The 66,755-nt window shown below is 54.0% G+C and overlaps 16 protein-coding genes; 10 read left to right on the top strand and 6 right to left on the bottom strand.

Annotated features, from left to right (window-relative positions):
* The first annotated feature begins 8,463 nt into the window (after positions 1-8,463).
* On the top strand, positions 8,464-11,220 carry CHC_T00008859001 (Sel1-repeat containing protein). Its single transcript, XM_005714680.1, has one exon. It carries the CDS (start codon positions 8,464-8,466, stop codon positions 11,218-11,220), a length of 2,757 nt encoding a protein of 918 aa, XP_005714737.1.
* A 1,866-nt stretch (positions 11,221-13,086) lies between these two features.
* On the top strand, positions 13,087-13,404 carry CHC_T00003548001 (hypothetical protein). Its single transcript, XM_005714679.1, has one exon. The coding sequence runs from the start codon at positions 13,087-13,089 to the stop codon at positions 13,402-13,404; it is 318 nt and encodes a 105-aa protein (XP_005714736.1).
* A 6,940-nt stretch (positions 13,405-20,344) lies between these two features.
* CHC_T00003547001 (hypothetical protein) lies at positions 20,345-21,592 on the top strand. Its single transcript, XM_005714678.1, has one exon. The coding sequence runs from the start codon at positions 20,345-20,347 to the stop codon at positions 21,590-21,592; it is 1,248 nt and encodes a 415-aa protein (XP_005714735.1).
* A 91-nt stretch (positions 21,593-21,683) lies between these two features.
* Positions 21,684-21,983, bottom strand: CHC_T00003546001 (hypothetical protein). The gene has a single exon (XM_005714677.1). The coding sequence runs from the start codon at positions 21,981-21,983 to the stop codon at positions 21,684-21,686; it is 300 nt and encodes a 99-aa protein (XP_005714734.1).
* Positions 21,984-22,554: 571 nt separating this feature from the next.
* On the top strand, positions 22,555-23,106 carry CHC_T00003545001 (hypothetical protein). Its single transcript, XM_005714676.1, has one exon. The coding sequence runs from the start codon at positions 22,555-22,557 to the stop codon at positions 23,104-23,106; it is 552 nt and encodes a 183-aa protein (XP_005714733.1).
* Positions 23,107-23,137: 31 nt separating this feature from the next.
* On the top strand, positions 23,138-23,716 carry CHC_T00003544001 (hypothetical protein). Its single transcript, XM_005714675.1, has one exon. The coding sequence runs from the start codon at positions 23,138-23,140 to the stop codon at positions 23,714-23,716; it is 579 nt and encodes a 192-aa protein (XP_005714732.1).
* Positions 23,717-35,432: 11,716 nt separating this feature from the next.
* On the top strand, positions 35,433-36,206 carry CHC_T00003543001 (hypothetical protein). XM_005714674.1 is given in 2 exon segments: positions 35,433-35,657; positions 35,658-36,206. The coding sequence occupies 1 exon segment, from the start codon at positions 35,433-35,435 to the stop codon at positions 35,655-35,657; it is 225 nt and encodes a 74-aa protein (XP_005714731.1). The 3' UTR covers positions 35,658-36,206.
* Positions 36,207-37,857: 1,651 nt separating this feature from the next.
* CHC_T00003542001 (hypothetical protein) lies at positions 37,858-38,043 on the bottom strand. Its single transcript, XM_005714673.1, has one exon. The coding sequence runs from the start codon at positions 38,041-38,043 to the stop codon at positions 37,858-37,860; it is 186 nt and encodes a 61-aa protein (XP_005714730.1).
* Positions 38,044-39,018: 975 nt separating this feature from the next.
* Positions 39,019-39,792, top strand: CHC_T00003541001 (hypothetical protein). XM_005714672.1 is given in 2 exon segments: positions 39,019-39,243; positions 39,244-39,792. The coding sequence occupies 1 exon segment, from the start codon at positions 39,019-39,021 to the stop codon at positions 39,241-39,243; it is 225 nt and encodes a 74-aa protein (XP_005714729.1). The 3' UTR covers positions 39,244-39,792.
* Positions 39,793-41,405: 1,613 nt separating this feature from the next.
* On the bottom strand, positions 41,406-41,665 carry CHC_T00003540001 (hypothetical protein). XM_005714671.1 is given in 2 exon segments: positions 41,406-41,479; positions 41,480-41,665. 1 exon segment carries the CDS (start codon positions 41,663-41,665, stop codon positions 41,480-41,482), a length of 186 nt encoding a protein of 61 aa, XP_005714728.1. The 3' UTR covers positions 41,406-41,479.
* Positions 41,666-42,691: 1,026 nt separating this feature from the next.
* CHC_T00003539001 (hypothetical protein) lies at positions 42,692-43,344 on the top strand. XM_005714670.1 is given in 2 exon segments: positions 42,692-42,931; positions 42,932-43,344. 1 exon segment carries the CDS (start codon positions 42,692-42,694, stop codon positions 42,929-42,931), a length of 240 nt encoding a protein of 79 aa, XP_005714727.1. The 3' UTR covers positions 42,932-43,344.
* A 7,329-nt stretch (positions 43,345-50,673) lies between these two features.
* CHC_T00003538001 (hypothetical protein) lies at positions 50,674-51,445 on the top strand. XM_005714669.1 is given in 2 exon segments: positions 50,674-50,898; positions 50,899-51,445. The coding sequence occupies 1 exon segment, from the start codon at positions 50,674-50,676 to the stop codon at positions 50,896-50,898; it is 225 nt and encodes a 74-aa protein (XP_005714726.1). The 3' UTR covers positions 50,899-51,445.
* Positions 51,446-53,101: 1,656 nt separating this feature from the next.
* CHC_T00003537001 (hypothetical protein) lies at positions 53,102-53,361 on the bottom strand. XM_005714668.1 is given in 2 exon segments: positions 53,102-53,175; positions 53,176-53,361. The coding sequence occupies 1 exon segment, from the start codon at positions 53,359-53,361 to the stop codon at positions 53,176-53,178; it is 186 nt and encodes a 61-aa protein (XP_005714725.1). The 3' UTR covers positions 53,102-53,175.
* Positions 53,362-54,289: 928 nt separating this feature from the next.
* On the top strand, positions 54,290-55,063 carry CHC_T00003536001 (hypothetical protein). XM_005714667.1 is given in 2 exon segments: positions 54,290-54,514; positions 54,515-55,063. The coding sequence occupies 1 exon segment, from the start codon at positions 54,290-54,292 to the stop codon at positions 54,512-54,514; it is 225 nt and encodes a 74-aa protein (XP_005714724.1). The 3' UTR covers positions 54,515-55,063.
* A 1,677-nt stretch (positions 55,064-56,740) lies between these two features.
* Positions 56,741-57,000, bottom strand: CHC_T00003535001 (hypothetical protein). XM_005714666.1 is given in 2 exon segments: positions 56,741-56,814; positions 56,815-57,000. The coding sequence occupies 1 exon segment, from the start codon at positions 56,998-57,000 to the stop codon at positions 56,815-56,817; it is 186 nt and encodes a 61-aa protein (XP_005714723.1). The 3' UTR covers positions 56,741-56,814.
* Positions 57,001-60,143: 3,143 nt separating this feature from the next.
* On the bottom strand, positions 60,144-60,403 carry CHC_T00003534001 (hypothetical protein). XM_005714665.1 is given in 2 exon segments: positions 60,144-60,217; positions 60,218-60,403. 1 exon segment carries the CDS (start codon positions 60,401-60,403, stop codon positions 60,218-60,220), a length of 186 nt encoding a protein of 61 aa, XP_005714722.1. The 3' UTR covers positions 60,144-60,217.
* Positions 60,404-66,755: the final 6,352 nt, after the last annotated feature.

The raw sequence follows: 66,755 nt of genomic DNA, 5'->3' as shown, positions 1-66,755 counted from the left end.
CATGCTCGCCCCAGAAGACCGGTTGGTGAAACCTGGCGCAGGTGGCATCTCAGCCCTGCGCTTGCGGCGCCCGGAGAAGACTCGACCGAGCTCGTCAATTGTTGACGCAGCTGTCCGGACGAGGGTCGCACCCTCTGCAGCCTCGCTCTCCAAAATGGAGAGCTGACGGCGCGCCTCGGCAAGCTCTGCGTCACGTTGGCGCAAGGCGTGGATCCACGAGCGAGCGGCCACGAGCGCATCCGTCACGGTTGAAGGCACCTCGAGGTTCTCGTACGAACATGCGTACTGTAGAACCGCGAAGGCACCTGCTTCTGCCTCGGGACGAAACCCGGCGGGTGATGTCGGCATGGGCTGGGATGACCCGCCCGCTGCTGGTCGGGACCGTATCGGACTCTCGCTCGTCGCGGAAGAGGACAAGGCGGCCGGCGAAGGCTCCGCCCCGCCCACGACCGGCGTAAACCGTTTCGGATCCTGGTCCTCCCTCGACAAGGGTGAGCGCGCTGGCAGAGGCCCCGCGCTGGCCCATCGGTCGCGCATGGGCGTGCGCGCTCCGACCCCAAGTCGGGAGGTCCGCGCAGCCGATGAACTGTCGCTCGGGGAACCCAAATACGGCGCCAACGTCGCCGCCACGCTGTGAACTGGCGGGGGCCGGAGCGGAGGACGGCTATCCGGCGAAGGCGGCGGAGTCTCTGTCTTCCAAGACGGAGATTCCGGCCCGGTCACCCCGGCGAGTGGTAACTTGGGAGCCTCACCAGCCCCCAAGGGGGTCTCGTCGGCAATCTCGACGACCTCCACCGAGCCCAGCGGGAGCGGCGGGGGCCTCTCCATTTCTTCGTCCACCCCCGTGGCCCTGTAGGCCGACCCAAGGGGGCACGCCTCGACTACCACCGAGGTGGGGGGCTGGGGTAAATTCCGTACGGTCTCCTGCGGGGGAGCGGGACCCATTGAGCCCCACTCCCTTCCAAGTCCGTTGAGGTACGCTACCCCCGGCAGCTCCGCTTGAGCGGGTGTCGCCGTGGGGGCCTCCTCGAGAGGGAGTCCTGGTGACCCCGGTATGACCGACTGGTTGGGGTCTTCATGAGGACCCTCCGGTTCTTCCTCCCCACGCCGAGGCATGTGAGGGATGACTCCAGTACGGTAATCGTACCAGATAAAGTCTGCGTCGTCCCTCCACGGCCGGTGAAGGGTGAATTCCAAGAGCTGGTCGGTGTAGTCGGCATCGAATGGGGAACCTTCGACCAACGCGGCTATCCCCACCGATCGGATCAATGCAACCAAAGACGGTTGCAGGCGGAACAGCACGCCCGGGCAGGGTTGATGCCGGCGCGCGTCCAGACGCGGGTCGGGACAGCGCGTGAAGAACGGCATCCCCTCACACACCGCACGGAGGAAGCAGTGGAGCACGAGAGCTGCCCACTCCGACAGCGTGATGGCACGGACCAGCGCTCGCTGCTGGTTATCCACCGCGGTCCGAGAGCCCGACAACCACCGTGAGGCGACGTACGCCATCACACTGGGCGTCGGCACGCAGAGGTGCTCGGGCGCCTCAAAATCGGACCAGTCGGTGGGCAGGTGCGGATAGAGCTTCGACCGCGCTTGGACTGGCACGGAGAAGAATTCCGTGCAGTGCCAGAGGTGGAAGAAGAAATCCGTACCTCGCCAACGGAGGCGGCTCTCACGTGCGGCGTCCTCGCCCCACCTGCGGCGGTTGGCGACGCTGTACCAACCCCATAGCGGGCGGGGGAAGGCCACCAACCGAGCATGGGGGACCGCTTGGTCCGCCCGGCCGAACCGGGCGAGCAACGGCAACAGGGCCTTGTGGTACGCCACCTCCTCGGGGCAGCGGACATACATGATGTCACTCCCCGGGTCCGCCAAAACCCGACACGGCGAATGGCGCCAGCGGTCGATCCAGGCCTCGCCTTGGGTCCGCTGACCCCCGTGGCGTTTCGCCGACCGGCTGCGGGCCCCACGTTGAACGGGGATCGCCGCGAAGCGCGCCGCGTCGAGGTACCGATGGGCAAGCCTACTGTATTCCGCGACAGTTAGCGGGGGCTCCGGAGCAGCAGATGGCCGCCCCGTGCGCCGCCAGCGGTGGTCAAGTTCTTGACCAGGGAACGCGCGGCGGGCCACCTCTCGTAGGCTCATTGATCGATTGGCTCGCACACCGCGGTTCCTCCGGGGCCTTCTGATCACCGTTGAACGGTCCGCCCTTTCGAGCGGGTCAGGAGAGGCCGGTGTTACCGTTGCTGCTCTCAACCGACTCACCGCTCGGGCGAGCGACGGGAGACGCGGTACGGGGATACTCCGCAGCGGTCTCAGTAGGGGAGAGCGGGGCGGTGTCGCCTCAGCCCTCGACCGTACCGCCGGCGGATCCACCGCCGGTACCGTCGGGTTATTCACCTGTTCCGACATCGGTGAGATAATAGGGACAGAAGAAGTCGTGGAAGTCGCTCGTACCGTCTGGTTGGGAAGAGATGTGGTTAGTACGGGTGAGGGTCGATCGCATGGGGGAGCCAGAGTCTTGACCGCATGGGAATCCTCGCCCGGCTTATATAGCCGAGCGAAAGACCGCCGAGCTGTTCGACCGGGGCGCCGGCGCTTGCCCATTACGAAAGGAGTCAACGCGGTGCGGTCGTCGGCCAGGAAGGCGGCAGCAGATACCGATAACGGAATAGTCGTGCCGATGGCCGTGGTGGGAAGACTTGAAGTGGAAATGCAGTCTCCGGGACGGACGGCACGAGGACGTGCCGTCATTTAAGAAGGGGGGTTTGTGGTACAATTGCCAAGTGGCGCTACTGCACTAGGCGGGCGCCAGAGGCATCGCCAAGTACAGTAGTAAGATGTTAACCGATACGGTGCATACGTGGCCAGCACGTGTAGATGTGGCCACGTGGGAGTCCACGTGTAGTTAGTGGCACCAGCTAGTGCAGGTGTACACGTGGTGCGCGACCGATCGGTGGGTTAGTACAGTAGTCATTTTTAGTTACCGTAAGCTACAGTAAGCTGGCTACAGTATGTACAGCTACTGTAGTCCGTCCGGTGCCACCGCCCTACTAGGGGGTATAAGATAGGGGGGCACCGGGCTGGAGGTAAACCGAGGCAAGCACGCCTCCCCTTACTTCCTACCCTAGTCCTTTACCGTACGGTTAAGTAAGTCCCGCAGGTTTCCAGCTCGCCACCGGTCGTACTGCTCTACACCCCAGTACGACTGCGCGTGTCCAGTGCGGTGTACCTCCCTTGTCCTGTGCTTCCTACCGTTCCGGATTATTCTACCTGACGCTCCAGTGTAGCGGTCCCCCAAGCTCCCTCATTTTAGGTACAGCCTGTCCTTTTTCGTTTACGGTTTAGCGTCCCTACGGTTGTACCACATGGGGTACGGAGGGACACTGGGATCGCAAGTGCTGGCGGGCTCGCGGGGTTTGTGGGAGGGTCAAGGCTTTTGGACGGCAGCCGATCGCGCGCACTCGATCACTTTGAGGGTACTTCGGGCGGTTCGTCTGCTATTACAGAGGCACTTTGCCGCGTACGTCGGCCGACCGGACGTTCAGCGTCTCTTGCTGCACGAGGACAACCAGGCAGTCTGCTTCATTTTGAACGCCATGGTGTCCGCTTCCAAGCCAATGATGGCGGAGCTACGCCGGCTTCAAGTTATGCTGCAAACCCTGGGGGTGCGGATAGAAGCCCGGTGGTTGCCGTCCGCGGTCAACCGGTTCGCCGACGCTCTCTCCCGGACCTGGGATCCTGGCGACGTGCAGGCGACGGACCAGCTGCTGCAGTCGATCCAGGACGAGTATCAGGTGGACTCGGTGGTGTTCGCTCATCGCCCCCTCGGAGAGACGGCAGTCGCGCGACGGAAATATCTGGCGACGCAGATGCAGGAGGACTGGGGAGACGGGAGGGCGCGCCTGTGGAATCCTCCCTTCGACATGCTCCCTCTGGTCATTCGCAAGGTTATAGCGGATGGTGGGAAGGGCGTCCTGGTGGCTCCCCACTGACCAGCGCAAGCCTGGCATCCGCAGTTGGTGCGTCACGCCACTACGGTCAAGGTCCTCCATCCACAAGGCGCCGACTTTTCTCTACTGCGGAGTTCGAAAAATCTCAACGCCGACTGGTCCGTCGTTCTCGCAACAATGGCGTGAGGGTGGTGTGGCAGGAGGGGATACGGGATGCAGTATTGAGCCGGTGTGGGGATGATGGTGCAACGGGAAGCGCCCAGGCCGCAGCAGACTTGCTTTCCAACTACGGATGGAGTGACGGGACTTGGGCCAATCGCTCCAGCCAGATCAAGAAATGGTTTACCTTCTGCGACGAAGATGGACGACCGCGGCTTGGGGCGAAGGAGGGGGATGTTCTAGCATATATCGGCTACTTGCATCTCGAAGGCAGGGTCGGTACGACGTCAGTGGCGCAGTACGTTACGGTCGTATCTCGATACCACGAGCTCCTCAACTTCGATTCCCCAACTCATACTCCCATGGTATCGGCTCTTGTCCGCGCATATGCGAACAAGGATGATCTTCAAGGCGTCGTTCATATGGCGCGGGTTGGGCTCCCGGCAGCCCTCATGAAGCAGATTGTGGAATGTGGGCTGTCTGCCGAGGACGTAGACACGGTGGGTTATTGTGCTACAGTGGTGTTTGCATTTGTCTTTCAGTGCCGGTGGGTGTCTGTCGCATATCTGAAAGACAGCGACATCACCATAACGGCGGAGGGAGTGAGTGCGGTGATCACTCACCGGAAAGGCAAATCTCGGTCCCGACCATTACGCCTTTCACTTCCAACCAACCCCGTCTGGACCTCTACTGCTTCGCCAAACGCATTGCTTTCGAAATGGCGCTCCTTGCGTCCCGCCAATCTTGGTTTCTTCAATCTCAGACGTGGACAAAAGGTCGGCACTGCCGATCTCGGCATTGCGGTTGAGACTGCCGTTGCTCTCGTCAACGGCGCACCGCCGCCTGGCTGCTACTTCGCATGGCACAGCGCTCGTATCGGTGGCTTCAACGAGCTGCTCGTCCTCCAGTTCAGCCGCGAATGGATTATGACCCGTCTGGATTGGGCATCGCAGAACCAGTTTTCTGTTTACTTCGATAGCCGTATTATTGTCACCGCCGCTTCGGAGTGGTTCTTCGCGCACATGCTACCGCATGTCTAGCGCTCTCCGTGCATCCGCTACCGCTTTTATTTGCCCCCTTCGCGTCTCTGTACACGCTAGCGTGTATAGGGGTGAAACTCCCCGGAGGATAGCGAGTGGCTGTAATTACTATCAGCCAACCGAGCGTACCTCACCTCGCAGTCTCGCTGCTCCGTGGTACTTATGGCGCCATCGTGAGCCTCTTGCCAGCCCCCCTCTCCTGGCCATGTCTATTTCTCTTGCCCGCCCAGCCCCGGCTGCGCCGCCCTCTTGGTAGTTTCCTTTCTCATACAGTGCACCCACAGTACAAAGTTAACTGCTTCGAAGTTCTCTGTTGCACCAATTTCAGAGCGCTGTTTGAAGATCCCATTGCATTGCCAAACATGTGAGTTACGGTAAAGGTTTAGCGCACTGGTTGGCCGTGAACAGGGTACTGTAATGTGACCATGGTACATGACCAACCTTAGTCAGCGCCTACGTACAGGGGAGGGTCGCGATATAGTGCCATATTTGTTAGTGCCAGCTCCGATATAGTGCTACCCTTCTGCGGGTGGCACGAATTTTGAGCCAAAAACGAAGGGTCTCCAGGGAGGCAGTTGGATGGACATGTACTGCCCGAGAGCCGCTGCCGCCGCGGAAAGATATTATGCAGTTGCCAACTCGAATAGAGACTGGCGGAAAAAGGCAGGGTCGATGATGCAATTGGACATCTGCAAAAGTGTAGGCTGGCATTTATGGCTGCGAAAAAGGAGGAAGTCAATGCAACGGCTCGGCAGCTACTAATAATTGAAATGCTTGATTAGACTTGAGTCTGTAGTGAAGATACAAAGCATGAGTGATGGCGTCTTGCGAGCGGTCTTTCTGAGCAGTGATGCAAGGAAGTGGCTGCAAAAAAGCCGTAAATCTCATTATTTAACAGTGCCTGGTTCGATATACTGCTGTTTTCGGCCCACTGACACAGGGTAGCACTATATCGCGACCCCCCCTGTACTGGAATATCCGCACTCGAGGCCGGTGGACAACCCACACTTATCTACTCTCACGAGCCCCCCCCTCCGTGTTTGCTTCCCGGCAGACTCTCCTGTGCGGCGTGATACGCCAGCCCGTTCCTACGCTCTACCCTTCGAAGGGTAGACTCGAGGGAGTTGCTGCAATGCTTGTTTTCGACCAGGACAACGCAACAATTCCTCGCATCATCACTTATTATGAACTATTTCATCTTTGGACCACACGTTACTTGTTGGGGCTGCGGCGCATCTACGAACGTCCCCTTCCTTGCCTACACTGACGATTTCCTCCAGAGCCTTCCTTCTCTCTCCACAGCCTGCAGCCGCTCCCGTAAATCCCATCTACCCCACCTTGACCGTGTTCTTTTGCGCAAGTATCCCTTCACTTCACGGTACACGATTGACAAAGACGAGTCATTACAGTGAGCTCTCGTCTGCAAGTAAACAAACCCAGACTTTCACATCAAAACTTCCTAGATTCTTTCCAAGTCACTCGCACACCTCGCTTTCTTTGCCAATATGGCCTTCGACCATCTCGCTGAAAACACCATCATCGTCCTGTTGGCCTACACCGCCGCCTTCCTCCCGTGGACTGCTCTCACCACCTTTGACTTTATCTCTGCCAAATGGCGCAGGGTACGTGACGTTCGTATCGCCGGCTACGTCAACCTTGTTCTCGCGCTAGTCCCGGCAATCTACATACTGTTTTACATGGTCGTGCAATCCAATGTCGATCAAAAGGAGATGTTCACTGCGCTGGTCGCTATGCTGTTTGCGTTGCTGCACGTTGTGCGGACGTTATGGGGACTGTGGCAGTTGCAGCTATTTGTCAAGTGGGCTGTCAAGAGCATTGAGTCGTTGCGGGCCCTTGGGATTGAATATGAGCTCAACACGGGCGCCCGTACTGGCCATGATGGGAAGGAGCAAACCCAGAATGGCGAAGAAAGAGAGCAAGAAACCACGAATATCAGTACTTCGCAGGAGTCCGGAAATACCGATGACAAGGAAAACGTGCACTCTGTGGCTGAAATTGTAGATGAACTATGGGTGAGCGATGAAGTGATTGAGAACCGTGTGTTCCATGGGAATGCTCGGTGCTACATAGTGTTTGACAAGATTGAGTTCAGAATAGATCCAAAGAGAAGAAACGTGTTTCGTCAACGCATCGTGATTCTGTTACAAGCGCTCTCGATACCATTTCGGTATGTGTATGGAATAGTGCAGAAATGGCTTGGGAATGGGTCTATACCCTGCTTTGTACAGGTACCGCACAAGCCAGAGGATGTGTGGCTGCGATGGTGCGTGGCGTTTGCGGCGCAGGGGTTGAACAAGTGGATAACGGAGTTCACCGTTGCGCCGGAAGTCGATGATGAGGATGGGGCGATAAATAACTTGGAGCGGTACGAAAGACGACGAGAACACCTGGCTGGGCGCGTGCTGGCGACGGCCGGAATACAACTGTGGCTGGGGAGTTATTTGCCGCTGGATGAAGGCAAGTCGCTTTTGTCAAAAGAGGACTTGTTGCGACGAGCGATGACGACTGGACGTGGAATGCCGTTCGATGCAGTGCAGAGGAATGCGGTCTTGCGGCCTGGAAAGGGGTACAAGGCCTACGAGAGAAAACTAAATCGATTCATTGATGGAATTCCGGTGGAGTTTGAAGAACAAGTGGAAGAGTTGGACATCGAGAGAGTGGAGTGGCTTGCGATTTTGCTGTACATAGGAGAAGAACGGATTCGCAACGGAAGTGCGAGCAGAGATTCTCGTAGATCTGAGGAGTATGAGAAACTGGAGCATGACGATTTAGCGATAGAAAATATGCGAGCACAGCTGGGTATGGGCAACAGAACTTCAGGAGTGGATGCAGCGGAAAGAAGGAGTGCTAGCATATGCGGATTTCCGATGCCAGAACGATACTTTCATGAAGTATCCAAGGAGAATAGACTGGTGACCAAGGTCGGGGAGCTTGTCGACTGCTGGTTAGCGCTTATGGCGGGAGTGCAAATGCAATTCCTGGTGAGTAAGGACGAAGGATGGCTAAGACGTTGTCTGGGTCAAGTCGAACATGACCAAGAGACTGTGGTGAGCGGAGAAGGCGTGGAGATGGGAGGGATGGAAAAGAGGGGGAGCGGCCTCTTCATGAGACATGTTCGAATTGAAGAAGCGATGCAAGCATTCCAGTTTGGAGTCGTGGGTCAAGAGTTTGAGCAGTTGGAGCAGACATTGACGTTTATGGGATATTCGCTGGAGAGCGTGCGTACGAGACTGGGAAGGTGGGTGAAAGCGAACACGGACTCGCAGAGTGGGGCGTGGAGGCCTTTGATGTTTCAAGCGGGGGAGTTGATATCGGGGTGGACGGAGGTTGGGCGTGTATCGAATGATGTGTCACGTACCCTGCGGCAGAGAGAAGGGAATGCAGTACTGAGGGATCGGGCGGTGCAGTGTCGTGTAGTGTGGGAGTTGCAATGTGCTTTGAGGGAAAGGGTATCGGGAATGGAAGGGAGCCCGAGCAGTATGGTAGCGGTGGCGCTTTGCATGGTCAGTTTTCCGTCGCTGGTTGTGATGAAGACAGAAGAAACGAGCGAGGAAATCGGTGACACGGATGTCCGGGCAAGCGAGGCAGGGGGGGTGGCAATCTCGGAAAATCGAGATAGTGTGTCAGTGTCATTCGTGAAGGAGCAAAGAGGTAGGGATGCGGAAGAAGAGAGGAAGAAACGGAGCGAAGAAATGTTTGGGATAGTGCCGATTTGTGGGCCTCAGAGAATGAGGCTTCAGGTACAAGTGAGCGACGATGACGATTGGAGCAATAGAGGTGGAGCGGGCGATAGAGGATGCAAAGTGAGAGTACGGTTGTGCCGGGGGGCGACATCGCGAGATGAGCGGTTTGAGTGGGGATGGTGGCGGGAGGCGGCGTTGGGACGTATGGAGGGATTGAGGCGATGGCAGAAGAATCATGGTATGTGTTCGCCAGACTTGCATGCCGGGCACCGGAATATGACGTCAGGCATCGTGAGTGTAAAGCCAAGAGCACACAAAACGGGTACAGAGGTTGAGATGTGGTCGGGATGGGAACCGTTTCGAAGCCAGCAATGCAGATTTGAGCTAGAAGGGGACAAAGTTCTTGCGAAATTTGAAGTGAGCATGCGACACGGTGATCTCGTCGTTAGAAAGAAGAACATTACGACATCCCACACCCAAGCAGTCGGGGAGAGAAGCTTCACGGTGTACGAAGACAATGACCGCGAGGCCTTACAAGACGGATGTTTGATAGTAAGAGAAGCACTGGTTGATAAGTCGCCAGGTTGCTTGAGCTCAGTCAGGGCTGGAGTATACGAAGATGAAGGGTTTGCGAAGAACCTGCCAGCAAAAGGCGAAAATGTTATTGGGGAAGAGTTGGGCCAGGTCCAAAGAGCCATTTTTCTGTTGAAGGTTGCTGCACTGGAGCATGGTGATATGAACGCGTTGCAGAGATGCGTGAAGCTCCTCACCGACTCGAGTGAGGAGATCACAGAACACATGATATTGACGAACAGGCGACGAGCTGGAGAATTGGTGCTAGCTTTTTTCCACAGTGTTTTTGTGAGCAGAAAGGGGAGTGGCGGGGTCAAGGGGGGTGGAAGAGAGTTTGAAGCGTTGTTTTCATTATTGCAGGAGCTTGTGGAGAAATCGGCTTTTGACAACTATGTCGTGGATGTGGTTCTGGGATTTCTGAAATGCGCAGTAGATCTGAGTATACCTGAGGATGTACGAAGCTGCCTCGTATGGATGCGAAGGTTGATAGCAAGATCACTGAGATTGGATAAGTTGGATTGTCTTTGTCGTAACTTTGAAGAAATACTTGGAGCGGAACGAGGGCAAGGAGTGGCTATCCGTCGGAAGCAGTTCTTCTTCATGGACAGTGAGGTGACCGAGTACGACGTGTGTACTGTTAACATTTTAGAAAAGACTCTTCTGGAACGCCGGATTGAGGAGCATGATGATGTCGGGGCGATGAACGATCTAGGACTGATGCTGCATAACGGCGCAGAAGGAGTAGAAGCCGATGCGGTACGTGCAATGGAGCTGTATGAGCTTGCAATATCGAAAGGCAATAAAAGCTCTGCGATGAACAGCCTAGGTCGTTTGTTGGAGACCGGAGGGAAGGGGGTCGAGAAGGATGCGGTACGAGCCAAGGAGTTGTTCGAGCGTGCAATCAATGAGCATGGTCATGTTTGGGCGATGAACAGTCTAGGACTGATGCTGCGTAACGGCGCAGAAGGAGTAGAAGCCGATGCGGTACGCGCAATGGAGCTTTATGAGCTTGCAATATCGAAAGGCGATGACGGCTCTGCGATGAACAACCTAGGTTGTTTGTTGGAGACCGGAGGGGAGGGGGTCGAGAAGGATGCGGTACGAGCCAAGGAGTTGTTCGAGCGTGCAATCAATGAGCATGGTCATGTCGGGGCGATGAACAATCTAGGACTGATGGTGGAGGAGGGCGCAGAAGGAGTAGAAGCCGATGCGGTACGCGCAATGGAGCTTTATGAGCTTGCAATATCGAAAGGCAATGACGGCTCTGCGATGTACAACCTAGGTTGTTTGTTGGAGACCGGAGGGGAGGGGGTCGAGAAGGATGCGGTACGAGCCAAGGAGTTGTTCGAGCGTGCAATCAATGAGCATGATGATGTCGAGGCGATGAACCGTCTAGGAATGATGGTGCATAAGGGCGCAGAAGGAGTAGAAGCCGATGCGGTACGCGCAATGGAGCTTTATGAGCTTGCAATATCGAAAGGCAGGAACGGCATCGCGATGTACAATCTCGGTATCTTGCTGAGAGACGGGGCGGAGGGTTTGGATTGCAATTTGGTGCGCGCGGCTGAGCTGTTTGAGATGGCCATTGAAGAGAGCAACGATACAGACGCAATGGTGGAACTCGGAAATCTGTTACGCGATGGAGCGGAAGGAGTCGAGCGGGATACAGATCGTGCATGCAGATTGTACGAGAGGGCCATCAAAGAGGACAACCATTCCAAGGCTGTAGAGAATCTTGCTGCGCTGCGCGATGCTGAGATGAATGAGGTCACAGAAGACGGAGATTGAACGATTTCAGAAGTCAGCAAGAGCACTCTCCCGAACGGAGATGGCGGGTGCCGTCGGGGAGAGCAGAAGGGAAAACCCGAGGCTCACGGCGAGTAGAGTTCCCTTCGTTAAGATGGGATAAAGACGTGGTTCCTACCGTCCGGCAGCGACAGCGACGGATAGATCGCCTATGCTGAGTTCAACTCTTTTATCAGGACAATGAACTCGGAGGCAGCGGCCGGCGCTAGTGTCTAGACGAGCGTCAATTTCACCTCATATGAGGCCGGTTTTTTTCAAAAAAATATAAATTAAATCGAAACTTTAAAAAGTCAGTTTGGACACCATTTCTTTAACGTATACGCCCTCGGCAATAACATCTTGCAAAACATTGGAATGGCGGTTGTCAATGCACAGAGAGACTAATGAGAATCTAATGAACTAATGAACTAAGAATCTAATGAAGTTTCAATGATCAGTTGACTTTTTAAACAGGCGTTTTGGTTTCGAAGATACATAAAACGTTTTGAGGTTGGTCAAAAAGGCCCCCTTTTTGGGCATTTTAAAAATGGCTGGAAAAGACGTGCAGATCTCACCAAACTCCATCCTTCCGCAACGCAGAAGTCAACTGCGGTGGCGAGAGTATATTTTTCCATCTTGTTGAGTTAGCGCAAGTCGAGAAAAAATAAGTTGAAAAGTGACCTCATATGAGGTCATTTGTCACCTAGACACTAGGGCGCCCGCCTCAGGCTGCACTCGGAACGGAGAACGGAATCAGGACTTGTCGAGGTGGCGCAACGGAGGAGTCCTTTTGCTCTCGCCCCGTCGCCGCTTTAGCTTTCAACACTCATTTGACCTGTTGTGGTTGGTCGCTGGAGCCATCCACGGGCATCCCCGACTACCCCGAACCGGTTAAGCAGCTTCGTTCGGTCGTGCCGTCTTTCGCCTTAGTAGTGTCCTGCGCTTCCACTTCCGCCCCCGCTCGGGTTACACGCACGCACTAGTATTATGTGTAATGCGCAAGAACTTGACAAGTAGGGTTGACGACTCAAGCTCTGAGAGCGAGGCGCAAGATGCGAAAACTTGACAACTTGAACGGATCGCTTCGTATCTATGTTTCATTTTCATTGTGCACGTAGTACAATGAGATATCCCTCTCCAGATTGTGCGAGACCCTGTATGCCGGCGATCGTGTCAGAGAGCGAAAGAGTGGGAGACCGCGCGCTCCGATTGCGATCCGAGCAGTCGGTCTTCTTCCTTTCTGGCCTTGCCAAGGATGTCGAAAAGACTGCCTTTTGCCCTTCTATGCGGCAATGGCTAGAGGAACTTCATCCCCACCAACTACGTCCTCTTCCAACGATCACCGCCAATATCCCCTCTTGTTACACCCGAACCAGTCATGTTTGTCAGCCCCAGCAATCAAGAAGTAATCAAACTTTACTTTCACAAGTGTTTTTACTCGCAGCTCTAAAAGATATGCATCTCAAACCCAGCATCTGTGTGCATTCGCTTTTGATTGTAAAACCAAGTATTCGATCGCCACTTGCTTGCATTCCACCACCACCGTTAGGGCGTAAAAGAGGCCCCATTTCCGAACCAACATTCTGTGAGCGTCCGTATAGTTTCCTCGTTTTCCTCGACTACATCTCAGAAGCCAGGTTTCCATAGTGTTTCCAACTCCCTCCCTGAACGTGGTGGGAGTCCAGTTGTGCTCTGCCCATGTTTTGCGTTTCCGTTCTAGAGGTAGTGGTCGACAGCATGTTCTCGCACCTGCTGACAGCTGCTGGGCGAGATACCGAGCTGGTTGGACACAAGAACTGGCGAAGATTCCAAACGCCGCGAGACTCGAGCGTAAAATCTACGTTTCAGCACGGTACAGTTGGTCTCTATATGGGGTACTCATTCTTTTTGAAGCGCCCTCAAGGAGCTGGCGGGTGCAATCGAAAGGGGAGGGAGATAAGCAAATCATACGAAAGGTTTTTTTACAAACGACTGGAAATGCGTGGACTGGAATACTTGTGGCTTGCAACAACGAGGGAATCGTGCGATTCTCTTTGGGCTTCATTTCCGCCTAGCGCAGTACTCGATAGCGCGACGTGTATGGGCGTTCGTGCGACACACGGCATTTACTGTTGGACAAGTGGCTCTAGTGTTTTTCGATCATTTGCCAAAGAGAACTTCGAAGCTGACCTTGGAGCATCATATTAACGGTTGAGATACTTTGCATAAGCTCTTGAATGTGAATGGCTCTTCCTCTGTACGTGCACAAGGGTGGGGTCGTGGAGTGTTACATAATTGCCATTTTGTGCAATGGGCGGCGCACGTCGGTTCGCGGATGTAGCAGTAGCAGTAACAAGAGCCTCGAGCGGTCGGGCAGCGGTTGCAGTGGAGTTGAAGGGGGACGCCCAATGTACGTGGTCCGCCCGAGTTTGTGTCAATGGCGGCGCTGTGGTGACGACGAGCCAAGCACGTTGCGCCGCGATGTGGAGGAGGATGTAGGTTGTAGTGCTGGGACCAGCAAACAACGGCGTGAAGCTCAAAGTTGGTCCAACCTGATCTACGGTAACAGGCGCCTGCTCTCATTTGCTCCCAGGAAGAGAGGAGAGCAGACGCCAATTAGATTAGGCTTCGGGAAAGTAAGGCCGCGACACAGGAGATAATGTGCACGTACTTTGGAAGGACGCGGTGTGGGCCCCGGCGGAGCTTCAGATTGGCGAAGCCGCCTTACTACAGGACGGATCGTGTGATAAGGCAGCTTTGCTTGGCTTGGCTGGGCATGGCTTAGCTTGGCTTGTGAGAAGGTCTTGCGCATCGGCACTGTGAAGCGGCAGCAGTTGGCCCAGCCACCGCAATTGTGCCGCTGCGTATGACATCGTCATCGACCCCAACTGTGCGGGTGGTTACGCCGTCAGAATTTGATTTACAGAACAAACGGCAATGCCCAGAAATGCCGTCGTCGACGAGGGATCCCGGATGCAGGGAGCCGACTGCTCGGAGGACCGCAGATTATCCGATGTCCGGCAGAGGGGGAAGGTCGGCAGGGGAGAGCGGGACGAAATGTGTGCGGATGGGGCCGGGTGAAGGTCGCCGAGGGCCGCAGGAGTAGCGGGGTCGTTGAGGTCTGCGAGCGGGCTGTTCGTAAGGGAGCGCGTTGCGCGAGAGTATTGGGCCTCGCGATGGAGGCGGCGGATGACACCGGCAGTGGCGGCCGCGTCGAGAGCCTGAGCGGTGAGCGGCAGGGGAGGCGTTAGGACATTAAAGTCGTCATAGACGTGGCGGGCGTGAGCGAGAATAACGGGCGATGGTGGCAGAGGCGTCAGCGGGGCGAGAGAGGGGTAGCGGCGAGTTGAGCGCTCCGGCGGAGGGCCGCCTGGGTGATCTCGAAGGAGGCGAACGAGAGGGCCGGGGGCGCCGTGGGAGCGATGGCGGTCGAGGTGCTGGCGGTGGGGGAGGAGCGGGCGAGCCGGTTTCTACGCGAATCGGGGCGCCGACGGTGCGCACTGGCGTGCGAGCGGCGGGGATGAGAGCAGGTCGGGCAGAGGTTGGGTCGGAGAGGAGAGCTCGAGCTTTGGCGAAGAGTAAGGATCGGTCGCGGTGAGCTCGCGGGTACGCGTGGGAGATCAAAATTCTCGGATGCGATCATCCTGCACGGGCCAAGCGCGGTAGACAACGACGGGGCCGCAATGGAGGCCCAGGAGCGAGGAGGGGCGCTGCGAGCCAGAGCGCAGGGGAGCTGCCGCGAGTGGGGGCGCAGGCGAGACGGGGTGGGTGCTGAAATGGGATGGGGAAGGGGCGTGCGCATCGGTGCAGATGGTGGGAGACGGCGCGTGGAGGGGCGTGAAGGGGCGTGGAGCAGCGTTTTGACGGGCGGGCAGGCGCGATCGGGCTCGGGGGGCTTGTTCGATGCTTGGGGCGGAATCGCAGGCGCTGGCGCTGGCGCCCCGGCGCTGGCGCAACCGCGGCGCCCCGCGAAGGCGACGGCAATAGAGGTGGAGTTGATATCGACTTTCCCATCCGAGAAAAATCTTGTAGTCTTTCATTTTTTGAACCACAAGTGGTTGCAGTACAGGGGGGGGTCGCGATATAGTGCCATATTTGTTAGTGCCAGCTCCGATATAGTGCTACCCTTCTGCGGGTGGCACGAATTTTGAGCCAAAAACGAAGGGTCTCCAGGGAGGCAGTTGGATGGACATGTGTTACTGCCCGAGAGCCGCTGCCGCCGCGGAAAGATATTATGCAGTTGCCAACTCGAATAGAGACTATGGCGGAAAAAGGCAGGGTCGATGATGCAATTGGACATCTGCAAAAGTGTAAGCTGGCATTTATGGCTGCGAAAAAGGAGGAAGTCAATGCAACGGCTCGGCAGCTACTACTAACAGAAATGCTTGATTAGACTTGAGTCTGTAGTGAAGATACAAAGCATGAGTGATGGCGTCTTGCGAGCGGTCTTTCTGAGCAGTGATGCAAGGAAGTGGCTGCAAAAAAGCCGTAAATCTCATTATCTAACAGTGCCTGGTTCGATATAGTGCTGTTTTCGGCCCACTGACACAGGGTAGCACTATATCGCGACCCCCCCCTGTACTGTACTAGATTCATATTTTTAGGAGTACTTACCATGAACCAATGAAATAGGAGGAAGCCAGCAGTGTACGTAAATCGCAATGGTGGGATTGATTGCTGTATGAATGTATTGTTGTACCCTTGGTAGCTGACATCAACAGCTCCTCGGAAACTGCGCTTGCGTCGCTCAAAGGGCGCTCAAAGCGCCCATGCCCTGTATTTTGACCAGTGATTTACGGAACACACTCGGCCAACACTTGCTCACCCCTTCCACTCCAGAGGAGTGATATTGACCTTACCCTTCGAAGGGTAACATTTTCAGCCAAAGAATGGACATCTGAAGTATCGTACTGTAATGTTTCCAACGAACAAGCATCCATTACAATACAGTGCACCCACAGTACAAAGTTAACTGCTTCGAAGTTCTCTGTTGCACCAATTTCAGAGCGCTGTTTGAAGATCCCATTGCATTGCCAAACATGTGTTACCCTTTATGCAGATAAGGGATAAAGATCCTTCACAGCGCTTTCAAGCATTTGGACGCTTTCAAGCATTTGGACGGAAGCGAAAAGGAGCCAGCGAAAAGAGCGCCACGTCGTAGCCTCCAAACATCCAGTAGATGCATGGATGGTAGTGTACTCTGTACTGTACAGTGGACATTGTTGTGATCCAATCGCCCACGAGTGCGCCGTGTCCACGGATCCAAGTGGAGGTTAGCTCAAGTCGAAAGGACACTGCGTCTCTCAGCTGCGCTCTGTGTGCTGGCAGCCTCCCTCACCGGTGCATTCTCGTTCACGTACACAAGTATATATTGTATATCAAAAACTCCGTCGCGCTGAGCACTAAGGCACGGTTGCCCCTGGTATCGAACGTCTTCAAGCTTGGCTTCAGCAATGGCAGGTGTATGGAACTGTACCTGGCGCGCCCCAACTCGCACTAGTGATGCCGAACGGCCCACCTGACGTGCCTGGACGACGAGCTGCTGATGAATAAGGGGGGGGGGGGGGGGGGGGCCTCCTGGACGTGTCGAAACGGAAAGGGTTACTGCGCGATGCGGAAAGCGGGTACAGTACGTGTCCTCAGAGGACACAAAGATTAACTGTTTAACTGGCTATGTTTTCGTGGTGGTGGCAACGTTTGATGTGCCGGACTTTATCCTCCTCAAGGTCGCAAGCGAGAGGTTTCGCAGGGTTGAGAGCTGCCCGGGGAACCACCAGGGCGGAGACTACGCGAAGGCACAACGTGTTCGAGGGGCACCATGCCAGTGATCGGCGTGTGGACCTGATGCTTGGCCAAGGGCCTCCCAAGAAATTTTCGGGGGGCCACCGGCTGACGAGGAACGAAATTGAGTTCGGCGGCGACACGCATTACCAGTTTGGAAAAGTGAGGAAAGAGGCAGAGGAGGTCGTGTACGTCGATCAGGGCCATTGTATCGCCGGATGCGGGGCCGGAACGGATGGATGCACATGCAGCATCCGCGCCACCGTATCCGTACGGGAAAGACGTTGCAAGCCCTTCAGGGTCTATCCGACCAAGCGATCTCATAACATAAAAATCAGGGAATTATATGTATTTTTGAGCGCCATTGAAGTACGAGCATAGTACTGTACAGAAGAGTGAAGTGAGCAAGCGGGGAACAACAAATCCTTCGTTGGACGGTCCGACGTAATACTACCCTTCGAAGGGTAACTGTATGGGTGAATAAGCAATGGTTTGCCGAATTACTGTATACGGTAACTTACATTCACTGCAGAGGATCATCAGCGCCACCGCAACTACTTCGACGAACCACGGGAAACGGATCAAGTCAACAGTGAAACACTATCAATTGCATGCTGCCTGTGGTACCCTTCGAAGGGTAACATAACAGGCTACGATTCTGCGGTTGTTACTGAGCTACTGTACTGTTGCGGTTATCCCAACCGCGTGGCACTCGCGATCAGCTCAAATGAGAGCATCCACCCAAATTCTTTACTTCCTGACTGATCGCTGCCTCCCCCCCCTTCTATCTTCCGGGGGTAGCCCTTAAGTACCCTCTACTCCCTGCGAGAAGCTCTCTATCCCTGTGTCCCTCGCTTCCCCGTCCATCGTCCCTGTCTCTCCACCACCGCCTCACATCATCCCTTTTCCTTTCGCCACGCTCCGGCGGCGTCGACTACACCCCCTCGCCCCCCGCTCCTGTCGGACTCTTGCGTTTCGGTTCCCTACCCCGGTGGTGCGTATCCACATTTCGGTTCGCAGTCCAGTTTTACACGTATCCACGTGCCGTTCCGCAACAGTACAGTATGCCCAAAAGTGGCAGCGATACATGCGTGCAAAGAAATGAACAGAACAATATTTTGGGTTAAAAACAGCACATAGGTACCGTATTCTAAAAATAAAATGATCATGAACTTGTGCTGCAACTGAAGTGCTTGCAAATACTCTACGTGTTTTGTACGCCGGCCTTGAGAACTACTTTCGTCAGAGACAATACTGTACCAAGGGTACCATCGGTACCCTTGGTACTGTTTTCTTCTAGAAACACCTGGTGCTCTACCGTACATACATGTCTCAGTGCGCAAAGCTTTTAGCAAAGGGCGTCTTTTGCCATGGTACAGTAGTCACTACTGTACCTGTCCGTTCTGCACAAGAGTGTAATCAACAATGCAACTTATACCGTCAAACCCGGGTCAGAGGTAGGTTCGGAAAAGTGCTTACCAGGGTACAAAGGATGGAGCCGGTTTCCTGCACTACTGATAGTATATACATTGTATATACATATATATATGTGTCCTACTGCTCACAGGGGTCTGGTCGCCTCACCTCGATCGCCGTGATTTCCTCTTGCGTGGGCGGAATCAATTTCAAATGCTGTCAATTGGAGCGGTTAATCTTGTCCTCAACATCATCACTCTGGCTGTGGTTCTTTTTGCTGAAGCCCTGATTGAGAGTACCCTTCTCAATTTTGCCACTTTGCGTCTCATCACTACCCGCCGTGCTCCCGTCGTTCATGAAACGGATACGCGTCTACCGTTTATAGCATTATCTGTCATCAAGTACCGCAAACATCCAGGTATGTCTGCTATGCTCCTATCCTGAATATACGGAAGGCGTCCTACTCTCTGTTTACTAAACCGTTCCCCTATCTTACCTCCCTCAGCAATACTATGCACAATTTTGATATCTGTTTTGCTTGTGGCGTCCGGGCTTTATTCTGAGATTGGCGTTGATGTCTCACCTAAGTGTCAGACGCAGACAGTTCACGGTCAGATTTTGAACATGACTTCATACTACAACCGGGATATGAGTTCCACGATCTTGTTTTCTGCTTTCAGCATTATAGGGAATGTGAATTTTACCGAAGGGGAGTTGGAGCGTGTTCAAGTTGGAATCCCTCGTCACCTACGTGCAGACACTTGTTTTTCTTGCGTGCCTCGTGAAAACCAAGTCTTTGTCGAGAAGTGCTCGATTCGAAATTGGAAGAGATATGAACCTGAGGAGCTCAGTATCGGGGTTTCTTATGAAGAGCGATATCCGCTTACGTTCGTGAAAGAGTTTCAAGAAACCACAGAGAATCCACATACATTTTTCGGACCTGGAGATGTAGTGCACAACACTAACATGTCATCTGGATTCTTATTCAGTGTCAGTGCGGACAAGGAGACAGTCCATTTTCTCGAATACAACGCGGGGAGTCACATCTTAGAATTGAGAGACAGAGCAATTAAGTCCCCTGGCAATCTAGTCAGTGCTTTGACAAAAACAAGTGTGTCTGTGATGAATATTTCGTGCGACTACTCGCACGAGTCGTTGGATGCCGAAAAAGTTGCGGAAATTTACAGAGGCTACAGAGCGAGTCAACTTGAGCAGTATTTTCTACCGATGAGTTTTAACGAGAGCTCCATGGATTCTAGTGTTGCTTTCACTGCAGACTCTTGTTATCGAGCCATTTACGCAGCACTTGCAGTACGGAGCACTTATGAGGAAGGTGAGTTTTACGTGTATAAGGAGTGCGGTCGATATCGGTGGAACTTCCTTATCCCAATAGGAGTGTGTGTTTGTATAATTGTTGTGATGTGGTTGGTATCATATATATGCATGTGTAGAAGTTGGAAGTATGGAGAGTTGAGCAAGGACATGCATCAGTGGCATCGTCTAGCGCAATTTATGCAACGACGGAGTGCTTGTTGGACAGCTTCCGACGATATGCCGGAGGATTGGAGCACATGCAGGCCACTCTTTGATGAGGCGCAGTTGCTAGTAAATAGCGACGAGGGAGGGGTTGAGGGCTGCCGGCTGGTGGTTCGGCAAAGATTAAAGCATCAGGAACAAATGCAGGTAGGGGAAAAGCACGTGTCCACGTGTGCGAGGCTAAAGCCTGGGGGGTCGGTAGACTTTAGTGTAAATGAGACATGACACTGCGGACAAAACAATTATCAATCACGGGCCGCCGGCACAGTGCGGTCACTGCGTCTGACGTCATTGTTGGATTACCACGACTCGTCATCGACGACACCGCCTTCCTCTCCCCTTATAAACTTCCAAGCCTGTTCAAGCTCCCCCCTCTCTCCGCCCCGCATGCCTCCTCCCACCACTCTACTCTACCATGTCTGCCCCCAGCCCCGTCCACCTCTACATTGACGGCGTCCGCCACAAAACCCCCTCCTCCCAACTCGCAGGCTACTCCGTCTTCGCCCCCGCCCATTCCGTTCGCATCGCAGAGCCGCTCCCAGGCCACGTCCAGTCCCTCTACCGCGCACAGCTCCACGCCTTCCTCGCCGCTCTACATCTCATCCAAGGCCTCCGCGCACGCGCCGCTGTCATCTGTATCCACTCTGACTACATCGTCAAGGCCTACAAGTACCAACTCCGCAAATGGCACGAAAACGGCTGGCGCTCCGAAAACAACCGCCCCATTGCAAGTCGTGCCATTTGGCAGGAAGTCTGGGACATCTGCTCGTCCTTCGCTGACCGTCGCGTCAGACTCTCTGTCCAAGCCAAGAACCGTGAGACGGACCACAACATGTACATCGCAAACCGTCTCGCCCGTCATGCCACGACCTTACACGTCACATGCGACCTATGCCATAGGACGCACGGACGCCAGTGGGACAGTCATGATTGCAAGCCTATCTGCAACTTGGACGGCTGTCGCCACCGCGTGTTTGATAACGTCGAGGCGTACAACAAACACGCCACGCGTCGGCACATGCGCAAGTGCCGCCGCAAGGACTGTGAGGAGAAATTCTCGACATTTGTGCAGAAGGAGCTCGAAGAACATGAGCGTGAGGCGCATGGTGGTCGAGTGTTTGCTTGCGACTACTGCGGGCATTATTTGAAGAGTGCCCGAGGCGTGACACGACACGTCCGCAACAAGTGCAAGCACGCGCCCATTTGCTCCGGGTGTGGCAAGGTGTTTAAGAGCAGGAAAGAGCTCGAGGCGCATCACAGGCACATTGAAGCGTCAGAGAGCAGCGAGTCAAGCGACGGGGAAGAACGGTACATGACGAAAAGTGCGATAGGCAGGCTGTATCGCGGCGTGCAGGATAGGGATGATGACTCGGAGTGGACGGATAGCGAGCAAGAGGAAGAATGGATACGCGCGGCGCGCAAGAGGGCAGGAGGTTTGGATGGAGGGAGGGGAAAGCATAAGTGCAAGAAGCATACGCACAGGCATCGGTCTCATCATGATGATCATGCGGGCGGGCAGCACGTGATGACGGACGGAGAAGGGCGTGAATGGGAGATTGACGAGTTTGAAGGGGTGCGCAGACGTGCTCAGCGGCCTTCGGGCGGGATGCATTACCACACCACTTACTATGATCATGAGCACGGTGGGGCGCGCAGCGAGTAAGGCGGAAATGGCAGAAGTTGACAAGGGTGATGTGAGTTGAAAGAAAGTTGATGAAAGAAAGTTGATCTTCCAGCAGGAGACTCTCGGGAGGTTATGGTTGGGAGGTTCCAAGGGTACAGTACCCTTGGTACAGTGCAGTGCTGCACTGTAGAATTAGATTGCGTCTCCTTTGCAAGCGTAGGAAATCGGGATGATTCGGCCTCAAGCGGAAAAGAATCCTCTCTCTTTCTCTTACGCGCGTGCAGTTGCAGTACGGTACAGTATGGGTTGTTGGCATGTATGGTACCCAAGGGTACGGTACAAAGCTGCTGAGTTTACCGCGTCTTGTGTAAAGTTTAGCAGCTTGCGGCTCTTCTGCTTTTGCACGAGCCGTGGACGCGGGGGGCGGCATTCCTTGACGTGTCACTACAGCAGAGTGGGAACATAAACCGTTGCAGGTTGACACGAATCTCCGGTGGCAGCAGTTGGTGAAGAGAGCGGGAGTTGCAGGGGCCAGGGGGTGAGGTTTCTGTCGTGAGACGCGAGAGAGACGCGAGAGAGAGAGAGAGGTTTGCGGAGCGGCCACGTCAGTTGCACAGGGAAGAGATTTTTATCCGCAGGCTCGTGCTGCCCTCTCGAGATGAAGAGATTAACTTACTTACATTACTGTGAGCCGTCGGGCAATCTAGATTGATCGCGAATAACCGACGTCTACAGTATATGTAAACTTTATATATGTACAGTGTAGTCGAGGCTCCCGACGGGGCTCCCAACGGGGCTCCCAACGCTTGACGGGCTCGTTATCACAATACGGTAGTAATAGGTAGGAATAGACCCCCGGTAGAGATGCTCTTATTACTACTACCAAGCACATTGTTGTGCTTGGTCTTTCGCCCGTGGCACCACCCTCGCTTCCCCGCTTCCACCCTTCGCCGCCGATCCCTCGCGGGAGTTTCATCTACCGTTCCACTGTGGAACGGTAGATGAAACTCCCGCGAGAGGTTTCATCTGTGGAACTTCCACACTCGCGAAGAGGCTCCTTTGCGCATTTGAGCGGCACCTACACTAAACTTTACCCTTCAAACAAAGAGGGACAAGAGGTCGATATCGGCGTGCCACGTTTTACCAAAGAGGAACGCTGCTCAGCGTGTGTGAATTCCACCTACATCCACCATTTCTCCTCTCATGTCCCCACATGTCTCCCGCGTCCGCAACGCTTTACCCTAACACAACCGCACCAATCTACCGTACGCCTTGATCACCTTGAAACACTTTTTGACGCATCTATTTTTTCCACAACGCACTTTACTGTAACAAGCAACAGCACTAAGGGTGCATACAGTATTGCACGTCTACAGACTTTCTATCTTGACAGGGCGCCCACTTTTGTTGTGCCGCGACTCCACGTGACCAGCCAACGAGCACAACTTCTACTTCATCTCAAACAACACGAACACCCGTGCGGTAACAGTAAGCTCTCCTGTAGCGATGGGCACCGAGTCGGCCGAAAACGCACTAGCCTTCAGCCGCTGTGACGCCTGCGGCGTCTCAATAGCAGTCTCACTAATGGCCAACACGCGCCCGACCCTAACACCTGCCGCCTTCGCGTACAGCCGCGCGCGGCTCCTCGCGTCCATAATCGCCGCCGTCCTCGCCTCGTTCTCCGCCGCCTCCGAGTCGTCCAGGCTAAAGTTGACGCCCGAGATGTTGTTGCTCCCCGCCCGCACGAGCGCGTCCAGCACGTCGCCCAGGATGTCCAGGTCCCTCACCTTGACGTTCACCTCGTTCACCACGCGGTACCCCACCAGCTCGTTCGTGTTGTTTGGCCGGCTCTCGAACTGCGGGTTGACCCGGAAAAACCCCGTCTGGATGTCCTTCTCCGCGATCCCGGCGTCCTTGAGCACCTGCAGCACGCGCGCAAACCTGCGGTTGTTCTCCGATAACGCCTCCTTTGCCGTCTTCGCCATCGTCGTCACCCCGGTCGATATCGTCGCCAGATCCGGCGGCGCGCTCGCACTGCCCTCCCCGCGTACGTTGATGGTGCGCGGCGTGCGCTGCGCGAGCGCCGTGGGGAACGTTGCTAGCATGAGCGCGGCGAGGACGAGAAGAGTCGGGATTGTCATGATGGCAAGTGGGATACTGTAGTTGGCACGTAGATCGGTGAGGAGGGGTCGGTGAAGGGGGGCGGGTGAAGGGGGGCGGAAGAAGCGCTCGCCGACGGAGCGTGGCTGCTTAAATATGCAAAAGGGGCAAGGCCTGGAAGGTAGGCAGCCTCAGGCGAGGGCATGCGACAGTCTGGAACGCAGGGTGCGCCAGGCGAATGCGTGTTTCAAAAGCAAATGCATTGAGGTGTGATGGCGGCGCGAGGGGCTTGCAAGAAAGGTAGACGAGGGACGGGCGTCCCTTTTCCGGAACAAAGGGTGGCGCCTCTCCCGCTGCCCGCCCGCGCTCTGTATGGGAGATGCAATCGCTGGGAGATGCAATCGCAGCAATGCAGGCGGGGGGGGGGGGGGTGCAGGCGGGGGGTGCATGTGGTGCACTTTTTTTTGCTTGCAGAATTCAACCTTTGAGCCGATCTCCACCTTCTCTCGGGATGCCCTTGCCCCCAAACCCTGCCCGCCCGCGCCCGCCAACCACGCCGCCGCATCCGCAACCCGCGCTGCGGGGACGCCCGCCCCCGTCCCTGAGGCGTCCTCTCCCCGCGCCCCAGCTCACGCGCCAGCCCGCACCAGCCCGCACCCCAGCCCGCACCGCTGCAACGTAGCATCGCCCCGTCCGCGCGCCTCCCTTCCCGCACACGCCTCGGCCCCGCTTCCACCCGCCGCGCGCTGCACCATTCCCCGTCGCCACGTCGATTAATTCGCCCCCCTCGCCCGCGCCGCGCGAAAGCCGCCCGCGCCCGCGTCCGAGAGTCGCTCTCGCTAAAACCCCCGTAGACACTAACCCCCCCGGCGTGCATTTCCGTTGTCCCATGTGCATGCGCTGGCACGGCAGAGCGTTTCCATTTTTTTTTTTTTTTTGACGGCTGCAGTCATACGGTACCCACGTAATGAAAGAGTCAGTCGCGGAGATGCCGGTCAGGTATGGAGGTGGCAGCGGCTCGCTGTTGTCCGCTGCGGCTGCACTCGTGATAACTGTGGTGGTGTAACCATTCAGGTGGTTATTCGGGTAACGGAGTCCAAACATTACCCGAATAACCATTCGGGTACAGTAATGCAGCGGCTGGCCCGTTGTCCGCCTGCGGCTGCACTCGTGTTTACTGTGCCCCCCTGGAGATAAATGCAGATGGCGCTCTACGCTACTGTACTGTACCCATCGTAGCGGCTGTGCCGTGGGCAGTAATTGCTACGCGCTTACAACGTCCCCACTCCCCCCAACGGCAATGGGCAATTTGAGTGCTCCCAGGAGCAGCATGGTTGCTCTTGCCAGCGCCGCGCACGTCGTTGGTCTCGACAGAATTGACGCTCAGCCTACTGTACACGGTAGCACTCTGTACGGTAGGACACGAGCAGCACTGTGTGGAGGGTGTATCGAAATCTCGAAATCTTGTATGCTACTGTACGGAATGTGCGCGAGACGACGAGTTTGTTGCCAAGACGTAGCAGACCACTGCTAGGATCTCTTTCGTTGTGAAAGCGTAGACATACTGCACAGTATCTATTGCTAGCTAGCGCCTCCTTCGCTGTCAAGGCGTAGACATATTCATTGCTAGCGTCTCTTTCGTCTCTGCGCAGGACGGATGTACCGAGGATGAGTAGTAACTTACAGTATATAAGATGGGGGGCGGTGGGGATGTAGGGATGGCATCGAGGAAGCAACAGGCGAATTGGAGGTGGACTTGAGGATGTACCCTTCACGGGTAGCACAGATTTTGCTGCGCTCTCGCGCTCTCGGTAGCTTTATGTGGGTTGGACTGGCCGCAGCAGTATATATACCCTTGGGTCCAGTACACTCTACAGTCCACTGTACAGATAGGCCTCGCATCCCCTCAATTTCCCCAACCCTCCTCACTGGTTTTGAGGCCAACGGCGGGTGGCAATCGCAACTTGAGTACAGTGCTGTAGACTTTACACAGTACAGTGGACTGTACAGTTCTGCAGTGCTTGCTGACGTTCTGGTCAGCACTGTACGTGTGCACGTACTGTAGAAACTTTCTACATACGTAAGAGCATCTCCAACGGCGAGGGTCTATAGGATATAATGTATTTGTTCAAACTGCCGGGTGGAAACTTTCAACTGGCTCCCAGTCAAAATTTAGACCGAACTCGGCCGCGGGTCTATGCTATTGATAGATGGAGGAAAAAAGGAATCCGTCTCCATCAGTAGGTCTCTTTGGCAAATACGAAGTAATTGAAAAACGATGTAATTGAAAAACGATGGACTAAGTGCCCAACGATCAGGATAGTTCCACAGTTACTGTAGACACCACAAAAGATTAAAAAATAAAATTTGGTCCAACCCTTCATGGAGAAGACAAGGATCTTACGCAAACATGGAGCAAATGCCGAAACATTGCACGTTCCATCAGATTGATGGCACCTGCCGAATTTATTCGTCTTCCGTTTCCTCCTCATCCACAGCTTGCCCTCGGAACGTTATTGCCAGTCTCTGTCTACAGCGTTGTCGATAACGCTTCTGCACGCGCTTTGGCTTGTTCACCATGGCATCCCCGATGGCATTCAACCGATTACGAGACCTATGATAGGTGTCAGCATCGTCCCTTCGCAAAGGATTGCACATGAATTGTAGAGATCATCAAAATGAAGCGTGTAACCAATCGCTCGAACGTCGCACCCTTCATCTTGAACGTCTGGCTGAGATAATCCCACTGTCCTCCATGTTTGAGCGTAGCTAGGACCATGAAAAGGGCGTCCTTTGCAGAGTACTGAGATCGTCGCTCACGGCCAATGTTGTAATTATTGGCCAGGAAGGTGCGGAATAAACTACTTGATGGTAAAGTTTGTTAACTGAACAAGGGCACTGCCTCCTCCGTTATTATAATATGTATCCAGAATGAGGCTGTATGAATCATTCTCCTCGTCAGTGTCCGCTTGTGGCTCGCAGAGATACTCCACGAAAGCCGCTTCGCGGTCAATGGCCGCATCCGCCAAAATCTGTAAAGCGGCTTGTGCATCGGTGGGGGTTTTCGCTTCCATGACGGCCAGAGCGAGATCGGAATGATAATGCCGAGGGGGGTGGAAAGCCGTGGCGAGCTGTCGGGGGACGTAGGTTTAGTTGCTGTGGGGGGAGGTAGAAGTAGGTTTGGTTGCTGATGGAGGAGGTAGGGGTGGTCGCCGTCGAGGAAGGCAGATGTGGCTGCCGTCAGGGGAGGGGAGTGTCGCCGCTGTCGGGGGAGGTGGGTGTCGTCGTTGTGAGGGAACGTGGATGTGCCGCTGTTGTGGTATCACAGCCCAGATTTGTAATTTGTACAGCACCCGCCGCCGCGGGTACCTTACAGGCGCGCGACTACACGTGAGCATTACAGGCCGATGGACGACATGTGTGCCTTACAAGCGCGCGACTACACGTGGGCATTACATGCCGATGGACGACATGTGTGCCTTACAGGCGGGCGACTACACGTGGGCATTACAGGCCGATGACGTACTGTATACAGTACAGCCCGGAGGTTGTATATGACAAGGTACAGTAGTAATGGCATAGTACAGTGCATTGCACCATAGAGTACCGTAGTACCGTAGGATGGACAATGTCCAAGACCCCGCGACCTCGCTTATTTAAGCGACGGCGCCGGGCAATGACAGTAAACAGTCAAGGGTCTTTTGGGAACGGATTTCCTTCGACGGTGCGACACCGCGGGTCAAGACAAGCCTCTGACTTAGGCAACATTGTCGGAATCTGTCTTGCGACGTTTCCCTGGCTTCTATTGCCTCTAATTTACCTTTTCCATTCCTCCGTCCTTGCGACTACGCGGGTTAGGACCAGCCACTAACCTCGGCGTGTTACTGTCGCTCGACGTTTCAATTGTTTTCCTTTATACTCTGTCGTTGCGACCACGCGGGCTAAGACTGGCCTCTAGCCTGGGCGTATTACTGTCGCACGACCTATTTCTCTCTCCCTGTATTGTGACGATTGTCAAGTCGCGGGCTACGACAAGCCTCTAGCCTTGGCGGCACTATTGACATCTGTCCCGCTCGTTCCCTCTAGGAGTTTCCGTTACTCGGGGCTCCGCCCGTGTCTGACACTAGTCTTTAGGCTCGGGTTCCCCCCTGTTTTGTGTGTTCTTACACCACCCCTTCCAGTGCTGGTCCCATTCCGGGTCCGCACTTCGACCAGTACGTCGTGCTTTTACAGTCGGCCGACGTACTTCCCCTTTGCTCTACCACAGTCCCGATCTACCGCGGGACACCCCCTATTGGTTGTTACCCCTTCCTCGAGCTAGCTCATAGCTGGCGACCGCCACTATACTACAACTTTCAGGGGAAGCAGGTGTAGTTGCCGTCAGGGGAGGTGTATGTGGACGCTGTCAGGAGAGGCAAGTGCGGCCGCCTTCGGGAAAAGTGGGTGTGGTCTCCGTCGAGGAAGGGTGGTGTCGTCTGTGTGAGGGGAGGTGAGTGACAACCCCGTGGGGAGAGGTGGTTGTGATAGCCGTCAGGGGATGGAGTGCTGCTGCCGTCGGGGGAGGTAGATGTGGCCACCGTCAGGGGAGGGGTGTGTCGCGGCCGTCGGGGGAGGTGGCGGAATCGTTGTGAGGGGAGGCGGATGTCGCCGCCGCCAGGGGAAATGGGTGTATTCGTCGTCAGGGGAGATGGATGTGGACGTCGTCAGGGGAGGGGGGTGTCGCCGCCGTCTGGGGAGGTGGATGTGGCCGCCGTCAGGGAGCAGGTGGGTGTGGGCGCCGTTACGGGGAAGGTTGGGGTGGTCGCCATCAGGGGGGGCGAATGGGCCGTCGTCGTCCGGGGCAGGTTTGGGGGTAGCTGTCATGGGAGCTGAGTGGGATTACGTGGAGATAGGCAGGGATGGATCGCATTGGAGTGAGATGGCGTGATTTGAAAAGACCGACCAATGCAGATGATGCGTTTCTGCGCTCAGCCTTGGTGGCACTGCTCATATTATGATTGACTAGAATGAATTATCAAAAATATTTATAGGAAGTAAGCGGAGATCGAATTGGGAGATAGTCTTTCCGTATTTACTCGGTCGTTTCCGTTGCTATCCCCATGGTTACTGTATAGCACTAATATGTGCGTTGTCAATTGACAACTGTTCAAAAGGTCTAGTGACGGTCTAATTGTCTATCCTCTGCTCTCGCACCCCTGTCCCTTCACCTACATCCGTAGCTCCTCGGCCCCTCTCACCCACTTCCTCTCTTCTGCTCTCGCACCCCCGTCCCGTCACCTACCTCCATATCTCCTCAGCCCCTCTCACAAACTTCCTCTCTCGTCGACGACGAGTGTCAACTTGGACCACCTGTTGCATGACAGTGATGACGACAGACGTCCATGACTTTCCCCTGCCCATGACCGACACACAGCAGAAATAGGAGATGAATGTCAGACAAAAGAAAGGGCGGAAGTGGTGTGCGTACCTCTGTCATGGATGATTACATAAATGTCCATGCGTGCGGTTGTGAAATACGCGAGGCCATCGCGCGCTCTTTTCGTCGCAAAAGAGTTGTCCGCGGCAATTTGCGTTTTGGGTAGTACATGAAAGTGGCGGGAACCAAAATGATCCATGGACAAGTGGAGAGCGATGGGGCGACGGTGGCGACGGTGGCGCTCAAGGCCGGACCAGACATGCCAGGAATTTTTTGGCACGTGTACAACGTGGGGGATAGATCGGGTCTATCCCAGGGTCTATTTCATGGTTTGAATAGATCCTGCGATAGACCCACGGTATTTTTAGATAGGGATAGACCCAAAAAAAGTTGAACAAGTGAAGACGAAATTGTCGAATGGGTCTAAAATTCATGGGCCATAGATCATTAGACCCAAAAACGTCAACCGGTGGAGATGCTCTAAGCCGCAACTTTCTACTAGAAAGTAGCAGAAAGTGGCAGCTTATGTATGCACTTATGTGCATTACTGTAATGTTAGTGTAGTGTACAGTATGTAGGTATCCTTGTCAAGCCAAATCCACCAATAGGGTACACATACGAATTACAGTTTCCCCTCTGACTACTCGTAGGCGGTTATTTCATTCTCGCCGTCGCTTGCATACAACGGCGCCCTGTGCAATGTTGTTAAGGTTACAGTAACACATAATACCCTTTCTGTCTGTGGTGCAAGATCGATACCTTCCGTTTACTGATGCCTATCGTGTCTCTACCTTATAAGGGAATGGGAGGGATCAGTGAGACGGCGGTGAATAAAGATGATCTAATTGCGCTGTCGTGCGTGTGCTACGTGTGCACGTATGGCTCTCATGACAGCGGCGGCATGCTGGTGCGGCGTCGGCACTTGTTTGTATGGCTCTCATGACACTCCCCCTGTCGACGGCGCAGCAGTCTTGGCGTCTGCAGTCTGCTGGGTTGTGAGTTGCAGCTTGGGTAGGAGGCGCGTGTATGCTTGGCGCCGGAGGGGTTTTGTGAGGATGTCCGCCAGTTGCTCGTCGGTGGGGACATGGGCGAGGGTGATTGTTCCCTTTTGTGACTGGTGCGTCAGATAGTGGTGACGCAAGTCTATGAATTTTCGCCGCTTTGTCGGTCCTGTGCTGTTCGCAACGTGGATTGCTGACTGATTGTCAATCCTCAGGGGTGTTGGCTTGGTCGACAGTATGTGGATGTCCTTGAGCATGCGTCGGATCCATGTTGTTTGTTGAGCGGCTGCTGTTGCCGCTATGTACTCAGCCTCGCAGGTGGACAGAGCAGTGATGTTTTGCTTGAGGGATCCCCAACAAATCGGTGTTCCGTTGTAGGTGTGTAGGGTCCCTGAGATGGACTTTCTGTCCATTATGTGCGCTGCGAAGTCCGCGTCTGCATAGGAGATGAGAAGGTCCTGTGTCGACTCTTTGCTGGTGGACTTGCCAGCTCGGAAGATGAGGCCTGTCGTGGGGGTACGTTTTAGGTACCGAATCAGTCGCATTAACGCGCTCCAATGCCTCTGTGTCGGCTTGTTGGCCGCGACGGCGAGTCGGTTTGTCAGGAAATATATGTCAGGCCGGGTGGAGTCGGCGACATATCGGAGGTCCCCAATTAGTTGTTGGTATTTTTTGAGGGTTTCCATTTGGATCTCATCGGTGTCCGTTGGTTTGTGAAGCATTACTCCGTCGCAGTACGGAGTTTCCTTGCCGTTGCACTGCGCCATGTCTGTTTGTTCAACTATGTAGTTGATTGCATTAGGCTGGGAGACATGGATGTCTCCATTTGTGCTTCGCTGTACAGTCCATCCTAGGAATGTTTTGTGCTTTCCTAGGCGCTTGATGTTGTACGCTTTGGCTAATGCTTTTGCGAACTCCTCCTTGAGCTCGGCTTTTGACGCGACTACAGTAAAATCATCCATGCTTACTGCGGCCATGATGAGGTTCTTTCCAGTTTTTTTTGACCAAAGGCAGAGGTCAGCTTCGCTTTGTTGGAACTTGCTTTTGCGTAGTAGGGCGAATACTGCTGTCAGGTAGGTGTGTCCTGCAGAGGGCGTCCCATATATGTTCATGTTCAACTTGCCTCCTTGGCATGGGTGCTTGTATGTGCCGTTGAAACGGGGTGGTTGTTTCACGTACACTTGTTCGCTGCCGTTGTGTGCGAATTTCTCATGTAGATATGCTGACTTGATATCGATGTGCTCTATGTGCATGCGGTGTGTTGCTGCTATGCCGAACAGTGTCCTTACAGTTGTTTTATCCGCCATATAAGTTGTCGTTTTGGCAGGGTCAAAGTGCTTGTGTGGCACCATCTTGTCTCCGCGTGCTGAGCATCGCGCTTTTCTCGATGCTATTTCTCCTGCGCTGTTTCTCTTGTATCGGTATCCCATTTTTAGAGGTATGAGTTTTACTTTTTTGGGGAGGTTGGCATCTGGTGTCCATTGTACGACGTTCATTTTGTCTAGGTTTTCCAATTCCTCGGTGTGTGCCTTTTCCCACTCTGCTGCGTCGGGATATTTTTTGGCTTGGGTTGTGCTGGCAGGGGCTGGTGTTGTGCGTGTCACTCGTGTGGGTGTGCGGTGTGGAGTAAACGCCTTCCTTGCGTGTGTGCATGACGCTGCGGGGTCATTTGCTCTGTGGTAGGGTTGGAAGTTGACACAGCGCATTCTTCGAGGCTTGTTGGTTTTTGTTTCGAGTACCATGATGTGGTGCTCATCTATCCCATGTAAGTATCTGGCGGGGGTGGCTCTTGGGGCGAGTTTGGATATTTGTTTCCTGTTGGCCAGTTCGGGGATTGTCCCTAGTTGCCCGAATAGGAGAAATTGGGGGACTCTGGGGGTGGTGTTGGTCCACGTTGTGAATGGCAGAGAGTTGGTGGAGTGGTGTAGTATGTTATTATACTTGAATGCTGCGTCTCTGACGGCGTCTTCCCAGTGAGTTTTGGGGAGACCACTGTGGTGCAGCGCTGCTCTTGCAGAATTCATCAGGGTTCCGTTGATCCTCTCTGCTATGCCGTTCTGTTGGGGTGTGTGCGGCACTGTAGTGCTGTGCATGACATTTTGTGAGCGATACATTCTGGTCGCATATTTGGATATATATTCTTTAGCGTTGTCCGTGTGTAACAGCTTGGGCTTGCATCTATTCCTTTGTTTGAGTGCTGTAAGTATTTTGTTCAGTCGGTGCGGTGTCTCAGCTCGTGATTCCAAGAAGTCGACAATGAGGTATCTTGATTTCGTGTCAATTATCGTGAGTATGTACTTGTTTCCTTGGCGTGAGGGCGGGTTGAACGGTCCGCATATGTCACTGCTGAACGCTGCTCCTACTGGGTATCTGTGTGTGGTTGGGTAGTGCGGGGCCGGTTGTTGTTTCGCGGCTGCGCAGCTTGAGCAGGTCATGCGTGGGGGTCTTTGTCTCAATGTGGGTGGGAGGTTGGGCAACAGGCCGAGCTTTGCCATTTTTTGAAGCGTGGCGGGGCGTATGTGATTGAATATCACATGGTAATGGTGGAAGTCCCGTTCGACTGCGGGGTGTGCCGGAGTGTACGGCGGTGGCGCGGGGTTGTGCGCTACATGCAGAGGTATTCTTTTTACTGTCGGCGCCACTTGTCCGAGTGTTGGTATGCTGCTTGGTGTAGGTTTGGCCGTCGTCCTATTTTTTTGGGCTTTCGGTGCTTTCGTGGGCGTAATTTGTCTTGCGGGGGCGGTCCTTGCTGCCATAATATTTCCTTTCTCCTTGGGTACTTGCAGGTAGTACATTCCCTTGGAGAATTTTGCTTTGGCTACAGTCTGCGGTGGGCTTATGCTCGTATCTAGGATGAGTGCTTGTGTGGGTGTGAATCTGACTTCTCCCCATTGCACTGCAATGTCGTGTACGGAGAGCAAGTTGGCGCGCAGTGCGGGGTTGGCAATGGCAGGGATCCGTATCTGTCTATTCGTGCCGGTCGGGATGTGGAGCATCCCCTTATGTGTGGCGGGAGGGGTTGTGTTGGTGGCCGTGTTAGTGCGTATTATTCGGTGTAGTGGCCTCATGTGGCGTGTTGGTTTTCTGACATGAGACGGGTGGGCTCCTGAGTCGAGAGCATAATGCTTACATTCAGGTTCTTCCTCCTCGAGGGCCTGGTATACAGTGCTGTCGTCATACTCGTCGTCGGCGTTGGCGAGTTGTCCTGTGGTGGTCTGGCGCTGCGGATGGGTGCTGCGCGCGGGAGGCCGCTTGTGGTTAATGGGGGTGGTCCATTGCTTACTGCGGGGCATTGGGGTCGCCGTGCCTTGGTGAGGCAGAGGATTTTGGCGGGGCGGATCGGTGCGCCATTGGGCTTGCCGTAGTTGGTACGGGGCGCCTCTTCCTGGCCTTCTGCCGCGTGAGCGGGGTGGCGGGGGCGGGGTGTTGATCTCTGGTACCCATGGCGTCGGGTGGGGCATGCCTTGTGGTTCTTGGTCGCGGTTGGCCTTCTTTTCTTCGTCTCGCACTTGTACTGCCTTCAGGCGTTGTGCGAGATTATTGATGTTGGTGGGGACTGTGTTGTTTGCGATCCACATGTCCGCAAGGTGGCGGAGTGACGGGTGCGAGCTGAGGCCGTTGATTATGAATTCAATGGTGACTGCTTCATCTTGCTGGATGCTGGGGTATCGGGCCATTCTCATTTTCATCCGGATTTTCCTGTGTTTTGCGATGTAGTCTTCGATGTCTCCCCCTGCCGTCAGCTTGGTTCGCTGGGCTTCTTGTTTTAGGATGAGGTGCGTAGTCGGGGTGGAGTCCGTGAAGTGGGCCGTGATTTCGGCAACCAGTTGTTGCGGTGTGACGGTGGACTCTAGGTCTATCGTACTTGCTAGATCGGATGGCAGGCTTGTCATTATGGTCATGCGCAAGAATGCGCATTTTCTCCTGTAGATGTGATGCTGCTCGCTTGTGATGGGCGGCGGTGGTGCATCAAGGGCTGCCTCGACATTGTTGATGATCGCGATGTCTTGCAATGTTTGTTTCCATATGCCGTAATTGGTCCCGTCGCTGAGGAGAGCGGGGAGGTGACCAAGCATTTTTGTGTCGATCGACGGAGTTATGGGTTCCATTTCTTGCGTTGAAGACTTGGCGATCGGGGTGGGCTCGACGCGGTGTTGCGGAGCTGTGGTTTCCTGCTCTACGGTGGTGGTCGGAGCGGTTTCTTCGGGCTCTACGACGGTGGCCGGAGCGCTTACAAGGGCCTCTACGCGCGTGCGCGGACTTAGTACGGGGGCGACGGGGCTGGTGGGTGCCGTGGTGTTGTCGTCTTGACCTGGTCCGGGGCGGTATTCGAGGTGCCTTTGATCGTCTTGCAGTGGGGCGATTTTCGGGTCCATAACCTGTGGTGCAAGATCGATACCTTCCGTTTACTGATGCCTATCGTGTCTCTACCTTATAAGGGAATGGGAGGGATCAGTGAGACGGCGGTGAATAAAGATGATCTAATTGCGCTGTCGTGCGTGTGCTACGTGTGCACGTATGGCTCTCATGACATTCACCTCCACACGCGCACAGTACAGTACATGGCTGTGATTGCCATGTACTGTACCAAGGGTACTGTGTCAGGTGTTCGAGATCCGGATGTGAAACGTGTCCACGTCGAGAACACGCCCCCTGGGTACGTGCACTTACGACATATTTTTGCCGACATTTTGGCCCTCTCCCATGAATTCCCATTCTCTGTAATCTGTAATCTCCCACCATCCCTACTGTCCCTGGCATCTCCAATCTTTCCACGCTCTCCGCGCTCTCGCTCTCCGCGCTCTCCGCGCTCTCGCTCTCCGCGCTCTCCGCGCTCTCGCTCTCCGCGCTCTCCGCGCTCTCCGCGCTCTCCGCCGCTGCTGGGAGAGGAGCCTCGGTGCGCCGGTGCGTGTCTGCATTTTTTAAGTGTGAAAGGTGTTTCGGCCGGGAGTCTGGAGGTGGAGGTATGTTTATCGATTCTACATTCCGGGTGTGTTGCGCTCCCGATCCGGTTTCCAGCACGAGTTGGGCGGGTTGGGCGGGATGTGGGCGGTGCGGAACGTTAACTGGAGAAATTGGGGGTTAGGTTGTAGGGTATTGGAATCAATTTAATTGTGAGCGGTGACCATGATGTGGGGCTTGTGAGAAAGGTCATATGCGAAGCATGTTCTTCCGACGGAGTGAATTGAGGGACAAACTGGGGATGCTGGGCGCTGGAAATCATTGCATACTCGTCGACTGAGGAGATGGGAGGGAATGGGGACTGTATTGAAGCACTCGAGGATGTTTGCTCGCCACTTGCGGTTGGAAGGGGAAGGGGCGCGTGGACATTGGGGACATTGGGGGGTGTTCAATGAAATCGATGACAGCGTCACAGAGAGGTGGGAATGGGAGATCGGAAGGGGACTCTGCTGCGGCAACGGAGGTCGTATTAGGGAGAGAGCATGCGGAAGAGGGAGAACAGAGGGCCGCAGACGACGATGGTGTGAGAGATCGGAAGAGGAAGTCGGAAGGGGACTGTGCTGCGGCGACAGAGGGTGTATTAGGTAGAGAGCGGGGGTATTCAACGAAAGCGATGGCAGCGTAACTGAGAGGTGGGAAGGGGACTGTGCTGCGGCGACGGAGGGCGTATTAGGGAGAGAGCATGCGGAAGAGGGAGAACAGAGGGCCGTAGACGACGATGGTGTGAGTGCCGGACAATTGGCATGAGACGACGGCAGTAGGTAGGGGGTCAAGGAGGCAAAAGGGGTTGGTGGAGAACGGGCGCGGCACAAGGGGACGGCGCCGTCGAGAGCCAAAACGGGGGCGGGGTTAATGCGAGGTACGGGAGGCGTGTGACTGGCAAGAAACAAGTATCAAAACCGCAGATACCATTCGCCCGTCCGTACCACCCCAAAGGTTAAGTATGCCGCGCCGACAGCCGCCACTCTTCACGCAATCAGCACAACAGCCAGTTGTTATCGTGTGTCATTCTCGGTAACCTTTTGCTTCCGCCTCTGTGTTTCGCAATTTTCCGCGCTTGCAGACTCTACCCTTCTTCCTTTGCTGGCAAACCTTTTCGTGCGAACGAAACGTTTGAAACGTTTAACACCTCTATTCTTACCAATAAAGACTCTTACTACACTGTACCGTACATGTGAAATCTAAACCCAGTTCTTTAATATAACATTCACCTGAGTGCATAAAGAAGAAGACAAAGAAGAAACACCAAACCGCATTTTCAGATCGCTCTTTCTTCTGCCTATATGTCTGCGTGTAAACCGTACCTCTGGCGTGCTTGACCCGGAAGGCCAAGATGGACGTCCTGGAACGTGAGCAAAACGTCTGGGTGCCAGTCCGTTGCCTGCACGGCAAAAAAAGAAGAAACAGTGCCAGTGCGTCGTGTAAATAGGAAAGAAATACAAACAGAAAGAACGAAAAGCGCCGAAAAAACAAGCGGTGACTCGCGTTAGCAACAGCATCTCTCTCAAGCGCTGTTGCGGTAAGTCTCGCAGGCAAGGAGGCCGCCCATTTCACATATGTTCTTTGGTGCGGTCGCCGGGACACCAGTGCGAGACTTACCTTGAATGGAAGCCGAGGTTGAAGCGGTTGTGTCGGAGGTGTCTGTGCGGTCAGTGCGGTCGGTGCGGTGGGTTAAGGTGGATGTCGGGAAGGGAAAGGGAGGCGCACAGTCCGGTGCATCACGTGTGTTTGTTCTGTTGATGTACAGAGGATTTGTCTGAGGGTGGAAGTGAGAGTCGACATTTATCGTAGGAGAGACAGACAGTGAGTGGATGATCTGACGTGCGCATGAGCGCATGAGCGCATGAGCGCATGAGCGCATGAGCGCATGAGCGCAGGCGAGATCGTGATTCAAGCATGATTTCTGCCTGGAAGGACCCTCGGTGCGTGTCTGCATTTGTCAGTAAGTGTGAAACGTGTTTTCAGCCGGACGTCTGGAGGCATGTTCATCGATTCCAGATTCCGGGTGTCTTCCGCTCCCGATCCCGGTTTCTAGGGTCCGAAACCCCTCGACAAATGACGTCACTGCGCGCCATACGGGACAGATCCAACCAATTAAATGCATACGATCGATTTGCATTCCGCCTCCCCTGATTCCACGCATTTCGCTGGTCCCGCTGCTTCCTGTCGCGGACTTCGGAACGCCACATTTTGGGCTGTGTACTACGGGGGAGGGTAAAAACGTGAGGATGTGGGGACGTGGAGACGTGGGAACGTGGGGACGTGGGAACGTGGGGACGTGGGAACGTGGGGACGTGGGAACGTGGGGACGTGGGGACGTCATCGCTAACGCCTCGGGCTGCTGTGCGTGCCGGGAAGCCGAGATGGCAGGCAGTAGGGAGCGTAGCGGGTGAGGGAGGTCTGAGGGAGGTCTCGTGAGCAAGAGGCAGTGTGCAGGAGGGGGAGGCAGCGGGAAGACGTTGGAAGGGCGAAAGGCTTAGTTTTAGAGTATTTGGATTGCGTAATGTGTAAAAGGAATATGTTTAGCGAGAGGAGAGAGAAAAGTGTTTGTCGCTAAGACCCGTGCGCGTTTGAGGTTGGTGAGGAGAGGAGGAACAATACAAATACAATACAAATACAATACAAATACAATAAAAAGGCAATAGAAAGAAAGCAGAAAGAGAATAGAAAGAGAACAGAAAGAAGTAGGAAGAAAGTAGGAAGAAAGTAGGAAGAAAGTAGGAAGAAAGTAGGAAGAAAGTAGGAAGAAAGTAAAAAAAAGAAAGTAAGAAGAAAGTAGGAAGAAAGTAAAAAAAAGAAAGTAACTAAGTAACTAGGTAAGTGGCTCAACCAACTTGGGCACGCAACCAAGTTGGGCACCGGGCGGGAATCGAACCCAGGGCCTCGCAGGCGCAGAGTGTCAACTGCACCACCAGCAACCGGTTGTCCACTCTGCCACGAACTCCTCTCACCCAAACAGCGGACTCTGCGGCGACACAGTGTGGATACCAACGGTATTTAAAGGTATGCATTTGTCCTCGCAATCAACATTGCTTCTATAATTTGAAGGTTGTCCGCGGCTTGCATGTTACAGTGAATTGAACAAGTAAAAAACTCGCTTCTGCGTGTGAGCGATCATCGCTCACCGCACCATTGTGCACTTCGGTTAAACATTACTTTTTTAAAAGTAGGTACCTTCACCTCCACACGCGCACAGTACAGTACATGGCTGTGATTGCCATGTACTGTACCAAGGGTACTGTGTCAGGTGTTCGAGATCCGGATGTGAAACGTGTCCACGTCGAGAACACGCCCCCTGGGTACGTGCACTTACGACATATTTTTGCCGACATTTTGGCCCTCTCCCATGAATTCCCATTCTCTGTAATCTTCCACGCTCTCCGCGCTCTCCGCGCTCTCGCTCTCCGCGCTCTCCGCGCTCTCCTCTCCGCGCTCTCCGCGCTCTCGCTCTCCGCGCTCTCCGCGCTCTCGCTCTCCGCGCTCTCCGCGCTCTCGCTCTCCCCGCTGTCTGCATTTTTTAAGTGTGAAAGGTGTTTCGGCCGGGAGTCTGGAGGTGGAGGTATTTCGGCCGGGAGTCTGGAGGTGGAGGTATGTTTATCGATTCTACATTCCGGGTGTGTTGCGCTCCCGATCCGGTTTCCAGCACGAGTTGGGCGGGTTGGGCGGGATGTGGGCGGTGCGGAACGTTAACTGGAGAAATTGGGGGTTAGGTTGTAGGGTATTGGAATCAATTTAATTGTGAGCGGTGACCATGATGTGGGGCTTGTGAGAAAGGTCATATGCGAAGCATGTTCTTCCGACGGAGTGAATTGAGGGACAAACTGGGGATGCTGGGCGCTGGAAATCATTGCATACTCGTCGACTGAGGAGATGGGAGGGAATGGGGACTGTATTGAAGCACTCGAGGATGTTTGCTCGCCACTTGCGGTTGGAAGGGGAAGGGGCGCGTGGACATTGGGGACATTGGGGGGTGTTCAATGAAATCGATGACAGCGTCACAGAGAAGTGGGAAGGGGAGATCGGAAGAGGACTCTGCTGCGGCGACGGAGGTCGTATTAGGGAGAGAGCATGCGGAAGAGGGAGAACAGAGGGCCGCAGACGACGATGGTGTGAGAGATCGGAAGGGGAAGTCGGAAGGGGACTGTGCTGCGGCGACAGAGGGTGTATTAGGTAGAGAGCGGGGGTATTCAACGAAAGCGATGGCAGCGTAACTGAGAGGTGGGAAGGGGACTGTGCTGCGGCGACGGAGGGCGTATTAGGGAGAGAGCATGCGGAAGAGGGAGAACAGAGGGCCGTAGACGACGATGGTGTGAGTGCCGGACAATTGGCATGAGACGACGGCAGTAGGTAGGGGGTCAAGGAGGCAAAAGGGGTTGGTGGAGAACGGGCGCGGCACAAGGGGACGGCGCCGTCGAGAGCCAAAACGGGGGCGGGGTTAATGCGAGGTACGGGAGGCGTGTGACTGGCAAGAAACAAGTATCAAAACCGCAGATACCATTCGCCCGTCCGTACCACCCCAAAGGTTAAGTATGCCGCGCCGACAGCCGCCACTCTTCACGCAATCAGCACAACAGCCAGTTGTTATCGTGTGTCATTCTCGGTAACCTTTTGCTTCCGCCTCTGTGTTTCGCAATTTTCCGCGCTTGCAGACTCTACCCTTCTTCCTTTGCTGGCAAACCTTTTCGTGCGAACGAAACGTTTGAAACGTTTAACACCTCTATTCTTACCAATAAAGACTCTTACTACACTGTACCGTACATGTGAAATCTAAACCCAGTTCTTTAATATAACATTCACCTGAGTGCATAAAGAAGAAGAGAAAGAAGAAACACCAAACCGCATTTTCAGATCGCTCTTTCTTCTGCCTATATGTCTGCGTGTAAACCGTACCTCTGGCGTGCTTGACCCGGAAGGCCAAGATGGACGTCCTGGAACGTGAGCAAAACGTCTGGGTGCCAGTCCGTTGCCTGCACGGCAAAAAAAGAAGAAACAGTGCCAGTGCGTCGTGTAAATAGGAAAGAAATACAAACAGAAAGAACGAAAAGCGCCGAAAAAACAAGCGGTGACTCGCGTTAGCAACAGCATCTCTCTCAAGCGCTGTTGCGGTAAGTCTCGCAGGCAAGGAGGCCGCCCATTTCACATATGTTCTTTGGTGCGGTCGCCGGGACACCAGTGCGAGACTTACCTTTCAAAAGAGAGGACTCGTATTCGTGAACCACGGCCCAAACAGAATGGAAGCCGAGGTTGAAGCGGTTGTGTCGGAGGTGTCTGTGCGGTCAGTGCGGTCGGTGCGGTGGGTTAAGCATCACGTGTGTTTGTTCTGTTGATGTACAGAGGTGCATTTGTCTGAGGGTGGAAAAGTGAGAGTCGACATTTATCGTAGGAGAGACAGACAGTGAGTGGATGATCTGACGTGCGCAGTGAGTGGATGATCTGACGTGCGCATGAGCGCATGAGCGCAGGCGAGATCGTGATTCAAGCATGATTTCTGCCTGGAAGGACCCTCGGTGCGTGTCTGCATTTGTCAGTAAGTGTGAAACGTGTTTTCAGCCGGACGTCTGGAGGCATGTTCATCGATTCCAGATTCCGGGTGTCTTCCGCTCCCGATCCCGGTTTCTAGGGTCCGAAACCCCTCGACAAATGACGTCACTGCGCGCCATACGGGACAGATCCAACCAATTAAATGCATACGATCGATTTGCATTCCGCCTCCCCTGATTCCACGCATTTCGCTGGTCCCGCTGCTTCCTGTCGCGGACTTCGGAACGCCACATTTTGGGCTGTGTACTACGGGGGAGGGTAAAAACGTGAGGATGTGGGGACGTGGAGACGTGGGAACGTGGGGACGTGGGAACGTGGGGACGTGGGAACGTGGGGACGTGGGAACGTGGGGACGTGGGAACGTGGGGACGTGGGGACGTCATCGCTAACGCCTCGGGCTGCTGTGCGTGCCGGGAAGCCGAGATGGCAGGCAGTAGGGAGCGTAGCGGGTGAGGGAGGTCTCGTGAGCAAGAGGCAGTGTGCAGGATGATGGATTTGGGGGGGGGGGGGGAGCGGGAAGACGTTGGAAGGGCGAAAGGCTTAGTTTTAGAGTATTTGGATTGCGTAATGTGTAAAAGGAATATGTTTAGCGAGAGGAGAGAGAAAAGTGTTTGTCGCTAAGACCCGTGCGCGTTTGAACTCGATCGAAACGGAGACGAACAAGTAGATGAACATAGACAAGACGAGGTTGGTGAGGAGAGGAGGAACAATACAAATACAATACAAATACAATAAAAAGGCAATAGAAAGAAAGCAGAAAGAGAACAGAAAGAAAGCAGAAAGAAGTAGGAAGAAAGTAGGAAGAAAGTAGGAAGAAAGTAGGAAGAAAGTAAAAAAGAAAGTAACTAAGTAACTAGGTAAGCTACGAATTTTGCCCGGGCCAACTTGGTTGGGTGCCCAAGTGGCTCAACCAACTTGGGCACGCAACCAAGTTGGGCACCGGGCGGGAATCGAACCCAGGGCCTCGCAGGCGCAGAGTGTCAACTGCACCACCAGTAACCGGTTGTCCACTCTGCCACGAACTCCTCTCACCCAAACAGCGGACTCTGCGGCGACACAGTGTGGATACCAACGGTATTTAAAGGTATGCATTTGTCCTCGCAATCAACATTGCTTCTATAATTTGAAGGTTGTCCGCGGCTTGCATGTTACAGTGAATTGAACAAGTAAAAAACTCGCTTCTGCGTGTGAGCGATCATCGCTCACCGCACCATTGTGCACTTTGGTTAAACATTACTTTTTTAAAAGTAGGTACCTTCACCTCCACACGCGCACAGTACAGTACATGGCTGTGATTGCCATGTACTGTACCAAGGGTACTGTGTCAGGTGTTCGAGATCCGGATGTGAAACGTGTCCACGTCGAGAACACGCCCCCTGGGTACGTGCACTTACGACCAATCTTTCCACGCTCTCCGCGCTCTCCGCGCTCTCGCTCTCCGCGCTCTCCGCGCTCTCGCTCTCCGCGCTCTCCGCGCTCCAATCTTTCCACGCTCTCCGCGCTCTCCGCGCTCTCGCTCTCCGCGCTCTCCGCGCTCTCGCTCTCCGCGCTCTCCGCATTTTTTAAGTGTGAAAGGTGTTTCGGCCGGGAGTCTGGAGGTGGAGGTATGTTTATCGATTCTACATTCCGGGTGTGTTGCGCTCCCGATCCGGTTTCCAGCACGGGTTGGGCGGGTTGGGCGGGATGTGGGCGGTGCTACATTCCGGGTGTGTTGCGCTCCCGATCCGGTTTCCAGCACGGGTTGGGCGGGTTGGGCGGGATGTGGGCGGTGCGGAACTTGTGAGAAAGGTCATATGCGAAGCATGTTCTTCCGACGGAGTGAATTGAGGGACAAACTGGGGATGCTGGGCGCTGGAAATCATTGCATACTCGTCGACTGAGGAGATGGGAGGGAATGGGGACTGTATTGAAGCACTCGAGGATGTTTGCTCGCCACTTGCGGTTGGAAGGGGAAGGGGCGCGTGGACATTGGGGACATTGGGGGGTGTTCAATGAAATCGATGACAGCGTCACAGAGAAGTGGGAAGGGGAGATCGGAAGAGGACTCTGCTGCGGCGACGGAGGTCGTATTAGGGAGAGAGCATGCGGAAGAGGGAGAACAGATTGAAGCACTCGAGGATGTTTGCTCGCCACTTGCGGTTGGAAGGGGAAGGGGCGCGTGGACATTGGGGACATTGGGGGGTGTTCAATGAAATCGATGACAGCGTCACAGAGAGGTGGGAAGGGGAGATCGGAAGGGGACTCTGCTGCGGCAACGGAGGTCGTATTAGGGAGAGAGCATGCGGAAGAGGGAGAACAGAGGGCCGTAGACGACGATGGTGTGAGTGCCGGACAATTGGCATGAGACGACGGCAGTAGGTAGGGGGTCAAGGAGGCAAAAGGGGTTGGTGGAGAACGGGCGCGGCACAAGGGGACGGCGCCGTCGAGAGCCAAAACGGGGGCGGGGTTAATGCGAGGTACGGGAGGCGTGTGACTGGCAAGAAACAAGTATCAAAACCGCAGATACCATTCGCCCGTCCGTACCACCCCAAAGGTTAAGTATGCCGCGCCGACAGCCGCCACTCTTCACGCAATCAGCACAACAGCCAGTTGTTATCGTGTGTCATTCTCGGTAACCTTTTGCTTCCGCCTCTGTGTTTCGCAATTTTCCGCGCTTGCAGACTCTACCCTTCTTCCTTTGCTGGCAAACCTTTTCGTGCGAACGAAACGTTTGAAACGTTTAACACCTCTATTCTTACCAATAAAGACTCTTACTACACTGTACCGTACATGTGAAATCTAAACCCAGTTCTTTAATATAACATTCACCTGCGTGTATAAAGAAGAAGAGAAAGAAGAAACACCAAACCGCATTTTCAGATCGCTCTTTCTTCTGCCTATATGTCTGCGTGTAAACCGTACCTCTGGCGTGCTTGACCCGGAAGGCCAAGATGGACGTCCTGGAACGTGAGCAAAACGTCTGGGTGCCAGTCCGTTGCCTGCACGGCAAAAAAAGAAGAAACAGTGCCAGTGCGTCGTGTAAATAGGAAAGAAATACAAACAGAAAGAACGAAAAGCGCCGAAAAAACAAGCGGTGACTCGCGTTAGCAACAGCATCTCTCTCAAGCGCTGTTGCGGTAAGTCTCGCAGGCAAGGAGGCCGCCCATTTCACATATGTTCTTTGGTGCGGTCGCCGGGACACCAGTGCGAGACTTACCTTTCAAAAGAGAGGACTCGTATTCGTGAACCACGGCCCAAACAGAATGGAAGCCGAGGTTGAAGCGGTTGTGTCGGAGGTGTCTGTGCGGTCAGTGCGGTCGGTGCGGTGGGTTAAGGTGGATGTCGGGAAGGGAAAGGGAGGCGCGCAGTCCGGTGCATCACGTGTGTTTGTTCTGTTGATGTACAGAGGTGCATTTGTCTGAGGGTGGAAGTGAGAGTCGACATTTATCGTAGGAGAGACAGACCGTGAGTGGATGATCTGACGTGCGCATGAGCGCATGAGCGCATGAGCGCAGGTGAGATCGTGATTCAAGCATGATTTCTGCCTGGAAGGACCCTCGGTGCGTGTCTGCATTTGTCAGTAAGTGTGAAACGTGTTTTCAGCCGGACGTCTGGAGGCGGACGTCTGGAGGCATGTTCATCGATTCCAGATTCCGGGTGTCTTCCGCTCCCGATCCCGGTTTCTAGGGTCCGAAACCCCTCGACAAATGACGTCACTGCGCGCCATACGGGACAGATCCAACCAATTAAATGCATACGATCGATTTGCATTCCGCCTCCCCTGATTCCACGCATTTCGCTGGTCCCGCTGCTTCCTGTCGCGGACTTCGGAACGCCACATTTTGGGCTGTGTACTACGGGGGAGGGTAAAAGGGTAAAAACGTGAGGATGTGGGGACGTGGAGACGTGGGAACGTGGGGACGTGGGAACGTGGGGACGTGGGAACGTGGGGACGTGGGGACGTCATCGCTAACGCCTCGGGCTGCTGTGCGTGCCGGGAAGCCGAGATGGCAGGCAGTAGGGAGCGTAGCGGGTGAGGGAGGTCTCGTGAGCAAGAGGCAGTGTGCAGGATGATGGATTTGGGGGGGGGGGGGGAGGCAGCGGGAAGACGTTGGAAGGGCGAAAGGCTTAGTTTTAGAGTATTTGGATTGCGTAATGTGTAAAAGGAATAGGTTTAGCGAGAGGAGAGAGAAAAGTGTTTGTCGCTAAGACCCGTGCGCGTTTGAACTCGATCGAAACGGAGACGAACAAGTAGATGAACATAGACAAGACGAGGTTGGTGAGGAGAGGAGGAACAATACAAATACAATACAAATACAATAAAAAGGCAATAGAAAGAAAGCAGAAAGAGAACAGAAAGAGAACAGAAAGAAAGCAGAAAGAAGTAGGAAGAAAGTAGGAAGAAAGTAGGAAGAAAGTAGGAAGAAAGTAAAAAAAAGAAAGTAACTAAGTAACTAGGTAAGTGTGGTGCAAGATCGATACCTTCCGTTTACTGATGCCTATCGTGTCTCTACCTTATAAGGGAATGGGAGGGATCAGTGAGACGGCGGTGAATAAAGATGATCTAATTGCGCTGTCGTGCGTGTGCTACGTGTGCACGTATGGCTCTCATGACAGCGGCGGCATGCTGGTGCGGCGTCGGCACTTGTTTGTATGGCTCTCATGACACTCCCCCTGTCGACGGCGCAGCAGTCTTGGCGTCTGCAGTCTGCTGGGTTGTGAGTTGCAGCTTGGGTAGGAGGCGCGTGTATGCTTGGCGCCGGAGGGGTTTTGTGAGGATGTCCGCCAGTTGCTCGTCGGTGGGGACATGGGCGAGGGTGATTGTTCCCTTTTGTGACTGGTGCGTCAGATAGTGGTGACGCAAGTCTATGAATTTTCGCCGCTTTGTCGGTCCTGTGCTGTTCGCAACGTGGATTGCTGACTGATTGTCAATCCTCAGGGGTGTTGGCTTGGTCGACAGCATGTGGATGTCCTTGAGCATGCGTCGGATCCATGTTGTTTGTTGAGCGGCTGCTGTTGCCGCTATGTACTCAGCCTCGCAGGTGGACAGAGCAGTGATGTTTTGCTTGAGGGATCCCCAACAAATCGGTGTTCCATTGTAGGTGTGTAGGGTCCCTGAGATGGACTTTCTGTCCATTATGTCCGCTGCGAAGTCCGCGTCTGCATAGGAGATGAGAAGGTCCTGTGTCGACTCTTTGCTGGTGGACTTGCCAGCTCGGAAGATGAGGCCTGTCGTGGGGGTACGTTTTAGGTACCGAATCAGTCGCATTAACGCGCTCCAATGCCTCTGTGTCGGCTTGTTGGCCGCGACGGCGAGTCGGTTTGTCAGGAAATATATGTCAGGCCGGGTGGAGTCGGCGACATATCGGAGGTCCCCAATTAGTTGTTGGTATTTTTTGAGGGTTTCCATTTGGATCTCATCGGTGTCCGTTGGTTTGTGAAGCATTACTCCGTCGCAGTACGGAGTTTCCTTGCCGTTGCACTGCGCCATGTCTGCTTGTTCAACTATGTAGTTGATTGCATTAGGCTGGGAGACATGGATGTCTCCATTTGTGCTTCGCTGTACAGTCCATCCTAGGAATGTTTTGTGCTCTCCTAGGCGCTTGATGTTGTACGCTTTGGCTAATGCTTTTGCGAACTCCTCCTTGAGCTCGGCTTTTGACGCGACGACAGTAAAATCATCCATGCTTACTGCGGCCATGATGAGGTTCTTTCCAGTTTTTTTTGACCAAAGGCAGAGGTCAGCTTCGCTTTGTTGGAACTTGCTTTTGCGTAGTAGGGCGAATACTGCTGTCAGGTAGGTGTGTCCTGCAGAGGGCGTCCCATATATGTTCATGTTCAACTTGCCTCCTTGGCATGGGTGCTTGTATGTGCCGTTGAAACGGGGTGGTTGTTTCACGTACACTTGTTCGCTGCCGTTGTGTGCGAATTTCTCATGTAGATATGCTGACTTGATATCGATGTGCTCTATGTGCATGCGGTGTGTTGCTGCTATGCCGAACAGTGTCCTTACAGTTGTTTTATCCGCCATATAAGTTGTCGTTTTGGCAGGGTCAAAGTGCTTGTGTGGCACCATCTTGTCTCCGCGTGCTGAGCATCGCGCTTTTCTCGATGCTATTTCTCCTGCGCTGTTTCTCTTGTATCGGTATCCCATTTTTAGAGGTATGAGTTTTACTTTTTTGGGGAGGTTGGCATCTGGTGTCCATTGTACGACGTTCATTTTGTCTAGGTTTTCCAATTCCTCGGTGTGTGCCTTTTCCCACTCTGCTGCGTCGGGATATTTTTTGGCTTGGGTTGTGCTGGCAGGGGCTGGTGTTGTGCGTGTCACTCGTGTGGGTGTGCGGTGTGGAGTAAACGCCTTCCTCGCGTGTGTGCATGACGCTGCGGGGTCATTTGCTCTGTGGTAGGGTTGGAAGTTGACACAGCGCATTCTTCGAGGCTTGTTGGTTTTTGTTTCGAGTACCATGATGTGGTGCTCATCTATCCCATGTAAGTATCTGGCGGGGGTGGCTCTTGGGGCGAGTTTGGATATTTGTTTCCTGTTGGCCAGTTCCGGGATTGTCCCTAGTTGCCCGAATAGGAGAAATTGGGGGACTCTGGGGGTGGTGTTGGTCCACGTTGTGAATGGCAGAGAGTTGGTGGAGTGGTGTAGTATGTTATTATACTTGAATGCTGCGTCTCTGACGGCGTCTTCCCAGTGAGTTTTGGGGAGACCACTGTGGTGCAGCGCTGCTCTTGCAGAATTCATCAGGGTTCCGTTGATCCTCTCTGCTATGCCGTTCTGTTGGGGTGTGTGCGGCACTGTAGTGCTGTGCATGACATTTTGTGAGCGATACATTCTGGTCGCATATTTGGATATATATTCTTTAGCGTTGTCCGTGTGTAACAGCTTGGGCTTGCATCCATTCCTTTGTTTGAGTGCTGTAAGTATTTTGTTCAGTCGGTGCGGTGTCTCAGCTCGTGATTCCAAGAAGTCGACAATGAGGTATCTTGATTTCGTGTCAATTATCGTGAGTATGTACTTGTTTCCTTGGCGTGAGGGCGGGTTGAACGGTCCGCATATGTCACTGCTGAACGCTGCTCCTACTGGGTATCTGTGTGTGGTTGGGTAGTGCGGGGCCGGTTGTTGTTTCGCGGCTGCGCAGCTTGAGCAGGTCATGCGTGGGGGTCTTTGTCTCAATGTGGGTGGGAGGTTGGGCAACAGGCCGAGCTTTGCCATTTTTTGAAGCGTGGCGGGGCGTATGTGATTGAATATCACATGGTAATGGTGGAAGTCCCGTTCGACTGCGGGGTGTGCCGGAGTGTACGGCGGTGGCGCGGGGTTGTGCGCTACATGCAGAGGTATTCTTTTTACTGTCGGCGCCACTTGTCCGAGTGTTGGTATGCTGCTTGGTGTAGGTTTGGCCGTCGTCCTATTTTTTTGGGCTTTCGGTGCTTTCGTGGGCGTAATTTTTCTTGCGGGGGCGGTCCTTGCTGCCATAATATTTCCTTTCTCCTTGGGTACTTGCAGGTAGTACATTCCCTTGGAGAATTTTGCTTTGGCTACAGTCTGCGGTGGGCTTATGCTCGTATCTAGGATGAGTGCTTGTGTGGGTGTGAATCTGACTTCTCCCCATTGCACTGCAATGTCGTGTACGGAGAGCAAGTTGGCGCGCAGTGCGGGGTTGGCAATGGCAGGGATCCGTATCTGTCTATTCGTGCCGGTCGGGATGTGGAGCATCCCCTTATGTGTGGCGGGAGGGGTTGTGTTGGTGGCCGTGTTAGTGCGTATTATTCGGTGTAGTGGCCTCATGTGGCGTGTTGGTTTTCTGACATGAGACGGGTGGGCTCCTGAGTCGAGAGCATAATGCTTACATTCAGGTTCTTCCTCCTCGAGGGCCTGGTATACAGTGCTGTCGTCATACTCGTCGTCGGCGTTGGCGAGTTGTCCTGTGGTGGTCTGGCGCTGCGGATGGGTGCTGCGCGCGGGAGGCCGCTTGTGGTTAATGGGGGTGGTCCATTTCTTACTGCGGGGCATTGGGGTCGCCGTGCCTTGGTGAGGCAGAGGATTTTGGCGGGGCGGATCGGTGCGCCATTGGGCTTGCCGTAGTTGGTACGGGGCGCCTCTTCCTGGCCTTCTGCCGCGTGAGCGGGGTGGCGGGGGCGGGGTGTTGATCTCTGGTACCCATGGCGTCGGGTGGGGCATGCCTTGTGGTTCTTGGTCGCGGTTGGCCTTCTTTTCTTCGTCTCGCACTTGTACTGCCTTCAGGCGTTGTGCGAGATTATTGATGTTGGTGGGGACTGTGTTGTTTGCGATCCACATGTCCGCAAGGTGGCGGAGTGACGGGTGCGAGCTGAGGCCGTTGATTATGAATTCAATGGTGACTGCTTCATCTTGCTGGATGCTGGGGTATCGGGCCATTCTCATTTTCATCCGGATTTTCCTGTGTTTTGCGATGTAGTCTTCGATGTCTCCCCCTGCCGTCAGCTTGGTTCGCTGGGCTTCTTGTTTTAGGATGAGGTGCGTAGTCGGGGTGGAGTCCGTGAAGTGGGCCGTGATTTCGGCAACCAGTTGTTGCGGTGTGACGGTGGACTCTAGGTCTATCGTACTTGCTAGATCGGATGGCAGGCTTGTCATTATGGTCATGCGCAAGAATGCGCATTTTCTCCTGTAGATGTGATGCTGCTCGCTTGTGATGGGCGGCGGTGGTGCATCAAGGGCTGCCTCGACATTGTTGATGATCGCGATGTCTTGCAATGTTTGTTTCCATATGCCGTAATTGGTCCCGTCGCTGAGGAGAGCGGGGAGGTGACCAAGCATTTTTGTGTCGATCGACGGAGTTATGGGTTCCATTTCTTGCGTTGAAGACTTGGCGATCGGGGTGGGCTCGACGCGGTGTTGCGGAGCTGTGGTTTCCTGCTCTACGGTGGTGTCCGGAGCGGTTTCTTCGGGCTCTACGGCGGTGGTCGGAGCGGTTTCTTCGGGCTCTACGACGGTGGCCGGAGCGCTTACAAGGGCCTCTACGCGCGTGCGCGGACTTAGTACGGGGGCGACGGGGCTGGTGGGTGCCGTGGTGTTGTCGTCTTGACCTGGTCCGGGGCGGTATTCGAGGTGCCTTTGATCGTCTTGCAGTGGGGCGATTTTCGGGTCCATAACCTGTGGTGCAAGATCGATACCTTCCGTTTACTGATGCCTATCGTGTCTCTACCTTATAAGGGAATGGGAGGGATCAGTGAGACGGCGGTGAATAAAGATGATCTAATTGCGCTGTCGTGCGTGTGCTACGTGTGCACGTATGGCTCTCATGACATTCACCTCCACACGCGCACAGTACAGTACATGGCTGTGATTGCCATGTACTGTACCAAGGGTACTGTGTCAGGTGTTCGAGATCCGGATGTGAAACGTGTCCACGTCGAGAACACGCCCCCTGGGTACGTGCACTTACGACATATTTTTGCCGACATTTTGGCCCTCTCCCATGAATTCCCATTCTCTGTAATCTCCCACCATCCCTACTGTCCCTGGCATCTCCAATCTTTCCACGCTCTCCGCGCTCTCCGCGCTCTCGCTCTCCGCGCTCTCCGCGCTCTCGCTCTCCGCGCTCTCCGCGCTCTCGCTCTCCGCGCTCTCCGCGCTCTCCGCGCTCTCCGCCGCTGCTGGGAGAGGAGCCTCGGTGCGCCGGTGCGTGTCTGCATTTTTTAAGTGTGAAAGGTGTTTCGGCCGGGAGTCTGGAGGTGGAGGTATGTTTATCGATTCTACATTCCGGGTGTGTTGCGCTCCCGATCCGGTTTCCAGCACGAGTTGGGCGGGTTGGGCGGGATGTGGGCGGTGCGGAACGTTAACTGGAGAAATTGGGGGTTAGGTTGAAGGGTATTGGAATCAATTTAATTGTGAGCGGTGACCATGATGTGGGGCTTGTGAGAAAGGTCATATGCGAAGCATGTTCTTCCGACGGAGTGAATTGAGGGACAAACTGGGGATGCTGGGCGCTGGAAATCATTGCATACTCGTCGACTGAGGAGATGGGAGGGAATGGGGACTGTATTGAAGCACTCGAGGATGTTTGCTCGCCACTTGCGGTTGGAAGGGGAAGGGGCGCGTGGACATTGGGGACATTGGGGGGTGTTCAATGAAATCGATGACAGCGTCACAGAGAGGTGGGAAGGGGAGATCGGAAGGGGACTCTGCTGCGGCAACGGAGGTCGTATTAGGGAGAGAGCATGCGGAAGAGGGAGAACAGAGGGCCGCAGACGACGATGGTGTGAGAGATCGGAAGGGGAAGTCGGAAGGGGACTGTGCTGCGGCGACAGAGGGTGTATTAGGTAGAGAGCGGGGGTATTCAACGAAAGCGATGGCAGCGTAACTGAGAGGTGGGAAGGGGACTGTGCTGCGGCGACGGAGGGCGTATTAGGGAGAGCATGCGGAAGAGGGAGAACAGAGGGCCGTAGACGACGATGGTGTGAGTGCCGGACAATTGGCATGAGACGACGGCAGTAGGTAGGGGGTCAAGGAGGCAAAAGGGGTTGGTGGAGAACGGGCGCGGCACAAGGGGACGGCGCCGTCGAGAGCCAAAACGGGGGCGGGGTTAATGCGAGGTACGGGAGGCGTGTGACTGGCAAGAAACAAGTATCAAAACCGCAGATACCATTCGCCCGTCCGTACCACCCCAAAGGTTAAGTATGCCGCGCCGACAGCCGCCACTCTTCACGCAATCAGCACAACAGCCAGTTGTTATCGTGTGTCATTCTCGGTAACCTTTTGCTTCCGCCTCTGTGTTTCGCAATTTTCCGCGCTTGCAGACTCTACCCTTCTTCCTTTGCTGGCAAACCTTTTCGTGCGAACGAAACGTTTGAAACGTTTAACACCTCTATTCTTACCAATAAAGACTCTTACTACACTGTACCGTACATGTGAATTCTAAACCCAATTCTTTAATATAACATTCACCTGCGTGCATAAAGAAGAAGAGAAAGAAGAAACACCAAACCGCATTTTCAGATCGCTCTTTCTTCTGCCTATATGTCTGCGTGTAAACCGTACCTCTGGCGTGCTTGACCCGGAAGGCCAAGATGGACGTCCTGGAACGTGAGCAAAACGTCTGGGTGCCAGTCCGTTGCCTGCACGGCAAAAAAAGAAGAAACAGTGCCAGTGCGTCGTGTAAATAGGAAAGAAATACAAACAGAAAGAACGAAAAGCGCCGAAAAAACAAGCGGTGACTCGCGTTAGCAACAGCATCTCTCTCAAGCGCTGTTGCGGTAAGTCTCGCAGGCAAGGAGGCCGCCCATTTCACATATGCTCTTTGGTGCGGTCGCCGGGACACCAGTGCGAGACTTACCTTTCAAAAGAGAGGACTCGTATTCGTGAACCACGGCCCAAACAGAATGGAAGCCGAGGTTGAAGCGGTTGTGTCGGAGGTGTCTGTGCGGTCAGTGCGGTCGGTGCGGTGGGTTAAGGTGGATGTCGGGAAGGGAAAGGGAGGCGCACAGTCCGGTGCATCACGTGTGTTTGTTCTGTTGATGTACAGAGGTGCATTTGTCTGAGAGTCGACATTTATCGTAGGAGAGACAGACAGTGAGTGGATGATCTGACGTGCGCATGAGCGCATGAGCGCATGAGCGCATGAGCGCATGAGCGCATGAGCGCATGAGCGCATGAGCGCAGGCGAGATCGTGATTCAAGCATGATTTCTGCCTGGAAGGACCCTCGGTGCGTGTCTGCATTTGTCAGTAAGTGTGAAACGTGTTTTCAGCCGGACGTCTGGAGGCATGTTCATCGATTCCAGATTCCGGGTGTCTTCCGCTCCCGATCCCGGTTTCTAGGGTCCGAAACCCCTCGACAAATGACGTCACTGCGCGCCATACGGGACAGATCCAACCAATTAAATGCATACGATCGATTTGCATTCCGCCTCCCCTGATTCCACGCATTTCGCTGGTCCCGCTGCTTCCTGTCGCGGACTTCGGAACGCCACATTTTGGGCTGTGTACTACGGGGGAGGGTAAAAACGTGAGGATGTGGGGACGTGGAGACGTGGGAACGTGGGGACGTGGGAACGTGGGGACGTGGGAACGTGGGGACGTGGGAACGTGGGGACGTGGGGACGTGTGGGGACGTCATCGCTAACGCCTCGGGCTGCTGTGCGTGCCGGGAAGCCGAGATGGCAGGTAGCGGGTGAGGGAGGTCTCGTGAGCAAGAGGCAGTGTGCAGGATGATGGATTTGGGGGGGGGGGGAGGCAGCGGGAAGACGTTGGAAGGGCGAAAGGCTTAGTTTTAGAGTATTTGGATTGCGTAATGTGTAAAAGGAATATGTTTAGCGAGAGGAGAGAGAAAAGTGTTTGTCGCTAAGACCCGTGCGCGTTTGAACTCGATCGAAACGGAGACGAATAGACAAGACGAGGTTGGTGAGGAGAGGAGGAACAATACAAATACAATACAAATACAATAAAAAGGCAATAGAAAGAAAGCAGAAAGAGAACAGAAAGAGAACAGAAAGAAAGCAGAAAGAAGTAGGAAGAAAATAGGAAGAAAGTAGGAAGAAAGTAGGAAGAAAGTAGGAAGAAAGTAAAAAAAAGAAAGTAACTAAGTAACTAGGTAAGCTACGAATTTTGCCCGGGCCAACTTGGTTGGGTGCCCAAGTGGCTCAACCAACTTGGGCACGCAACCAAGTTGGGCACCGGGCGGGAATCGAACCCAGGGCCTCGCAGGCGCAGAGTGTCAACTGCACCACCAGTAACCGGTTGTCCACTCTGCCACGAACTCCTCTCACCCAAACAGCGGACTCTGCGGCGACACAGTGTGGATACCAACGGTATTTAAAGGTATGCATTTGTCCTCGCAATCAACATTGCTTCTATAATTTGAAGGTTGTCCGCGGCTTGCATGTTACAGTGAATTGAACAAGTAAAAAACTCGCTTCTGCGTGTGAGCGATCATCGCTCACCGCACCATTGTGCACTTTGGTTAAACATTACTTTTTTAAAAGTAGGTATCTTCACCTCCACACGCGCACAGTACAGTACATGGCTGTGATTGCCATGTACTGTACCAAGGGTACTGTGTCAGGTGTTCGAGATCCGGATTTGCCGACATTTTGGCCCTCTCCCATGAATTCCCATTCTCTGTAATCTCCCACCATCCCTACTGTCCCTGGCCATCCCTACTGTCCCTGGCATCTCCAATCTTTCCACGCTCTCCGCGCTCTCCGCGCTCTCCGCGCCCTCGCTCTCCGCGCTCTCGCTCTCCGCGCTCTCCGCGCTCTCCGCGCTCTCCGCCGCTGCTGGGCGCGCTCTCGCTCTCCGCGCTCTCCGCGCTCTCGCTCTCCGCGCTCTCCGCGCTCTCCGCGCTCTGGAGGTGGAGGTATGTTTATCGATTCTACATTCCGGGTGTGTTGCGCTCCCGATCCGGTTTCCAGCACGGGTTGGGCGGGTTGGGCGGGATGTGGGCGGTGCGGAACGTTAACTGGAGAAATTGGGGGTTAGGTTGTAGGGTATTGGAATCAATTTAATTGTGAGCGGTGACCATGATGTGGGGCTTGTGAGAAAGGTCATATGCGAAGCATGTTCTTCCGACGGAGTGAATTGAGGGACAAACTGGGGATGCTGGGCGCTGGAAATCATTGCATACTCGTCGACTGAGGAGATGGGAGGGAATGGGGACTGTATTGAAGCACTCGAGGATGTTTGCTCGCCACTTGCGGTTGGAAGGGGAAGGGGCGCGTGGACATTGGGGACATTGGGGGGTGTTCAATGAAATCGATGACAGCGTCACAGAGAGGTGGGAAGGGGAGATCGGAAGGGGACTCTGCTGCGGCAACGGAGGTCGTATTAGGGAGAGAGCATGCGGAAGAGGGAGAACAGAGGGCCGCAGACGACGATGGTGTGAGAGATCGGAAGGGGAAGTCGGAAGGGGACTGTGCTGCGGCGACAGAGGGTGTATTAGGTAGAGAGCGGGGGTATTCAACGAAAGCGATGGCAGCGTAACTGAGAGGTGGGAAGGGGACTGTGCTGCGGCGACGGAGGGCGTATTAGGGAGAGAGCATGCGGAAGAGGGAGAACAGAGGGCCGTAGACGACGATGGTGTGAGTGCCGGACAATTGGCATGAGACGACGGCAGTAGGTAGGGGGTCAAGGAGGCAAAAGGGGTTGGTGGAGAACGGGCGCGGCACAAGGGGACGGCGCCGTCGAGAGCCAAAACGGGGGCGGGGTTAATGCGAGGTACGGGAGGCGTGTGACTGGCAAGAAACAAGTATCAAAACCGCAGATACCATTCGCCCGTCCGTACCACCCCAAAGGTTAAGTATGCCGCGCCGACAGCCACCACTCTTCACGCAATCAGCACAACAGCCAGTTGTTATCATGTGTCATTCTCGGTAACCTTTTGCTTCCGCCTCTGTGTTTCGCAATTTTCCGCGCTTGCAGACTCTACCCTTCTTCCTTTGCTGGCAAACCTTTTCGTGCGAACGAAACGTTTGAAACGTTTAACACCTCTATTCTTACCAATAAAGACTCTTACTACACTGTACCGTACATGTGAATTCTAAACCCAATTCTTTAATATAACATTCACCTGCGTGCATAAAGAAGAAGAGAAAGAAGAAACACCAAACCGCATTTTCAGATCGCTCTTTCTTCTGCCTATATGTCTGCGTGTAAACCGTACCTCTGGCGTGCTTGACCCGGAAGGCCAAGATGGACGTCCTGGAACGTGAGCAAAACGTCTGGGTGCCAGTCCGTTGCCTGCACGGCAAAAAAAGAAGAAACAGTGCCAGTGCGTCGTGTAAATAGGAAAGAAATACAAACAGAAAGAACGAAAAGCGCCGAAAAAACAAGCGGTGACTCGCGTTAGCAACAGCATCTCTCTCAAGCGCTGTTGCGGTAAGTCTCGCCGGCAAGGAGGCCGCCCATTTCACATATGTTCTTTGGTGCGGTCGCCGGGACACCAGTGCGAGACTTACCTTTCAAAAGAGAGAACTCGTATTCGTGAATCACGGCCCAAACAGAATGGAAGCCGAGGTTGAAGCGGTTGTGTCGGAGGTGTCTGTGCGGTCAGTGCGGTCGGTGCGGTGGGTTAAGGTGGATGTCGGGAAGGGAAAGGGAGGCGCACAGTCCGGTGCATCACGTGTGTTTGTTCTGTTGATGTACAGAGGTGCATTTGTCTGAGGGTGGAAGTGAGAGTCGACATTTATCGTAGGAGAGACAGACCGTGAGTGGATGATCTGACGTGCGCATGAGCGCATGAGCGCATGAGCGCATGAGCGCATGAGCGCATGAGCGCATGAGCGCACGTGCGCATGAGCGCATGAGCGCATGAGCGCAGGTGAGATCGTGATTCAAGCATGATTTCTGCCTGGAAGGACCCTCGGTGCGTGTCTGCATTTGTCAGTAAGTGTGAAACGTGTTTTCAGCCGGACGTCTGGAGGCATGTTCATCGATTCCAGATTCCGGGTGTCTTCCGCTCCCGATCCCGGTTTCTAGGGTCCGAAACCCCTCGACAAATGACGTCACTGCGCGCCATACGGGACAGATCCAACCAATTAAATGCATACGATCGATTTGCATTCCGCCTCCCCTGATTCCACGCATTTCGCTGGTCCCGCTGCTTCCTGTCGCGGACTTCGGAACGCCACATTTTGGGCTGTGTACTACGGGGGAGGGTAAAAACGTGAGGATGTGGGGACGTGGAGACGTGGGAACGTGGGGACGTGGGAACGTGGGGACGTGGGAACGTGGGGACGTGGGGACGTCATCGCTAACGCCTCGGGCTGCTGTGCGTGCCGGGAAGCCGAGATGGCAGGCAGTAGGGAGCGTAGCGGGTGAGGGAGGTCTCGTGAGCAAGAGGCAGTGTGCAGGATGATGGATTTGGGGGGGGGAGGCAGCGGGAAGACGTTGGAAGGGCGAAAGGCTTAGTTTTAGAGTATTTGGATTGCGTAATGTGTAAAAGGAATATGTTTAGCGAGAGGAGAGAGAAAAGTGTTTGTCGCTAAGACCCGTGCGCGTTTGAACTCGATCGAAACGGAGACGAACAAGTAGATGAACATAGACAAGACGAGGTTGGTGAGGAGAGGAGGAACAATACAAATACAATACAAATACAATAAAAAGGCAATAGAAAGAAAGCAGAAAGAGAACAGAAAGAAAGCAGAAAGAAGTAGGAAGAAGTAGGAAGAAAGTAGGAAGAAAGTAGGAAGAAAGTAGGAAGAAAGTAAAAAAAAGAAAGTAACTAAGTAACTAGGTAAGCTACGAATTTTGCCCGGGCCAACTTGGTTGGGTGCCCAAGTGGCTCAACCAACTTGGGCACGCAACCAAGTTGGGCACCGGGCGGGAATCGAACCCAGGGCCTCGCAGGCGCAGAGTGTCAACTGCACCACCAGCAACCGGTTGTCCACTCTGCCACGAACTCCTCTCACCCAAACAGCGGACTCTGCGGCGACACAGTGTGGATACCAACGGTATTTAAAGGTATGCATTTGTCCTCGCAATCAACATTGCTTCTATAATTTGAAGGTTGTCCGCGGCTTGCATGTTACAGTGAATTGAACAAGTAAAAAACTCGCTTCTGCGTGTGAGCGATCATCGCTCACCGCACCATTGTGCACTTTGGTTAAACATTACTTTTTTAAAAGTAGGTACCTTCACCTCCACACGCGCACAGTACAGTACATGGCTGTGATTGCCATGTACTGTACCAAGGGTACTGTGTCAGGTGTTCGAGATCCGGATGTGAAACGTGTCCACGTCGAGAACACGCCCCCTGGGTACGTGCACTTACGACATATTTTTGCCGACATTTTGGCCCTCTCCCATGAATTCCCATTCTCTGTAATCTCCCACCATCCCTACTGTCCCTGGCATCTCCAATCTTTCCACGCTCTCCGCGCTCTCCGCGCTCTCCGCTCTCCGCGCTCTCCGCGCTCTCCGCGCTCTCGCTCTCCGCGCTCTCCGCGCTCTCCGCCGCTGCTGGGAGAGGAGCCTCGGTGCGCCGGTGCGTGTCTGCATTTTTTAAGTGTGAAAGGTGTTTCGGCCGGGAGTCTGGAGGTGGAGGTATGTTTATCGATTCTACATTCCGGGTGTGTTGCGCTCCCGATCCGGTTTCCAGCACGGGTTGGGCGGGTTGGGCGGGATGTGGGCGGTGCGGAACGTTAACTGGAGAAATTGGGGGTTAGGTTGTAGGGTATTGGAATCAATTTAATTGTGAGCGGTGACCATGATGTGGGGCTTGTGAGAAAGGTCATATGCGAAGCATGTTCTTCCGACGGAGTGAATTGAGGGACAAACTGGGGATGCTGGGCGCTGGAAATCATTGCATACTCGTCGACTGAGGAGATGGGAGGGAATGGGGACTGTATTGAAGCACTCGAGGATGTTTGCTCGCCACTTGCGGTTGGAAGGGGAAGGGGCGCGTGGACATTGGGGACATTGGGGGGTGTTCAATGAAATCGATGACAGCGTCACAGAGAGGTGGGAAGGGGAGATCGGAAGGGGACTCTGCTGCGGCAACGGAGGTCGTATTAGGGAGAGAGCATGCGGAAGAGGGAGAACAGAGGGCCGTAGACGACGATGGTGTGAGTGCCGGACAATTGGCATGAGACGACGGCAGTAGGTAGGGGGTCAAGGAGGCAAAAGGGGTTGGTGGAGAACGGGCGCGGCACAAGGGGACGGCGCCGTCGAGAGCCAAAACGGGGGCGGGGTTAATGCGAGGTACAGGAGGCGTGTGACTGGCAAGAAACAAGTATCAAAACCGCAGATACCATTCGCCCGTCCGTACCACCCCAAAGGTTAAGTATGCCGCGCCGACAGCCGCCACTCTTCACGCAATCAGCACAACAGCCAGTTGTTATCGTGTGTCATTCTCGGTAACCTTTTGCTTCCGCCTCTGTGTTTCGCAATTTTCCGCGCTTGCAGACTCTACCCTTCTTCCTTTGCTGGCAAACCTTTTCGTGCGAACGAAACGTTTGAAACGTTTAACACCTCTATTCTTACCAATAAAGACTCTTACTACACTGTACCGTACATGTGAAATCTAAACCCAGTTCTTTAATATAACATTCACCTGCGTGCATAAAGAAGAAGACAAAGAAGAAACACCAAACCGCATTTTCAGATCGCTCTTTCTTCTGCCTATATGTCTGCGTGTAAACCGTACCTCTGGCGTGCTTGACCCGGAAGGCCAAGATGGACGTCCTGGAACGTGAGCAAAACGTCTGGGTGCCAGTCCGTTGCCTGCACGGCAAAAAAAGAAGAAACAGTGCCAGTGCGTCGTGTAAATAGGAAAGAAATACAAACAGAAAGAACGAAAAGCGCCGAAAAAACAAGCGGTGACTCGCGTTAGCAACAGCATCTCTCTCAAGCGCTGTTGCGGTAAGTCTCGCAGGCAAGGAGGCCGCCCATTTCACATATGTTCTTTGGTGCGGTCGCCGGGACACCAGTGCGAGACTTACCTTTCAAAAGAGAGGACTCGTATTCGTGAACCACGGCCCAAACAGAATGGAAGCCGAGGTTGAAGCGGTTGTGTCGGAGGTGTCTGTGCGGTCAGTGCGGTCGGTGCGGTGGGTTAAGGTGGATGTCGGGAAGGGAAAGGGAGGCGCACAGTCCGGTGCATCACGTGCATCACGTGTGTTTGTTCTGTTGATGTACAGAGGTGCATTTGTCTGAGGGTGGAAGTGAGAGTCGACATTTATCGTAGGAGAGACAGACAGTGAGTGGATGATCTGACGTGCGCATGAGCGCATGAGCGCATGAGCGCAGGTGAGATCGTGATTCAAGCATGATTTCTGCCTGGAAGGACCCTCGGTGCGTGTCTGAAACGTGTTTTCAGCCGGACGTCTGGAGGCATGTTCATCGATTCCAGATTCCGGGTGGCACGTTCATCGATTCCAGATTCCGGGTGTCTTCCGCTCCCGATCCCGGTTTCTAGGGTCCGAAACCCCTCGCCATACGGGACAGATCCAACCAATTAAATGCATACGATCGATTTGCATTCCGCCTCCCCTGATTCCACGCATTTCGCTGGTCCCGCTGCTTCCTGTCGCGGACTTCGGAAGGCCACATTTTGGGCTGTGTACTACGGGGGAGGGTAAAAACGTGAGGATGTGGGGACGTGGAGACGTGGGAACGTGGGGACGTGGGAACGTGGGGACGTGGGGACGTCATCGCTGGGAACGTGGGGACGTGGGAACGTGGGGACGTGGGGACGTCATCGCTAACGCCTCGGGCTGCTGTGCGTGCCGGGAAGCAAGAGGCAGTGTGCAGGATGATGGATTTGGGGGGGGGGGAGGCAGCGGGAAGACGTTGGAAGGGCGAAAGGCTTAGTTTTAGAGTATTTGGATTGCGTAATGTGTAAAAGGAATAGGTTTAGCGAGAGGAGAGAGAAAAGTGTTTGTCGCTAAGACCCGTGCGCGTTTGAACTCGATCGAAACGGAGACGAACAAGTAGATGAACATAGACAAGACGAGGTTGGTGAGGAGAGGAGGAACAATACAAATACAATACAAATACAATAAAAAGGCAATAGAAAGAAAGCAGAAAGAGAACAGAAAGAAAGCAGAAAGAAGTAGGAAGAAAATAGGAAGAAAATAGGAAGAAAGTAGGAAGAAAGTAGGAAGAAAGTAAAAAAAAGAAAGTAACTAAGTAACTAGGTAAGCTACGAATTTTGCCCGGGCCAACTTGGTTGGGTGCCCAAGTGGCTCAACCAACTTGGGCACGCAACCAAGTTGGGCACCGGGCGGGAATCGAACCCAGGGCCTCGCAGGCGCAGAGTGTCAACTGCACCACCAGCAACCGGTTGTCCACTCTGCCACGAACTCCTCTCACCCAAACAGCGGACTCTGCGGCGACACAGTGTGGATACCAACGGTATTTAAAGGTATGCATTTGTCCTCGCAATCAACATTGCTTCTATAATTTGAAGGTTGTCCGCGGCTTGCATGTTACAGTGAATTGAACAAGTAAAAAACTCGCTTCTGCGTGTGAGCGATCATCGCTCACCGCACCATTGTGCACTTTGGTTAAACATTACTTTTTTAAAAGTAGGTACCTTCACCTCCACACGCGCACAGTACAGTACATGGCTGTGATTGCCATGTACTGTACCAAGGGTACTGTGTCAGGTGTTCGAGATCCGGATGTGAAACGTGTCCACGTCGAGAACACGCCCCCTGGGTACGTGCACTTACGACATATTTTTTCCCATTCTCTGTAATCTCCCACCATCCCTACTGTCCCTGGCATCTCCAATCTTTCCACGCTCTCCGCGCTCTCCGCGCTCTCGCTCTCCGCGCTCTCCGCGCTCTCGCTCTCCGCGCTCTCCGCGCTCTCGCTCTCCGCGCTCTCCGCGCTCTCGCTCTCCGCGCTCTCCGCGCTCTCGCTCTCCGCGCTCTCCGCGCTCTCCGCGCTCTCCGCCGCTGCTGGGAGAGGAGTTTTTAAGTGTGAAAGGTGTTTCGGCCGGGAGTCTGGAGGTGGAGGTATGTTTATCGATTCTACATTCCGGGTGTGTTGCGCTCCCGATCCGGTTTCCAGCACGGGTTGGGCGGGTTGGGCGGGATGTGGGCGGTGCGGAACGTTAACTGGAGAAATTGGGGGTTAGGTTGAAGGGTATTGGAATCAATTTAATTGTGAGCGGTGACCATGATGTGGGGCTTGTGAGAAAGGTCATATGCGAAGCATGTTCTTCCGACGGAGTGAATTGAGGGACAAACTGGGGATGCTGGGCGCTGGAAATCATTGCATACTCGTCGACTGAGGAGATGGGAGGGAATGGGGACTGTATTGAAGCACTCGAGGATGTTTGCTCGCCACTTGCGGTTGGAAGGGGAAGGGGCGCGTGGACATTGGGGACATTGGGGGGTGTTCAATGAAATCGATGACAGCGTCACAGAGAGGTGGGAAGGGGAGATCGGAAGGGGACTCTGCTGCGGCAACGGAGGTCGTATTAGGGAGAGAGCATGCGGAAGAGGGAGAACAGAGGGCCGCAGACGACGATGGTGTGAGAGATCGGAAGGGGAAGTCGGAAGGGGACTGTGCTGCGGCGACAGAGGGTGTATTAGGTAGAGAGCGGGGGTATTCAACGAAAGCGATGGCAGCGTAACTGAGAGGTGGGAAGGGGACTGTGCTGCGGCGACGGAGGGCGTATTAGGGAGAGAGCATGCGGAAGAGGGAGAACAGAGGGCCGTAGACGACGATGGTGTGAGTGCCGGACAATTGGCATGAGACGACGGCAGTAGGTAGGGGGTCAAGGAGGCAAAAGGGGTTGGTGGAGAACGGGCGCGGCACAAGGGGACGGCGCCGTCGAGAGCCAAAACGGGGGCGGGGTTAATGCGAGGTACAGGAGGCGTGTGACTGGCAAGAAACAAGTATCAAAACCGCAGATACCATTCGCCCGTCCGTACCACCCCAAAGGTTAAGTATGCCGCGCCGACAGCCGCCACTCTTCACGCAATCAGCACAACAGCCAGTTGTTATCGTGTGTCATTCTCGGTAACCTTTTGCTTCCGCCTCTGTGTTTCGCAATTTTCCGCGCTTGCAGACTCTACCCTTCTTCCTTTGCTGGCAAACCTTTTCGTGCGAACGAAACGTTTGAAACGTTTAACACCTCTATTCTTACCAATAAAGACTCTTACTACACTGTACCGTACATGTGAATTCTAAACCCAATTCTTTAATATAACATTCACCTGCGTGCATAAAGAAGAAGACAAAGAAGAAACACCAAACCGCATTTTCAGATCGCTCTTTCTTCTGCCTATATGTCTGCGTGTAAACCGTACCTCTGGCGTGCTTGACCCGGAAGGCCAAGATGGACGTCCTGGAACGTGAGCAAAACGTCTGGGTGCCAGTCCGTTGCCTGCACGGCAAAAAATGAAGAAACAGTGCCAGTGCGTCGTGTAAATAGGAAAGAAATACAAACAGAAAGAACGAAAAGCGCCGAAAAAACAAGCGGTGACTCGCGTTAGCAACAGCATCTCTCTCAAGCGCTGTTGCGGTAAGTCTCGCAGGCAAGGAGGCCGCCCATTTCACATATGTTCTTTGGTGCGGTCGCCGGGACACCAGTGCGAGACTTACCTTTCAAAAGAGAGGACTCGTATTCGTGAACCACGGCCCAAACAGAATGGAAGCCGAGGTTGAAGCGGTTGTGTCGGAGGTGTCTGTGCGGTCAGTGCGGTCGGTGCGGTGGGTTAAGGTGGATGTCGGGAAGGGAAAGGGAGGCGCACAGTCCGGTGCATCACGTGTGTTTGTTCTGTTGATGTACAGAGGTGCATTTGTCTGAGGGTGGAAGTGAGAGTCGACATTTATCGTAGGAGAGACAGACAGTGAGTGGATGATCTGACGTGCGCATGAGCGCATGAGCGCATGAGCGCAGGTGAGATCGTGATTCAAGCATGATTTCACTTGGCAGTGGTGGGATGGGAAGCAGGTGATTCTTTTGTCTTTTGCCCTTACTGTGTCGTTGTCAGTATACTGAACAACAGGCACGCTCCTTTATAGAGAATAAGAAGCCTGCCGAGAACACATAACCACACATAACCACCCACTAGTGTCCAGCTATCGGTGGGTGGGGAGATACTACGGAATACGCCAACAATAGATCACGGTAGTGACCCTAATACGCGGAGATAAACGCTAGAGCGCGCAAATGCGCGCGTAGATAAACCCTTAAAATCTCAATATGAAAAAACATACAGTAGTACGTTAAGCGTAGTAATCACGGGAGACGAATTCAGACCTGTGCAACCAAACTGTATGCCCGACGGATCATCCTGACAAGAACACATCATATTCAAGTCCCCTTCTTGCTCTTGTGTTGATCGAAAGTTTCCACTCCGATTTGGGTTCGTAGAGTCTGAAAGCGCACACGAAGAAGTGGCTTTGTGAGTAGATCTGCCAACATGCTTTCTGTAGGGCAATACTGGACGTTAATCAAACCACGCTTGACTTGATCCCTGACGAAGTTGAACCTTATCGCTACGTGCTTGGCCTTACGGATGCCGTCGACTGCCCAGGTTATTGCGCCCTGGTTATCCTCAAAGACGAGGGTAGGACCCACCGACGAAATATCGAAGTCTTGTAACAGCGCACGAATCCAGATTGCACTCTTGCATGCTTCGCTCAGCCCAATGAACTCCGCTTCCGTTGTTGAGAGCGCAACGCAATCCTGTTTCTTTACTTTCCAAAAGATCGTTGAGCCTGCGAACCGCATGAGTACACCAGATGTAGACTTGCGGTCTTTCTTATCACCGGCCCAGTCGGAGTCACAAAACACTTGAAGTCCATCCGGACTTTTCTTCAAGCGTAGGGCTAGGTTTGCAGTGCCCTTTAGGTACCTGAGGACTCGCTTCGCCGCCACCAAGGCGACATTGTTGGGTTTTTCACAACAACGAGATAGCAAATTCACTGCTGCAGCAATGTCCGGTCTCGTTCGCGTCGCCAAAAACAGGAGGGCACCGATAATTTCTTGGTAGTTCCGCTTGTCCACGAGTGACATATCGCTCTGATTATAGTTGGGCTGGCATGCAGGGGTGTTGACCGGTTTACACGACTCCATCCCAAACCTGGACAGGATTTCAGAAACGTAGTGACCTTGAGACAGCCAAGCACATTCCTCACGGCGTACAAAAGACACTCCCAAGAACTGCCCAAGTTCTCCCATGTCCTTCATGTCCAACTTGCTTGCCAGCATGCACTTGACAGACTTAATAGATTGCAAACTCGGTCCCATGATGATTACATCGTCCACATACAGTAGCATCCATACGGCATCACGTCGAAACAGGCACGGGTCAGATCTCAGCTGTCGAAATTGCAGTTCTTCCATGACAATCTTCCATTTGTCAAACCATAGGCGCGGGGATTGTTTCAGACCGTAAAGACCTTTGCGAAGCTTCAAGACCTGTCCGTTTGCCAACGGGATGCCCGAGTTTTCTGGAGGCACAATATAGACGTCACCGTCTATATCTCCGTGTAGGAACGCAGTCCTAACATCCATCTGATGAACAAAGTACCCCTTCTGAACTGCAACAGACAGAGCAGTGCGTACAGTACTGAAGTCCACAACGGGAGAATACGTGTGGTCTACATCTCCTTGCATAAAACCCTTGACGACCAGTCGAGCCTTGTATCGAGCCACAGTGCCGTCTTCGTGGAGCTTGCGCTTGAACACAAACCTTGTAGGTAGCAACTTCGCACCTTCAGGAAGGTGCACGGAAGCCCAGGTGTCATGCGCTTTCAGCGAGGCCAATTCCGACTCGATGGCTTCCTTCCACTTGGCACCATCTTGTCGTGAAGTTGCTTCGGCTACTGTAGTGGGTTCTCCGTCACATCTTGCAAGAAAAGCATTCCCAGGGTTGAAGAAATCAGGCTGGTTTCTGGAACGAGTTGGATACCTCCCAGATCCTGCTGTGGATCCTGTAGGGTCTGGCTGCACGTTAGAAGTATTAGGTGCGGGGGCAATGTCTTCCGGTATTATCGTTTCGTCATCCTGCGGCGCATCCTGAGGTTCAGACACGTCCATATTTGCCTCAGACTCATCTTGCACTCCATGCTGAGATGGAACCGCCGGGTAGTACGTCAGTGCGTTCTGAACATCGGAAACATCGGAGGGAGATGTTGTATGGGAAGTGGATCCCGGGGTAGACGGTTCATCGGATGGGTGATTTTCGGCTCCGCTGGATACTACAGCAGAGCCATTTTCGTCCTCCCAGACAAATGCCGAGCTGTCAGCAGAGGAGTACCATTCCTTGTTGGGAAAAGAGTTCTCCAGAATGCGAATATGTCTGACAAGGACTGGGGCCTTATCACGGCGGAGCCATACTTTGTACAACTTGTTCTCAAAGCAACCGATGACCACACCATCCACGCTCTTGGGATCCAGCTTGCGCCGCTTGTCTTTGGGTACGTGCGTCCAAGCACGACTTCCAAACACGCGAAGATGACTAACTCGAGGTTTGTTCCCGGTTAGAAGCTCGTAGGAAGTCTTTGATTCACTTCTTGGGCAAAAGAATCTGTTCCTGATATCTGCGACATGCGTGACAGCTTCAGCCCAAAAGGACTTGGGCATATTGGCATGAAAAATCATTGCGCGAGCTGCTTCAACAAGTGTCCTGTTTGCCCTCTCAGCCATGCCATTAAGTTCCGGGCTGTAGCTTGGTAAGTTCTGACGTTCGATACCGTGCTCCTCCAGGTACCCATCACAAGCTACGTACTCTCCTCCCCCATCACAGTATAAAAGTTTGATAACGCAGTCGTATTTTCGTTCAAACCACGGGTGAAATTTCTTGAACCTTGCTAGAACATCGCCCTTCCGAGCAATTGGTACAACCACGATGTAACCTGAGAATTCATCAATGAATGTGACGTAATACAGTGAGCCACCAAGGGATCTAACAGGCATCAAACCAGATACATCGCTGTGGATGATCTCACCGCGACGTGAAGATCTGACTGGCTTCGCATACATTGCGTCCTTGTGCATTTTGCCCTGTGCACATGCGTCACATTCGTTAACAGACTTTTTCGTTAAGCTCAGGTCAAGTCCAGTCACAGCTCCCTTCTGTGACAATTTGCGTATACTGTCGAGATGGGCGTGTCCAAGTCGATCATGCCAGAGCTTTTCTGCATATGATTTGGCAACAAAAGCAGAGTTTCCAGAAAGAGGAGTACTCTGTACGGAAAGTACATAAACGCCTCCTTGCATCCAGCCCTGAAACTCCACCAAGCCATTTCGCAACACTATGCACCCATGGCGACTGAACTTGACTTGGTACCCTTTGGTACAAAGCGCAGAGCAAGACAACAGGTTGGCTTCAAGCCGCGGAACCAGTAGCACATCGCGAATGATCGTTCGGCGGTGCACAAGGGCTGCATCGCATTCGCTGTGAACCAAGACATCCAGTGGCATGTCACCGATGCAGCAACTCTGGACAGAGGCTCCGTTTCCGATTACGATCTGTCTCGGGGTGATCTTTCTGGCATTCACGAGCCAATCGCGGTGCTTGACCATATGGTCCGATGCGCCAGAGTCCAGCAAGATGGTATCCGCATGCCCTTTAAATCCCGCCATAAGCATGGTGGCATGATGCGCGGTGCCTTGTTTTGAATCCACAGACACTTGAAGATTGTTTCCTTCATTCTTTTTACAGTTACGAGAAATGTGACCCAGCTGGCCGCATTTCCAGCAGCGCCTTTCATGCTGGCGTTTCCAGTTCTGCTGACGGTTAGATCCATGAGAACT

The sequence above is a fragment of the Chondrus crispus genome, genomic scaffold (assembly GCF_000350225.1).
Source record: "Chondrus crispus Stackhouse genomic scaffold, scaffold_194, whole genome shotgun sequence".
In the NCBI taxonomy this organism is placed as follows: Eukaryota; Rhodophyta; class Florideophyceae; order Gigartinales; family Gigartinaceae; genus Chondrus; species Chondrus crispus.
The sequence above is the reverse complement of the archived record's forward strand: the minus strand, read 5'-3'. Positions and strand labels throughout refer to the sequence as shown.

Coding starts and splice junctions, on each gene's coding strand:
- CHC_T00003534001 (XM_005714665.1), bottom strand. CDS start 60,403: ATGCATACCTTTAAATACCGTTGGTATCCACACTGTGTCGCCGCAGAG.
- CHC_T00003545001 (XM_005714676.1), top strand. CDS start 22,555: ATGAAACTCCCGCGAGAGGTTTCATCTGTGGAACTTCCACACTCGCGA.
- CHC_T00008859001 (XM_005714680.1), top strand. CDS start 8,464: ATGTTTCAAGCGGGGGAGTTGATATCGGGGTGGACGGAGGTTGGGCGT.
- CHC_T00003544001 (XM_005714675.1), top strand. CDS start 23,138: ATGGCCAACACGCGCCCGACCCTAACACCTGCCGCCTTCGCGTACAGC.
- CHC_T00003546001 (XM_005714677.1), bottom strand. CDS start 21,983: ATGCCGCCCCCCGCGTCCACGGCTCGTGCAAAAGCAGAAGAGCCGCAA.
- CHC_T00003539001 (XM_005714670.1), top strand. CDS start 42,692: ATGTTTGCTCGCCACTTGCGGTTGGAAGGGGAAGGGGCGCGTGGACAT.
- CHC_T00003541001 (XM_005714672.1), top strand. CDS start 39,019: ATGACAGCGTCACAGAGAAGTGGGAAGGGGAGATCGGAAGAGGACTCT.
- CHC_T00003543001 (XM_005714674.1), top strand. CDS start 35,433: ATGACAGCGTCACAGAGAGGTGGGAATGGGAGATCGGAAGGGGACTCT.
- CHC_T00003542001 (XM_005714673.1), bottom strand. CDS start 38,043: ATGCATACCTTTAAATACCGTTGGTATCCACACTGTGTCGCCGCAGAG.
- CHC_T00003536001 (XM_005714667.1), top strand. CDS start 54,290: ATGACAGCGTCACAGAGAGGTGGGAAGGGGAGATCGGAAGGGGACTCT.
- CHC_T00003535001 (XM_005714666.1), bottom strand. CDS start 57,000: ATGCATACCTTTAAATACCGTTGGTATCCACACTGTGTCGCCGCAGAG.
- CHC_T00003548001 (XM_005714679.1), top strand. CDS start 13,087: ATGGGGTACTCATTCTTTTTGAAGCGCCCTCAAGGAGCTGGCGGGTGC.
- CHC_T00003538001 (XM_005714669.1), top strand. CDS start 50,674: ATGACAGCGTCACAGAGAGGTGGGAAGGGGAGATCGGAAGGGGACTCT.
- CHC_T00003537001 (XM_005714668.1), bottom strand. CDS start 53,361: ATGCATACCTTTAAATACCGTTGGTATCCACACTGTGTCGCCGCAGAG.
- CHC_T00003547001 (XM_005714678.1), top strand. CDS start 20,345: ATGTCTGCCCCCAGCCCCGTCCACCTCTACATTGACGGCGTCCGCCAC.
- CHC_T00003540001 (XM_005714671.1), bottom strand. CDS start 41,665: ATGCATACCTTTAAATACCGTTGGTATCCACACTGTGTCGCCGCAGAG.